At 40.0% G+C, this 71,755-nt stretch overlaps 4 protein-coding genes and 1 long non-coding RNA gene across 6 annotated transcripts; 3 read left to right on the top strand and 2 right to left on the bottom strand.

Annotated features, from left to right (window-relative positions):
• Positions 1–4,082: 4,082 nt before the first annotated feature.
• LOC105472199 (keratin 20) lies at positions 4,083–13,525 on the top strand. Its single transcript, XM_011725222.3, has 8 exons — positions 4,083–4,714; positions 6,835–6,917; positions 8,718–8,874; positions 9,227–9,388; positions 9,555–9,680; positions 11,126–11,346; positions 12,066–12,103; positions 13,024–13,525. Exons 1-8 carry the CDS (start codon positions 4,325–4,327, stop codon positions 13,119–13,121), a joined length of 1,275 nt encoding a protein of 424 aa, XP_011723524.2. The 5' UTR covers positions 4,083–4,324; the 3' UTR covers positions 13,122–13,525.
• Positions 13,526–21,527: 8,002 nt separating this feature from the next.
• Positions 21,528–70,617, bottom strand: LOC105472201 (uncharacterized). Its single transcript, XR_011615837.1, has 4 exons — positions 70,444–70,617; positions 56,563–56,648; positions 25,728–25,799; positions 21,528–25,043 (listed from the first exon to the last, which is right to left on the bottom strand). It is a non-coding gene; the product is annotated as an uncharacterized lncRNA (long non-coding RNA).
• On the top strand, positions 22,703–28,903 carry LOC105472202 (keratin 12). The gene is made up of 8 exons (XM_011725225.2): positions 22,703–23,272; positions 23,652–23,734; positions 24,912–25,068; positions 26,048–26,209; positions 26,302–26,427; positions 26,569–26,789; positions 27,268–27,338; positions 28,448–28,903. Exons 1-8 carry the CDS (start codon positions 22,703–22,705, stop codon positions 28,543–28,545), a joined length of 1,488 nt encoding a protein of 495 aa, XP_011723527.2. The 3' UTR covers positions 28,546–28,903.
• KRT10-AS1 (KRT10 antisense RNA 1) lies at positions 54,376–55,223 on the bottom strand (the record flags this gene model as incomplete). The annotated part of the gene is given in 3 exon segments (XM_011725661.3): positions 54,376–54,618; positions 54,620–55,013; positions 55,016–55,223. Coding segments are annotated over 3 exon segments (771 nt in total), but the record flags the coding sequence as incomplete, so codon positions are not given.
• Positions 67,060–71,532, top strand: LOC105472200 (keratin 10). 2 transcript variants are annotated; one of them, XM_011725224.3, is made up of 8 exons: positions 67,060–67,688; positions 68,516–68,598; positions 68,964–69,120; positions 69,207–69,368; positions 69,457–69,582; positions 69,892–70,109; positions 70,491–70,856; positions 71,165–71,532. In XM_011725224.3, the coding sequence occupies exons 1-8, from the start codon at positions 67,089–67,091 to the stop codon at positions 71,169–71,171; spliced, it is 1,719 nt and encodes a 572-aa protein (XP_011723526.1). In that variant the 5' UTR covers positions 67,060–67,088; the 3' UTR covers positions 71,172–71,532. The 2 variants fall into 2 exon arrangements, with proteins under 2 accessions (XP_011723526.1, XP_011723525.1); XM_011725223.3 differs by having other exon boundaries at positions 70,491–70,876.
• Positions 71,533–71,755: the final 223 nt, after the last annotated feature.

Raw genomic sequence — 71,755 nt, 5'->3', positions numbered from 1 at the left:
CTCTCATGTGTTCTCCTGGAACTCTGATTAGACATATTTAGACCTTCTAATTCTAGCCCTCATGCCTCTTGACTTCCTCCTTCGTCACTTGGTTGCATTCTGGAAAATTTCCTCAGAGCCACATTTTGTTCAATAATCCTGGTTTAATCTGTTCCTGGACTCATCCACTGAACTTGTAATTTTAACGGCATTGTTTATTTCCTCTGGTTTGTATTTCAGATCTGCTTGGTACTTACTCCAATTTTCAAGTTTATTTTATTTTCTAAAAGAATTTATATTTATATTCTTCATCCAATCATACTGTAGCCACTATGAGACAATAAACAAATCCACCCAACTCATCAAAACACAGCTGAGAATTACCAAATAAGTGCAAACAAAAACCTAAATATGACAGATTAACTGTGCCGAATACAATGATGTAAGTTTACTATATATCGACCTCCTTGTACCCATCTCCTCACTTCAACAAATAACTCAGGGCCAAACTTCCAACTTCCTTCACCTATACTTCCACCCTCCTTCTCCCTGTCTGAACAAGACACCACTCCACAGACTGCAGGTTCTACGTCTATCATATGCGACTGCAATAGCTTGGTCATGGTAGGAAAAAAAGAAGAAAAAAGTTGAAAGTCCTCTGAAAACTGTAGTGCTTATAATAGTCTTCCCAACTACTGGCCATACTTAATATTAATCATTAACACTCTCAGTAGAGTGTCTCAGAGGTCAAAATGTCCCTTCTACTAGCTACAAGGAAGTTGGGATCTAATAAGTATTTATTTACAGATGCAGTCACTCAACAGCCTGAAATATCAGGGGCTCTAAATTCATGACTTTGTGTATGAACAAGGGTCAATAGGATCTTTATTCAGTCCTCGAGATATAACTCAGAAAAATGAATTGCTGTGAAAAACTCACTTGATTTCCCGTGGTCACATTATAAGATCAAATAATCTACGAAAGTACAAAACTCAGTGACATACAGAAGCCAGCAAATTCTCTTGCCCTTACATAAAGCGGTGGGAACCTTTCCAGTAGAATTTTTTCTCCTGCAACAAATTAGTAGATTGAATGACTATACCTCATAATAACAACACTATTGTATCATGTTTTAGTTTAAATTTAAAACCTCAAAAACTTATCAAAACTAGCCAAAGATTTCTGGAATAAGAAATAGACAGTTATTTCTCAAAAAAAAAAAAAAAAAAATTGGCTGGGCCAGTGCAGTGGCTCACACCTGTAATGCCAGCACTTTGGGAGGCTGAGGTGGGCAGATCATGAGGTCAAGAGATCAAGACCAGGCTGGCCAACATGGTGAAACCCTGTCTCTACTAAAAATACAAAAATCAGCTGAGCGTGATGGTGCCCTCCTGTAATCCCAGTTACTCGGGAGGCTGAGGCAGGAGAATCGTGTGAACCCAGAAGGCAGAGCTTGCAGTGAGCCGAGATTGCGCCACTGCACTCCAGCCTAGTGACAGAGCCAGACTCTGTCTCAAAAAAATTGGCTGGACACAGGGGCTCACACCTGTAATCTCATCATTTTGGGAGGGTGGGGTGGGAGAATCACTTGAACTCAGGAGTTTGAGTCCAGCCTGGGCAACATAGTGGAATCCCGTTTCTGTCAAAAAAAATAATAAAAATAATAAAAATAAAATAAAAATAAAAATTATCTAGGCATGGTGTGCATGCCTATAGTCCCAGCTACTTGGGAGGCTGAAGCAGGAGGATCACTTGAGCCTGGAAGGTCAAGGCTGCAGTGAGCTGTGATTGTGTCACGGCACTCCAGCCTGGGTAACACAGTGAGACCCTGTCACAAAATAAAAATAAAATTGAAAACAACTAAAAATGGGATTTTTAACTCTTTGATATAAACATAACTAGGTCCAGCCATAAGGAAGAATTGTCCTACAAAAGAGAACAAATATCATCCTGTTTAACAACCACACTTATGTTCTTTTCTAATTATAAAGCTAACTATTGACTTAATAATGCTTCTGGCCAGGCACGGTGGCTCACGCCTGTAATCCCAGCACTTTGGGAGGCCAAGGTGGGCAGATCATGAGGTCAAGAGATCGAGACCATCCTGGCTAACACGGTGAAATCCCGTCTCTACTGAAAATACAAAAAATTAGCTGGGCGAGGTGGCGGGCCCCTGTAGTCCCAGCTACTCGGGAGGCTGAGGCAGGAGAATGGTGTGAACCCAGGAGGCAGAGCTTGCAGTGAGCCGAGATTGCAGCCACTGCACTCCAGCCTGGGCGACAGATAGAGACTGCGTCTCAAAAATCAATCAATAAATAAATAATGCTTCTACACACTTTGATCATGTGTTAGCATATGAAACTCTTGGCTGAGACCAACTTACTATAAAACGTGTGTAATTTAAATAGTATAATTTTCCAATGACTTTAATCTAACAATCTCCTCCTACCCCATTAATCAACACAAAAAGCAATTCATCTTTGAATATATGTGTAAAGAACATAGTTCATGTGTTTATAAAAAGTTCTTCTCTGCTACAGAGTTTAGCTGTGACATCTATTAACAAAGTAATTTATAACTCTAATAAGTTAGCAAGGTCTTCTTGCTACCAGTCCAGTCATTGGTGGTGAGTGCTCAGTACTGGCTGATGAATACATGAATGGATAAAAATGTAAGAGCTGTCCACACATATACCATAAAATGCATAAAGTAGATCCCGTTTTATCTCAATTTTTATTTCTGTGATATAACTGAGATAAAATCAAACACAATGTATTATTTTAAAGTATACTGTTCATAAGAGAGAAATAATGTGATCTGACCTTATTTTAGAAGAAAGTTGTCTGTAAAAAAATTTAAACTCAAAAGTAAAAAAGCCACTGGTTTCTAAAAGCTCAAAAAAAATTTTTTAAGTGATTGGCTTTCAGAACAACAGCAACAACAAATAAGCCTCTAAAATAAGACAAGTAAATTCCAATTTTTTATTTTTGCATTTACTTGCTTTCTTGCTTTAATTATATACAAATCTCAATTCCATTAAAGTATCAGGATGACAATTAATTAGATGTTTTTAGTGACTTTTCCAATCCCTTCTAATTAACTTGATTAAGGAAGTGATTTACTTGCTTCATGGGAGGTGTGAATTCTCAGCCAGGGGGTTTGAATGAAGGGAAGCAAGTGACTCAGGCATTTATTGGGTGCTTACAATCAGATTCCCACTGGTGAGATCACGCCCATGTGTCTGGAGGTCCACACGCAAGCAGCTGCCTCCAGCCCAACCCTGGATGCTGAGTGTAGTCCCAAGGCCCCGCCTGCCCCACTTCCTATACATACAGCCACTCCTGCTGTGATTGTGGGGACATACAAGGAAGATCAGGCTTCCGTGGAAGCTTCTGCAATTAAAATCCACTGGGGATTCTAGAAGGAGCACCTGTAAGTAGATTCCGGATGGATGGGGCAGAGTCTGTCTCATGGTGGGTGTTAAGCTGGCCTTATACAAAAGAGGAGACCCATCCTGGTACCATGCCAGGTGCAAAGCACTGTGCGATTTATTGTAAGTGTCTTGGTAACAGGGCTTGAAGCCAGGCAGTGACTAGAAACCTAAAATGCATTATTTAGTCATAGAACATTAGAAATAGAAAGAAAATAACCTCCCAAATCATCTAGTCCATCATTCAGCTAAATTCATTTAATTCATATCCCCAAACTACATCTCCAAATGTACAATGGTTTCATTCCTGGTTTAGGGATTTGAGGTTTTGTGTCTGTACAAAATATATTAATAGTCTTATAAAATAAGATGTCCAAAACAGAATAAACTTAAAAGCCAAACACAAGTAAAGCATGAAACAGAGGTTCTGAAGAGCAACTCCTCAATACAAATAAACCATTGTCCTTTATCTCCATTGTGTCTTTCAGTTACGTAGGCACATCTGCCTTTTTACATACCTAAATTATACATGAGGATTATAAATATTCTTTATGTGTATGTTAGGATGAAAAAAACCTGCCAAGGCAGGTGCACGGGCTAAAAGAACACACCTTCCTGTTTCCTTTTGTTACCTGTTTAATTAAAAAAAAAAAAGTTGCCCCTGATAAAAGCCTCCAATAAATGCCTCTAGTGCTATTTTCTGGAATTGAATTTAACATATTAACATATTGTTATACAAAGGGGGGGGGCGTGGAAGCAAGGCAAGGTGGACCGTGGTGCCAATCCTAGTGACATGTCAGCAGAGGAGGAGTTTCTTGCCTGTGGACTTCATAAAAGGCTAGCTCAACACCCTCCATGAGACACACTCTGCCCCAACCATCCTGAAGCTACAGGTGCTCCCTCCTGGAATCTGCAATGGATTTCAGTCGCAGAAGCTTCCACAGAAGCCTCAGCAACTCCTTGCAGGCCTCTGTAGTCAGTACAGTGCGCACGCAGCGCCTCGGGATGACACCCAGCGTTTATGGGGGTGCTGGAGGCCGAGGCATCCGCATCTCCAACTCCAGACACACGGTGAACTATGGGAGCGACCTCACCGGCGGCGGGGACCTGTTTGTTGGCAATGAGAAAATGGCCATGCAGAACCTAAATGACCGTCTAGCGAGCTACCTAGAAAAGGTGCGGACCCTGGAGCAGTCCAACTCCAGACTTGAAGTGCAGATCAAGCAGTGGTACGAAACCAACGCCCCGAGGGCTGGTCGTGACTACAGCGCGTATTACAAACAAATTGAAGAGCTGCGAAATCAGGTGAGAGATGACGCCTGTGTTTCCTAGTCTGTGTTTAACTGAAAGTTAAATCAAGAGGTTATCTATGTTAGGCAGGTCCAAATGGACGTTGTAAAGACAATTAGGCTAAAATGTTACATCTACAAAAATTCTTTCATCTACCTTTAGACTGTATAATACGATGACCTTAAATCATGCTATTTTTAATGTTTAATATAATTATATACAAAATATGAACATTTTATCCTCCGGAATAAAATAAATCTTTGTCACAGCTTACCACATCAGGGCTAAATGTATAGTGAGCAATCTTTCTGAAAAGAGCTAAAAATTAATTATGTGATAAATCTCTCTTAGTTTTTCATCTAGTCCTCAAGTTTTGAAACCCCAGTCAATTCAAAGACTTTTCTCCTTTTATTTAAGTAAATATTATAAGGTATGACCATTAGAATACTGTACTGCAGATTTAAATAACAAGGTGATTCTGGGTGGAAACAGTGTGGCAGGAATATGGGTCTTAATGATGCCTGGATTTTTAAGTGCCCTGTTTAATAACATGACCATCAGCATCAAGCAGTTCAGAAACTAATTCTACAGTAATAAAATATTCTATTGCCCCCAATTCATGTTTATTGCAATCATATCACAACCTCCTCCTATGTCATCAAAAAAAGGGTGGAGCTCTGTATTTTATCAGTTGCATGGAATAAAAGCAGAAGACTTTGCTCCTAATTGAAAATTTCATATATGACACAGAGCACTTGCTTCGAATTAAAGCTCTTATCTAATCAAGAGAAGTGTTCACTGTCATTTCTGTGTTAAGATTCATTCATATTCCTTTAGAGTAAAGCCCATTTACTTACCAGCAAGTCTATTTTTCTTGAGTTGTGCTAAACATCAGAGCAATTTGATTCGGACTCTATGGGAAGTTGCTTTGGAATTTTAGAAACTATGGGTGTGTGAAGCAATGGTATTTAAATTGCCCTTCCGGAATAAAGTTCCTCCTTCTTAGGCTCTCACTAAAATGTTCGAACCACACCTGTCTCATGTTTCTGACTCTACTTTGGCTCATCTCAAATACACAGGCACAGGCCATCCGTCCCATTGAGCTGGACAGTCCCAACCGTAGGGAGCAGCCCTCTCCAAAACTGGATCCATTGAAAGAGAAATGTCATTGCAACATCCTCTGCAAGTAGATTTTTCATCTATATGCATCCATCATGCATTTAGTTCTTTTATGTATCATGTTCTTTCATTCAGCCAATACTGAATGACACTAAGTAGGTGCTGGGCACCATGCTAGGCACTGAGGAATAGTATGGTGGACACAATGTGATTTATGAGGAAACAGGGATGGACAGAGGGACCAGCACACAGAGGGATAATGAGAGCACAGGCAGATCATCCAGTTCAGTTTTGAGAGCATCTGTGAAGGCTCCTTTGAAGCAATGTTGTCGAACCTGAGACATGAGGGAGGAATGGGAGCTCACCAGACCAGAGGGGCTAAAAGAAACATTATAAGCTGAAACATCAAAGGCGAGGCACTCAGTAAGTTTTGATGACTCAAGTTAAGTTAAATTCTCCTTCTGTAAAATCACAAGAAAGTAGACCAAACCCTGGGGCATCTAGGGTTGCATTTTATGACTCTATTATGTTAAACACCCATGTCATTATTTTTTCTATATTTTCTTGTAGAAATGCTTGAAATAAACATCATTTTTGACATAATAGTCACTGCAGCTGGAGATAAACTAAATCCTTGTAAATACCTATCCAACTGAAAATGTCATTCTTGGCTGGGCGTGGTGGCTCACGCCTGTAATCCCAGCATTTTGGGAGGCCGAGGCAGGTGGATCACCTGAGGTCAGGAGTTCAACACCAGCCTAGCCAACATGGCAAAACCCCATCTCTACTAAAAATGCAAAAATTAGCCAGGCATGGTGGTGGATGCTTGTAACCCCAGCTACTCGAGAGGCTGAGGCAGGAGAATCGCTTGAACCTGGGAGGCAGAGGTTACAGTGAGCCAAGATCGCACCATTGCACTCCAGCCTGGGCAACAGAGCAAGATTCTGTCTAAATAAATAAATAAATAAATAAATTTTTAAAAAAGAAAATGTCATTCTTTCTCATGTATTTTCCAGATTAAGGATGCTCAACTGCAAAATGCTCGATGTGTCCTGCAAATTGATAATGCTAAACTGGCTGCTGAGGACTTCAGACTGAAGTAGGTTCCCTAATATGTGGCAAAAGTTTCTGAAAAAGAATTCCTTTAGTAGTCCTTCCAGATAATCAGCTTTCCATATCATTGTTGGTAAAGGAACCACGGTTCAATGTTTCCAGAATCCTGAAGCCTAAAGGAGGTTAGAAGCTACGTGTTAGAAGCTAGCCCAGCACTCAGGGATGACCTTCTCTCTCTTGATCCCCTGGCATGTAACTGAACACCTCCAGTCACTACTATTCTCCTTTGTTATTACTGGTTGCTAAGTTTTTTTTTTTAGTAACCTGGTATCTACCTTTTAACCCATTAAACCTAATTCTGCCCTTTGGAGTAATAAGAAAGCAATTTACAGTTCTCCTTCTCCCTAAGTGTCTTTCTGTTATCTAAAGAGAGTCTTAAGTCTACCCTTGGTGATTCTCCAAGTAATTCTCCATGTTCATTCAAGTACCTGCAAGTGTATGACCCAAGTTCCAGGGGTGACTCTTGATGATTTCTGGTTTGCCAGTGTTTTACAGGATGGTCTGGCCAACCAAAGAATCAGGACCAATCTATAATAATTAACCGGGTGTGGTGGCACATGTCTGTAATCCCAGCTACTTGGGAGGCTGAGGCAGGAGAATCACTTGAACCTGGGAGGCGGAGGTTTCAGTGAGCCGAGATCGTGACATTGCACTCCAGCCTGGGTGACAGAGTGAGACCTTGTCTCAAAAAAAAAGAAAAAATTGTGTTTACTTTCTCAGTAGTCATCACACCACATGTGACCAGAGCTGTTCCTTACAAACAGCTTCCACACTAGGGCATCTTCATCCTGAATTTGTACAATGCATTAACACCAAAAAGCCTTTTGTGGTTAGAAGAGTAGCCTTTTAATGCTCCAAGAGATTAACTAGAAGGAAATAGGAAATCAAATCCAAAGATTAAAGCAGTAAAGGTGCATTAGTTACAATTTTACCTAGCACTGAGTGTCCCATTGCATTGTCACTTTTTAAAGCTGGATATTTTAGGAAATTGGGCAGGGCGTGGTGGCTAATGCCTGTAATCCAGCACTTTGAGAGGCTGAGGCAGGCGGTTTGCTTGAGTCCTGGAGTTTGAGAACAGCTTGAGCAACATGGCGAAACCACGTCTCTACACAAAAATACAAAAAAAGTAGCTGGGCGTGGTGGCATACACCTGTGGTCCCAGCTACTTGGGAGGCTGAGGTGAGAGGATTGCTTGAGCCCAGGAGGTTGAGGCTGCAGGGAGCCATGATCGCATCACTGTATTCCAGCTTGGGTGACAGAGTGGTACCCTGTTTCAAATACACACACACACACACACACACACACACACACATATATATATAGTGAGAGAGACAGAGAGCGTATGTAAGATTGTAGAGGAGGATGTAGAGCTGTTTGAGATAAGTCACTTTGGATGCCTCAGTTCACAAAGTTATAAAAATAAATTGATCATGTACATTCATTAAGTAAAAGTATTTAATATCAATAATGAGAACCCTTTGCCAACACAATAATTAACACAATTTAATTTCTTGTAAGATAAATTCTAGAATTTAGAAGTGCTCAAAATTATTTCAGATTGCCTTTTTCCAGTCACTCCAAATTATAGAGATTATATTATTGAGCAAATTGTCTGATTCCTAGGTTCTTATGTACATTTCATGAATGTATAAAGGCAGACATTATAAAGTTTTGAAATTGATCTCCTCATAAGCCACATTTAAAAACCTATCTCATTATATTAGATTCTCTCTCTTATAATGGCTACAGAAGGACCAGTTATCTCTGTATACTAATTAATTCCCAGGTATGAGACTGAGAGGGGAATACGCTTAACGGTGGAAGCTGATTTCCAAGGCCTGAATAAGGTCTTTGATGACCTAACCCTACAAAAAACAGATTTGGAGATTCAAATTGAAGAACTGAATAAAGACCTAGCTCTCCTCAAAAAAGAGCATCAGGAGGTGAGAAAATATTCAGAAGTGGTATTGGAAACGATGGAATGGTTCTATATAATAATAATAATAGGAGGAGCAGGAGAAACAGGAGAAGGGAGAAGAGTTGGTGGTGGTAATGACAGAGATGATGATGATGACAATAGTGATACAAGCCCCGCCTTCTTTTCATAATGTTGTTGTAGGTTAAATGACTTAGAGCAGTACCTGGACCACAATAAGCCCAACACAAGTTATTATTTTATTTCTTTTTTACTCATTGCCAATGAAAGAGGTCATGAGACTTCTTATGTCTTTTCTGCCCAACCTTATCTGAGAATGTGCTTCAGACTAAAATCAATCAGAATTTTCACTTTCATAGGAAGTCGATGGTCTATACAAGCATCTGGGCAACACTGTCAATGTGGAGGTTGATGCTGCTCCAGGCCTGAACCTTGGTGCCATCATGAATGAAATGAGGCAGAAGTATGAAGTCATGGCCCAGAAGAACCTTCAAGAGGCCAAAGAACAGTTTGAGAGACAGGTAACCGCACAATTGTAAAGTGTGAGCAAATGTGTAGAAGCTTTCCTCCAGAAAGAGATAACTCAGTTTCTTCTTCATTTGTTCATTCTTTCTTTCTCTTTCTGTCTTTTCTTTCTTATTTCCATCCCTCAACTGTTTGTTTTTTTTTTCACTCGGCACTTTGTAGACTGAAATTCTGCAGCAACAGGTCACAGTGAACACTGAAGAATTAAAAGGAACTGAGGTTGAACTAACAGAGCTGAGACGCACCTCCCAGAGCCTCGAGATAGACCTCCAGTCCCATCTCAGCATGGTAAAGCACATCTAACTTCTCTTTCTCAATCCAGTATGTGTTTACCAAGGTCCTCTGTTAGGAACTTAGAAATGCAAAGACCTACAAGAAATAACCCTTCCCCTTGCAGAGCTGGCAGGGAAAGAGGCCGAACAACTGATTATAATCAAAAGACAGAGAGAAATCGAGGAAAGGGCAATGTACTGCATGTATGCAGAGGAAAGAGTAAATCTGGAAGATTTCACTGGGAAAGTGGCATTTAAACCAGATATTTTTATAACTTTTAAGTTCAGGGGTAATATGCAGATTTATGATATAGTTAAACTTGTGTCATGGGGGTTTGTTGTACAGGTTATTTCAGCACTCAGGTATTAAGCCTAATACCCATTTGTTATTTTTCCTGATCCTCTCCCTCCTCCTACCCTCCAGCCTCTGTTAGGCCCCCGTGTCTGCTATTCCCCTGTATGTGTCCATTATACCAGATCTTAAAATTTAAGATACAATTTTAAGCTGGAGAATGAACTAGAGACATTCCAGGCCAAGCAAACCAGCCAGCCCATGACAAATTATGCTGTGGTAACCAGAATCCCTCAAACCACAGTGGCCTGCAGCCACAATACTACATCCATCATGACATTTCCTTTCCAAGGGCAAGGCTAAAGGGGTAGGCCCTACCTAGGACAAGCCAGTGTTCTGGAAGAAAGAAAAGAGCAATGGTTGGGCCACTTGATAGCTCTTAAAGCTTCTCCTTAGAAAAAGCATTTGTCCTTTGGGAGGCCAAGGCAGGAGGATCACTTGAGGTCAGGAGTTCGAGACCAGCCTGGCCAATATGGTGAAACTCCATCTCTACTAAAGATACAAAAATAAGCTGGGCATGATGGTGTGTGCCTATAATCACAGCTACTGGAGGCTGAGGCAGGAGAATCGCTTGATCCCAGGAGGCAGAGGTTGCAGTGAGCCGAGATCGCACTACTGCACTCCAGCCTGGGGAACAGAGCAACACTCCGTCTCAAAAAAAAAAAGAAAAAGAAAAGGCATTTGTCAGTTTGACTGGCATTTCATTAACCAAAGAGAGTCACATGACCCAGCCAGCTGTCAATGGATTAAAGGAATCTAATCCTGCAACTGAGAAATGCCACAGATCACATGGCCAGGTCTGATGAAGGAGTGAGAGGTATAACATCTTCACATTGGTGGGGAAGCAAATATTGAGAACAATTCTACAATGTGCTGCACTGAGAGAACAGTGGGTGCAAAGCTACAAGCAAAGAAAAACCCCAAGAGCTAATGATTCTAGCTGGCTGGCTGAGGTTGCCTAGTTGGGAAGAGTGGGAGATGGAGCTAGAAATACACACCATGCCCACAGTGATGAACTGCAGAGACCCTTCTCAAAATAAATTAAAATTGACCCATCTCTTGAATCAAGTCCTTAGATAAGAAATGCCCTATTTTTCTTGTGCTCATAGAAAGAGTCTTTGGAGCACACCCTAGAGGAGACCAAAGCCCGTTACAGCAGCCAGTTAGCCAACCTCCAGTCGCTGTTGAGCTCTCTGGAGGCCCAACTGATGCAGATTCGGAGTGACATGGAACGCCAGAACAATGAATACCATATCCTTCTTGACATAAAGACTCGGCTTGAGCAGGAAATTGCTACTTACCGCCGCCTTCTGGAAGGAGAAGACGTAAGGTAAGGCTCTTAGAATCAAGGAATAGGTGTCAATGTCTGTATGCACTTCTATTTTAATGTCCCTGTCACTCGTTACCCAGCACCAATGCAATCCCTAGGACAGAAGTAATTATACTCACACGCGCCTCACCACCACCAACAAAACGAAAATATACCAAAAAGTAGACACACGCCCAAAATATCAAGTACAGCCTTGAGATCATGTGATAGGACTGAGTTAGAAGATAATTCTCCAAATGATAGATTATGCTGATATTAATTTTCATCATTAATATATAACTGAAGGCATAACAGCCTTTTGGAAATTCTAATTGAGAGCTCATGAATTAGAAAATAAGTTGCTGAGGTCCACGGGAGCCAGAATCATCAGTGTGGCAGCAGCAACTGTCTTCAGATACCATACCTAAGAATATCAACAAGAGAACACAAGATTTAAACTTACATTGTAATTTTGTTACTTTAATTAGAGGAACTTCTTAGCTTATATTAAACTGGTCAGTTTTAAAGCTATGTATTTTTCAAGTTAAAAAGTAAAACACTCAAGTTTGCAATAACAAGCAATGTAAAAGGGAAAGATACATGAAAGCATTAAAACACATTCACTTGGACTTTGAAATATAAAAGACAAGAGTGCATTCCATTTTCAAAACAGCAATAATCCTTTTTTCTGTTTCTTTTTTCTTCTTTTCATTAAAAAAAAACAAAACAAAACAAAACAGAACTACAGAATACCAGTTAAGCACCCTGGAAGAGAGAGGTAAGTTCTAAATTTTTGCACATTTTCTATGACACTCAGCTGCTTTCCAATAACTATCTCCCATGGATAAAAAGTAAAGTGAGGCTGTTTCAGTCTGTTTTCTGCTCCTGTAATGGAATACCTGAGACTGAATAATTTACTAACAATAGAAGTTTACTTGGCTCACAGTTCTGGAGGCCAGAAAGTCCAATATCAAGGTGCCAGCATCTGGTGAGGGCCTTCTTGCTGCGTCATCCCATGGCAGAAAGTAGAAGTGCAAAAGAGTGTGCATGAGAGCCAGAGAGAAAAAGAAGGCTGATCTTGCTTTTATAACTAGCCCACTCTCACAATAACTAACCCATTCCTATGGTAACCACATTAATCCATCCATGAGGGCAGAGCCCTCATCATCTAATCACCTCTTACTAGGCCCCACCTCCCAACACTGTTACATTGGGGATTAAGTTTTCCACACATGAACTCTAGGGAACACATTCAAACCATAGCAAAGGCCAATTCTCAAAACAGCAAATATGACACCAGGGATTCTAAAAATCTTGTATATGGCATAAAGAAACCCTCTATGTGGGAACTTGGGCACACTCCTCAGAACGGGGTGATTTTCTTGGCCTGTGCTATTGCTATCTTGAGACATCTGAGATCCTGAAAAGGAAAAACAAGACAAAATCTGAATTCCACTTAAATTCAAGATCATTTATTTCTTGAATTTATAAGAGTAGGATATTTGTAAATTTGGGGAGAAGCACATTTTCTGTATCTATTTATAAAATGGACTTAAGATTTTTTGAGAAAGAGGATGGGTTTAACATATTTTTCTAAAAGAAGGAAATAAGTAAAAAGAATAATAATTTAAAGTTGAATATTATAAATCAGTAGAGTCATGTGCCTGAATTAACATTTAATGTTTAATATGAATTCAGATATAAAGAAAACCAGGAAGATTAAGACAGTCGTGCAAGAAGTAGTGGATGGCAAGGTCGTGTCATCTGAAGTCAAAGAGGTGGAAGAAAGTATCTAAATGGCTACCAGAAGGAGATGCTGCTGAGGTTTTGAAAGAAATGAGGCTATAATCTTATCTGCTCCCTGCAAGAAATCGGCCATAAGAAAGCATTATTAATACTTTGCAGTGATTAGAAGGGGTGGGGTGGGGGAAATCCTATTTATCAGACTCTGTAATTGAATATAAATATTTTACTCAGAGGAGCTGCAAATTCCCTGCAAAAATGAAATCCAATGAGCACTAGAATATTTAAAACATCATTACTGCCATCTTTATCATGAAGCACATCAATTACAAGCTATAGACCACCTAATATCAATTTGTAGGTAATGTTCCTGAAAATTGCAATACATTTCAATTATACTAAACCTCACAAAGTAGAGGAATCTATGCAAATTGCAAATAAACTGGTTTCTAATTTTTTCCTGTTTCTGAATTGTAAAACCCCCTTTGGGAGTCCCTGGTTTCTTATTGAGCCAATTTCTTGGTTAATCTCATTGATTTTTCAGCATCAGTACAACTCTACAACCTATGAGCTATCTCTGCTTTTTCCCATTGTTTCTACTGCCTTTTAAAAGTCTACACAGCTCTTTGAATAATTTGAGAGTCAAATTCAATCACAAATGCGGAGCAGAATAAGAGTGAAGTACACTATACTTAAAATGTAAATAGATTAAAAACATTACCGAAACCCTTCTCAAGGCAAAATGTGTCTCCTTTTGATAGTAAGCTGCATATACTATCAGGTGCTCTCTTTTTTTATATATGGTGAACATATATTTTTAATGAAATTTTTTAAAATAACAGCTTTATTGAGACATAATTCACACACCATGAAATTCACCCTTACAATGTGTACAATTCGGTGGTCTTTGGTATGCTTAAAATATTTTGCAACCGTCACCACTACCTAATTTTAGAACATTTCATCATCCCAAAAGGAAATCTTGTACCTATTAGTAGTCACCCCCCATTTCCCTTCCTCCCAGCCCCTGACAACCACTAATCTACTTCCCCTCTCTACGGATTTGCCTACTCTGGACATTTCATATAAATGGGATCATATGATGTGCCCTTTTATACACAAATGTTCATAGCAGCATTACTCATAAGAGTCCCAAAGCAAAACACCTCAAATGTCCATCAACTGATGAATGGATAAACAAAATGTAATATATCCATACAATAGAATCTCATTCGTCAATAAAAAGGAATGAAGTACTAACACATGCTATAACAGAGATGAACTTGGAAAATATGCTAAGTGAAAGAAGCCAAATCCAAAAAAAAGAAAAACACACATTGTAACCTCACCCTTTCTGCATTTTAGTGAGCAATCATTGCATATGAATGTGTATGGGAAAAAATCAATGTGCGCTAAATCATTGTAGTCTAGTAAATAGATTGGACTTACAACTTGATACAGAAGTTGTAAATAAGTGGGAGTGAGTTTGATTATTATATAGAAAATACTTACATGATTCATTTAAGAATAATAATATCCACCATTTATTGAGCACTTACTATGAGCCTGTGTGCCAAACATTTCATGCATTTCTCATTTAATTTTCACAATAATCCTGTGAGGTAGAAGCTATTAGGTTGAATCATATGAACCTGCCAATATATGATAATTTCTAAGAGTTGGGAATTTTTGAGGATGTGGATGGTACCACTTTGAATTCCTAAGATTTAATATAATATCTAACATGCATCAGGCAGTTGATTCATTATTTTGAATTGAAAGAATAAAGTTTTTTAGAAGCTTTCCAATATATGCTAATTTCTGACTTTCAGAAATTGCAATTTTATATGCTATTATATAGCATATGTAATAAGGTTCAACCTTATTATATTATCCCCGTTTTACATATGAGGATAAATGAGGACTCATATGAAGACATGAGATAAAGACTTTCCCAAAGTCATGCAGTTAGCAAGTAGTAGAACGAGACTGAACCTCAGGGCTGTTTCTCTAAAACCATGACACCCTCTTAAGCAACCAATTACATAACAAAGCAATACATGATTCACAGTTGAAATAGGCACTTGCCTATCCACAGTTATTTTGTTGTTTTCTAATTGTCATTTTCATCAGGCAGACACAACAGCCAATTGTGGCAAATGTCCAGCTTTGCTGGCTAACATCACACATGACTTCATTCAGCACAACTTTTGTCAGAAAAGGTGTTTCCACCTATTTTCACTGCCTTCTTTTCCAAAGAGGTTTCACTCATTTTTTTCTTAATTTTCTTCCAAGTCACGCCAGCTAGTAAATTGCATTTAAAAATGTTAAGAATATTTAAAAGTGAATTCTTTTTCACCTACTCAGTCACATTCCAGAATGGTCTGAAACTTCGACTTGCAAATACCAGACTGAATCTGATTAATAAGAAACCTATGCAGATGGGTTTGTAACTGATTAGGCCTGACCACTGTCATATGGCAATGATGGCACAGTGTTAAAAGAGGTAGGGTTGTTATTCTTAATTTAGGATGGTCCTCTTTTAACTACCTGTTAAAAGAAGTAGAATTGTTATTTTTAGATCAGAAAAATGAGGATTTTTTTTTTCCTCTTGCTTCTTTGGTCTATCTCTAGTTTCTTCCAAGCAATCTTTCAAAGAAGTGGGTGAGTGCTACATACATGTGGACCAGATGGTGGAGTTCTACCTCCAGTTCTGCCAGCAGTTACTGTGTGAAAGTGAAGCATTAATCTTTGTATCTATCTATATTTCTTATATGAGCTAAGAACCAGAATGACATAATCCTATTTCTGACAGGTGTACAAATCCAGAGAAGTCTTTATCAAAACCCATTAGAATTATCATCAATGTATTTTTTCATTTTATATGACATTGTCAGTGCAGAAGTGAAGCTATCAAACTCAGAGAGAGCCCCTAGAGATGAGGTAAGGACGGAAACCACTATTTTATCTGAGCTCTGGAGATTATTTCTACCCAGAGTTCTGAATCATCTAAAAGGGAGAATAACATGGAGTGATACAAAATCAAAACACGGCCAGTGACCCCCTCAGACACTCTGTTCTCACCCATATGCATCAGGATCAGCCTCAGGTACCTGATTAGACCCCCAAGTAACAATTCCAACTTCAAGCATTTGTAGTGATTTCTGTTTTTGAATTCTCCTTCAAACATCTCTGTTTTCTCTCCCCTAAGCTCATTTCCAAGATTCCTCTCATCACGGTATTATTTTATCATCTTCCTGTCTCCTGCCACTTTCAAAATTCTCCCCTGCTTTCAAGAACCATTGATCTCTGGAGCCCAGAAGTCAATCTCACTCATGCCCCTTAGGATCCTTGTTTAACCCTCATCTCAAAAGTACAACACGTAAAATGTAAGCAACCCAAAATTCTCTCAGTCACTCACAGGATTTTATAATGTTATCCAAAGCGAAAGATATTACAGACCGAGGGATCAACGAGTTGCAGAAAATGACAGTTCTATCTTACGGGAAAAAACTCAGGTAGAAAACCCTGCAAAGACCAGGACACGAACCAACCTGACATGAAAAGATGAGTGTATGATTTACTCAATAAAAATCTAAAGATGTGTAAAAACCATATACCTAATATTCTCTATTTTGAACATTTCCTAAACTCTACAAAAATGGAAGACATAATTCTTTTGAACAGTTTGCCCTGGCTATAATCATTTTCCTCTCTGCCTCAACTTATGTAATCACTCTGCCAACAAGCCCAAGATTGTTTTTTTTTTTTTTTAACATCCCCACTGGCTTATACATTAATGTGCTGTCAAAGAACATTATTTTCACTTCTAAAACCTCTAAAGCAGAGTCTTGATGATTTAATTTAGCCTCCCACTTAAAAAAAAAAGTCACTGAAGAAGAAATATTTTTCTTTTCAGCTTCTGAAGTTCCTCCCCATTCATAACCGAATTCAGAATAAATCTTGGTCAAAGAATACCAGTCAATTAGGGCACAGTCATTTTCAAATGAAATGAATTTTAAATGACACATTCAAACACATTAAGTCTTAACTTCTTTCAAATGAAATCATTTTAGGAGTGCAGTGATAAAGTTCAGCCAAACACCACGCTAGGACTCAGGCTAAAAAATAGACGTAGTACCTACCTAAGAAGCTTAATCTAGGATAATACGTAATATGTATAGAAATGTAAACAAATAATATATAAACATAATTTTTAGAGATTGAGCAATATTATTTAAATTTTACTGTAGGCATTAGAGTTGGAAAGTATATACCTTTCAGCACAAAATCAATTCCAAGTTCAAAAATACAACTGAATCTTATTCTCATATTATGTGATCAAATCACTGAGGTACAACTTTGAATTTGGCACATTTCCTTTGCTTCTGTTTTCATTTCGATGGCAGTAAAATGGAGTCTCTCTGTCTTGGGGGACACTTGGGACTGAATAATAGTTAACAACCATAACGTCAAGTTCTTGTGTGGGGAGTGCAAGTTTAACTTGTGCTTTAAAAGATCTCTGAAGATGTGGCTACAGGTCAAAGCTAAAACGAAAACCACATTTGCCTGTGTGTTTACAGAATTTCATGTGTCATGTTGTTGCTTATAAGCCATGAAAAGTCATTCTCTAGGTCTCAGCCCATACACTAAAAAATTCACGGAGAAAGCTTAAAAGAAAAGAAAAAAAAAAAAAAAAGAGCACCTCCTGGTGATGTGCAGGGCAGAAGCCTGGTGTCAGGTGTCGTAGCTAGGGGATATCAGAGTATCCTCTGCCCTTTTGATTGTCACTGCCAGCAGCAAGGTTGTGGTATCTATAGAAGGCACTGCAGGCCCGAATCCTATCTCTGCCACCTCCCAGCTGCATGGGCTTAAGTAAATCACTTAACAATTGGACTCTCAGACTGCTCATCTGTAAAATGGGATTACATCTCAAGCTGTAATCCCAGTGCTTTGGGAGGCCAAGGCAGAAGGATCACTTGAGGCCTAAAGTTCAAGACCAGCTTGGGCAATATAACAAGACCCCGTCTCTACAAAAAAATTCAAAATAAATTTTAAAAAAAATAGCCAGTGTCGTGCTGCATGCCTGTAGTCCCAGCTACTTGGGAGGCTGAGGCAGGAGGATCGCTTAAGCTCAGGAGTTCAAGGTTTCAGAGCTATGGTCACACCACTGCATTCCAGCCTGAGTGAGGGCAACCAAGCAAGACCCTGTCTCAAACAAACAAACAAATAAAACCAGTACCACCTTAAGAGGTTACCATGAAGGTTAAAAAATAATGTCTGTAATTCACCTGGCCCAGTGTCCAAAAAGTAGTAAGTACATAACTGATAATTCAAACAAAGACAAGCTCAGTCAAAATGCTTATAATATAGATATAAGGAATCCTTGGTAAAAACCTCCATATGGGGCTAAAATCACTGGCATTTCCACGGAACAGATTTTCATTCTCTCAAGAAATCAAACAAATGGATCATGGCTTCTCTCAAGCTGAGACTGTCTTAGGTTGCGACATTCTTTCCGTGTCTATAGCAAATGTGTGATTTCTGCAAATCTCATGCTTAAACCCCCTTTATTTAGAAATCCCACTTGCTTGCTCTTTGTGACAAGTTTAGGTTGGGGAGAAATATGTCCCTTCACATTTGTCTCTTATGTAATAATATAAAAGGAAGTTGTAATTGGATTTCACCACGGGTTCGTCATTTGTGTCCCTGGGAAAGTGGCTTTTTTTTTTTTTTCCCCACAAAAAGTCAAAATATTCCATCCATTTGCCAGAATTGATCCCAGGTATTCCTTATGGAGGTTTGCCGGGGCTTCAGGTGTGGCCCCATCTGTCCCCTAATCCCTAGTGGGCACTGCTAGTTCTAGCTCAGGACTCTTCACAAAGGAAGAACCTCAGCTTCAGGGAGGCTGTCATCAGGGAGATAATATCTGGATATGCAGGTGGACAGGAGGCAGCAGTAAACTGGCATCTGTCCCCTAATCCCCAGTGGGCACTGCTAGTTCTGCCTCAGGACTCTTCACAATGGAAGAACCTCAGCTTCGGGGAGGCTGTAATCCGGGAGATAATATCTGGATATGCAGATGGACAGGAGGCAGCAGTAAACTACAGGGAATCTAGTCTACAGGTCTGGAATTCCTCAGGAGTCAGTCTGTACTCTACAAGGCAAAACAAGTGCTAGCTATTATGAGACAAACTCCAATGAGATCAAGGCTAGAGAAAGAAGCATTCTCAGGAGAAAGGGTTCCCAGAGAAGGTGGAGCAGCAGGGGCTGCAGAAGATCCCTCTGCAGGGAGCACCTGTACACTGGCACCAAGCAAAGACATCTGAGTGCATGTTTCTGGGTATGTGCGTGTGCATGCACGTGTACATTAGAATAAGGGTAACATCTGAATGTGTCTACATTGTGAATCCACTAATAATTAAATTATTATACTTTGTAGCTTGCCTTTATATTGATACACTCTTTTTAATTTTGGAAAAATTTCCTCATACATAACACACACTAATGACCCAGCAGTTTGATTTATCAAGAGAGAAATCAAGAAGCATATATTGAATGCTGACTTTGTCCAAGACACTGGGCAAATGGACCAGACATTGAAGATGGAGATAATAGCAGACCCAGTACTTGAATACTTTCATGTTGGCTTGGTTGAAATACTTGATTTAATTTTCAAAAAGACCACATCATTTTGACATAATTCAAGTTGTGTAACAGTTACAGGCTTACTTCACATATTATCTCTGCTATTGAAATGTCCAAAAAAATCAGGTTATTATTTTAGTAAGAGAAACAAAAAGTACTGCATACGCTTATGGAAAAACCCTAAACGATGGCCAAGTATTTGCTAATTATTATGGTTAATTGTTTGTATTAAGTAGCATCTCAATGATCTCACAAGTATCCAATAATTTTGCTGAGAAATTAATCTTTACCAGATAGATTCAATCTCCACTTACAAATGTATAGAAAGCCTTCTAAAAGCCTCCTTTTGGGGAGTTAAACATCGAGCACTCATGGACATACAGAATGGCAACAATAGACACTGGGAATTACTGTGGGGAGCAAAGGTTAAAAAACTGTTGGGTACTATGCTTACTGCCTGGGTGATGAGATGAGTTGTACCCCAAACTTCAGCATCATGAAATATACACACGTAACAAACCTGCACATGTACCTCCTGAATCTAAAATAAGAGTTGAAATTATTTTTTTTAATCCAGTAATGGTAAGTAAATAAAAATAAAAATCTTCCTTTTTATGAAAGTTATGTATTATTAAATCAAATAAGAATTCAATTTTATTTTAGAAATCTATAATACTTGCATATTTTAAAAACTTTTCCTTAGAATAAAATAAAACACAGAATCCAAATATACCAATTGAAAAGGAGTTTTAGTGGCCATATATAAGGAAACAGAGGTCGCTGATGAAGAAATGAAGGCCCTGTTTCCCACAAGGCAGGAACTGTATCTTTACAATGATTTTAATGTATTTTATTTCAATAAATCCATTCTAGTCAAAATACATATATGTCTATAGTACACACAGTCAGTGTATACCTTATTAATGAAATCAGTATAAACATCTTCGCAAGAAAACTTATTTACACCCAGAAATTTTATTTCCTATCATCAAATACAGAGCAACCTGAATTTGGAAATTTGAATCCAATAATGAATTTCCAAGAATCCATAATCCATGTTCTGTACCCAATTATTAAAATTCAAGTGATAGATAACTACATAATCTTAAGAGAAAAGCAGATTATAAAATCTTATATTGAATCAATTATGTTCAAAAATGTATATAAAATACTCATATATACATACATCTTCTTTATGTTTTCTGCACCTTCTAAATTTCCTGCAATAAATACATAGAGGGCTACATTTAAAAAAAAAAAAAAACTATAGAACTATTTTGCAATGAGACATGTAGAGACTTGGGCCATCATCTCAAAGAAAACATGTAAAAGAAAAATCCTTATTCCTTCTTATCCAATCAAAATGCTCACAATTTAAATTCCTAAGGGAATTCCACCACCCTGGAATTGTACTACTTGGTTTCCAGGTATCTACAACTCTCTCTGAAAGCAGGCTTCTTTCAGTTAATGCATTTCCTTCAAGAACGTTAGTTTTCATGTTCAATATACAAGCCATATCAATTTCAAAGGTAAATAATACATCAAACAAGAAAGTACAAGAACTTTATGTCTTAAAAATACTGGATACAATTCCTTGAAGTACGCTTTGCAAAGTTTTCACAGCAAAGTTTAAAATATAACATCCAATGTATTCTATATTGTATAATTTATTCTTTTTCATCATAGCAGTCAACTGAAATGGTTCACTAGCCTCTTAAACTTGGGGTTTTAATCACTTCTTAATTTAAACTGTGTTTCCACTTTCTCCTTATTGATAACGGCAATAAAACCTGAAGTGTTCACACAGTCCATTCAACCAGTCAACACATTTATTGAGCAACCATTACAGGCAATATCTGTTGAAGGAATAAACATAAGTGCTGAGTGTAGAGCAGTGAGCAATCAGACAAGGCAAAACTGCTTAAACAACGATGATAAACTCTACTATAAACTCTGCTACAAACAACTCTACTCAAAAATAGTACTTTTTGGAGTTGAAGAATCAGAGGGAAAAGAAACGTGCAACATCCTAATGCCAAGGTTTTAAAATCCTTGAAAATGGAAATTCTGGCCGGGTGCGGTGGCTCACGCCTGTAATCCCAGCACTTTAGGAGGCCGAGGCGGGCGGATCACGAGGTCAGGAGATCGAGACCATCCTGGCTAACACGGTAAAACCCCGTCTCTACTAAAAATACAAAAAATGAGCCGGGCGTGGTGGCGGGCGCCTGTAGTCCAGCTACTCGGGAGGCTGAGGCAGGAGAATGGCGTGAACCCGGGAGGCGGAGCTTGCAGTGAGCCAAGATCGCGCCATTGCACTCCAGCCTGGGTGACAGAGCGAGACTCCATCTCAAACAAAAAAAAAAAAAAAAGAAAGAAAGGAAATTCTAGTATCAATCTGGAAAATGTATTTATTCTCCACCTTTTGCCAGTGCATTTCACAGCTGCTTCTGAAGCTGTATTCCACTAAAAGATATGCTTGATCATGATCGGATTTTACATCGGATTGGTTTTTCCAAAGGAAACAAATGGTTTACGTTGGATTTTCCAAAGGAAACAAACAGAAAAGATGAGAGAAGAATTTTAAAAAGCATAAGGTTTAGGAAGAAGTATTTAACGTATCCATTCAGCAATTGTTCATTATCTTCCTACTGTGTACAAGACGCTAGGCAGTGCTGGGAATAGAGGCAACAGACTAATTTGGAGAAGAAAAATTCCTCATGACAAGTAGACTCTACTCCACCCAGCTTTCTTTTTCATATAACAAATATTTAATGGAAATGATTATTCAATTACTTCTGTATCAATGAATTTTCATTATACATAAATCATTCACTTGTTGAGCTGGCCAAAAACCTGGGGGGAGGACCCAATTTTGAGTGGAGAAAGTGAACTTTTCAACTGCAACACCCATCTCACAGCCTATAAAAGGTTAGCTTCCTGGCTTGCTGGCACAACTTCCTCTCCAGTTGTGGACATTCCCCAGGCTATGGATCTCTCCAACAACACCATGTCACTCTCAGTGCGCACCCCCGGACTGTCCCGGCGGCTCTCCTCCCAGAGTGTGATAGCAGGCAGACCCAGGGGCATGTCTGCTTCCAGTGTTGGAAGTGGCTATGGGGGAAGTGCCTTTGGCTTTGGATCCAGCTATGGGGGAGGCTTTTCTGCTGCTTCCATGTTTGGTTCTAGTTCTGGCTTTGGGGGTGGCTCTGGAAGTTCCATGGCAGGAGGACTGGGTGCTGGTTATGGGAGAGCCCTGGGTGGAAGTGGCTTTGGAGGACCGGGGATGGGATTTGGGGGCAGCCCAGGAGGTGGCTCTCTAGGTATTCTCTCAGGCAATGATGGAGGCCTTCTTTCTGGATCAGAAAAGGAAACTATGCAAAATCTTAATGATAGATTAGCTTCCTACCTGGATAAGGTGCGAGCTCTAGAAGAGGCTAATACTGAGCTAGAAAACAAAATTCGAGAATGGTATGAAACACGAGGAACTGGGACTGGAGATGCTTCACAGAATGATTACAGCAAATATTATCCACTGATTGAAGACCTCAGGAATAAGGTAAGATGATTTCTTTTGGAGGGGCTTTGGGAATTTTTTTCCTTTTTACCATTGCAATGTTTTACAGTGATAATCACCTACAACTTTGATATTTTCCAATTTGGCTGTACTTGCAGCAATTTTCTCATCCCAGGTTGTTTCATTCCATTTCATCATTTACCAAGAAATGATTGTATTTCCATTATCTTTCTGTAGGAAATCTGTATTTCTTTACTTCTCAATATTATTTTATACAGATATTGTCTTAGAAAAATGAAACTGTCTTAAACTCTAAAAACCAGCATTTAACATCACCATTTTTACCTTTGTGTCAAAAATATATTTGTATAATACTAGTTTTTTAGGGCTTCATCTCGTGTGTGTACCTCTTTTTTGCCAGATCATTGCAGCCAACATTGGAAATGCCCAGCTCCTCTTGCAGATCGACAATGCGAGACTGGCTGCCGAGGACTTCAGGATGAAGTGAGTGGAAGAAACTGAGGATCACGGCCATGTCCCACCATGTCTTCTGCCCTACCCTACTGTCCTGTCTTCACTGATATAAAATCTTCTGAAGTTCACATGCTCCATATATTTAGTGTTTTGGTAAATTCACATAGGGTGTTCTAGAAAGTAATTAGAATCTAATGCAATTCACATTAAATGTCCTTAAATTATAAGTTGCCTAAACCCAGGGCTATGGATCACTATATTTGTAGTGTGCTATTGACTCGTGATGTGACTGACACCGTAATCCTACCAAAGTCCTAAACCTCAATTTTCTTTTTTCTTTTTTTTTTTGAGACAGAGTCTCGCTCTGTCACCCAGGCTGGAGTGCAGTGGTGCGATCACGGCTCACTGCAACCTCTGCCTCCTGGGTTCAAATGATTCTCCTGCCTCAGCCTCCCAAGTAGCTGGGATTACAGGCACCTGCCACCGAGCCCAGCTAATTTTTGTATTTTTAGTAGAGATGGGGTTTCACTATCTTGGCCAGGCTGGTTTCGAACTCGTGACCTTATGATCCATCTGCCTCTAAACCTCAGTTTTCAATGTATCAACCATTGTTTCCTGATGACACATACAATGGAAAGATTAACCATGTACTAATTTTTATATTCCTTCCTCCTTTTCTATGCTCAACTCTCCCAGATATAAGGAAGAAATACTAATTTCCTTTTTGCTTCACAAAATTTCCACACCGGAAGTTGCAATGGCCATGGTCCTGAACCTGTAAAATTTTGGTAACAGCCACTAAAGAAGTATCAGTGTTTTAAGTTAAATCATGAAGAACATTAAGCAAAAAGAGTAACTTATTTTCAACTGCTTTTAGAAATTCCACTTAGAGAGGGCTGCTGCTATTTATAGCCATGGCAGCCAGCAAAGGGAAAATTATTCCCTGGGATGCTGTGGTATTGGGATTCATAGCTGGTAGGAAAGTACTGCCTCATTATTTTTTCACTTGTCTTCTCTCCAACTGAACGGTAAACAATGGTGGAAACAAAGGAAAGAAAAAACACAAAAGCAAAATCCGCATCATACATTGCAATGCTGCCATTATGAAGTAGGTGCACAGATGTAAGCAATAACGAGCCCTGAAGATCAGTGGCCTTGTTCAAATGGCTGTGTTGATTCCCTCAACTGCTTTGCACTTGGTTTTCAGGTATGAGAATGAACTGGCCCTACGCCAGGGCGTCGAGGCTGACATCAATGGCCTGCGCCGGGTGCTGGACGAGCTGACCCTGACCAGGACCGACCTGGAGATGCAGATCGAGAGCCTGAATGAGGAGCTGGCCTACATGAAGAAGAACCATGAGGAAGTGAGTCAGACAGGGCGGCCTCACTCAGCTACTTTTTTTTTTCTCCCAGACCCAAAAATTACAATTTCAAATTTAGAAATCTGGAGTCGGAACAAGTATGGAGAATACATTGTCTCCCTGTTAAAATGGCCATTTGTTTTGGATTTCTGTGGGATGTGTGTGTGGTGTATGTGATGTGCATGTGGTGTGCGTGATGTGTGTGTGGTGGTGGTGGTGATGGTGGATCCTGTTAAGGCTTAACAGATTAGAGGTACTTTCTGATTTTGTCATTTCCATTATAAAGCAATGACAATAGGAATGCTAACTGTCCTAATTCAGTGATTTAAAAGAAAAAAAAAAGCTGAGTATTTTAAAAGTTAAGGAACAAAAGTCTACCAATAATATATAATGTTATATGTGTTTGAGAAACTGGTTATACTTAGCATAACACACAGAAAACTCTGACATGTCACGGTGCATATTGGAGGCTAGGCAAGGAAGGGACGCTGGCAATAGGAAGTTTCTACTAGATTTTCAATGATTGTGGCACAAACAGCGTGCAAGCCCAGGTACTGCTGCAGCCCTCTGTTTGGCAGCTGTAGGTGAAAACCCCAGTGAGTGTACACCAGGCCTCCTTTCATGTAAAGGCCATGGCCCCTCAAGAAGCAGAGCCAACTTACCCATTAGGAACAGCAGGCACTGCTCCCAGGGTCTGAGGTAATTTCAGGGACCCATTAATATGTCTTAAGTTCCTGTAAAATCAGAAGAAAAATATGAATTTTTAGGTTAAAAAAGTTTTAAAATATTACATTAATATTTATACCAACAGTCATAAAATAGAATTTTTAAGAGAGAGAGAGAGAGAGAGAGAGAGAGAGTGTGTGTGTGTGTGTGTGTGTGTGTGTGTGTAGGAAGGGGCCCAGGAGGATAAAAGTATCCAGGGCCCACGAAAGTCACAATGGACCCCTGTGCCCCTCTCTCTCTCACGTGCTGTCCCCAGGAACTCCAAAGCTTCCGGGTGGGCGGCCCAGGTGAGGTCAGCGTAGAAATGGACGCTGCCCCCGGAGTGGACCTCACCAGGCTCCTCAACGATATGCGGGCGCAGTATGAAACCATCGCTGAGCAGAATCGGAAGGACGCTGAAGCCTGGTTCATTGAAAAGGTAACACAAACAACAAAGGCTTTGATACATTCGCAGAAAGGCCTGCAAGCGAGCTCAGCGCTCGAGTCCCCTGGCTGTCTTTGCTGTTGCAGAGCGGGGAGCTCCGGAAGGAGATTAGCACCAACACCGAGCAGCTTCAGTCCAGCAAGAGCGAGGTCACCGACCTGCGACGCGCCGTTCAGAACCTGGAGATCGAGCTGCAGTCCCAGCTCGCCATGGTACGCTCGTGAGCAAACAGAAGCAGCATCCTTTGGACTTCCAAAGAAAATGCTGCATCCAAATTACATTAGCCGTTGACTGCCCTCCTCTTTTCGGTCCCCTCCATCGTTATTTCTATACCATTTCCCTCCCGCGTGCAGAAGAAATCCCTGGAAGACTCGCTGGCCGAAGCCGAGGGCGATTACTGCGCGCAGCTGTCCCAGGTGCAGCAGCTCATCAGCAACCTGGAGGCACAGCTGCTCCAGGTGCGCGCGGATGCAGAGCGCCAGAACGTGGACCACCAGCGCCTGCTGAATGTCAAGGCCCGCCTGGAGCTGGAGATTGAGACCTACCGCCGCCTGCTGGACGGGGAGGCCCAGGGGTGAGCAGACAACGAAGGCTGCAAACACCTTTAGGGGCTGACCAAGAGTGGACAGCAGAAATAGAAGGAATGGGGTTTTAGTTGACAGAAAAGCAAACAAACAAAGTCTAGTAAAGATATGCCTGGGATTTACTAAATGCTCTACACTTTGCAAAGTGTTTTCACCCATTATCTTACTTGGTAATTCATAAAATGCTGCAATGAACAAAGGCACTACTGTCAGAAACAGTTTGTAAATTAGTATTCCCTATACTACAAAAGGCACTCAATTTCTGATATCAAAGACCTGATGATAAGAAGGACACCTAGTAGCCTCCTGAACCACCTACTCTAACAAGCTTTCCAAAAGTGATCAGAGGCTGCACTAGTTGGAAGAACTCAGGCCTACAAATTGGGAAATCGAATTTCTGAGACCAACTCTTCCATTAAAAGCCAGGTTGCTTCACTTTTTGAGGTCATCTCCTTTGTTTTCTTACAGTGATGGTTTGGAGGAAAGTTTATTTGTGACAGACTCCAAATCACAAGCACAGTCAACTGATTCCTCTAAAGGTATGCAGAAACCCTAGAATCACTTAGAATAAGTCAGAATCACATTTATTAATGCAAAACCTGTAAGATCTCATTGAATATTGCATTATTATTAATTTTAATTTAAAGCATATTTATATTCTGAGCCAAGGAAAAACATTTATGCATTCCTGCACAAAATGAGTAGTCTGTACTATATTAAAACTTTTGGGAGCACGGTGGCTCATGCCTGTAATCTCATAGCTTTGGGAAACTAAGGTGGGAGGATCACTTGAGGCCAGGAGTTCGTGACCCACCTGGGCAACAGTGAGACCCCATCTCTACAAAAAACTTAAGAAAAAAATAGCTGGGCATGGTGGTGTATGCCTGTGATCTCGGCTACTCTGGTGGCTGAGGCAGGAGGACCCCTTGAGCTCAGGAGTTAGAGGTTATAGTGAGCTATGATCATGCCACTGCATTCCAACCTGGGCAACAGAGCCAGACCCTGTCTCTAAGAAAATTAAAATAAAAATTAAAAAATTGGCAATCCCAGGAGGGAAAAAAACCTACTCTGCTACAAGGTATTATGATCACCATAACCAACTTTGAAATGTTTTCTTAAAAAAATGTTTTCATATGTGTACAAGGCAACACTGAATACATTTCATTTTCATTGGATAAAACACATTTTTTTTTTTTTTTTTTTTTTTTGAGGCGGAGTCTTCACTCTGTCGCCCAGGCTGGAGTGCAGTGGCACCATCTCGGCTCACTGCAAGCTCCGCCTCCCGGGTTCGCGCCATTCTCCTGCCTCAGCCTCCCGAGTAGCTGGGACTACAGGCGCCCGCCACCACGCCCGGCTAATATTTTGTATTTTAGTAGAGACGGGGTTTCACCGTGTTAGCCAGGATGGTCTCGATCTACTGACCTCGTGATCTGCCCGCCTCGGCCTCCCAAAGTGCAGGGATTACAGGCGTGAGCCACCGCGCCCGGCCAATAAAACACATTTTTAAGAAGTAAAATTTACTTTTGAAAGTTTAATTATATGGATTGTATCAACCAATGCTTAATTTAGAAACCTGCATTAAACAACTAATGCTGGATTAATATTTGAAACACTAACTTTTGCGCCCTTATTCCATTTTTATCTTTAGACCCGACCAAAACCCGAAAAATCAAGACAGTTGTGCAGGAGATGGTGAATGGTGAGGTGGTCTCATCTCAAGTTCAGGAAATTGAAGAACTAATGTAAAATTTCACAAGATCTACCCCATGATTGGTTCCTTAGGAACAAGAAATTTACAAACAGAAATCATTCCTTTCAGAGTAACATGGTGTATTAGTTCAATCTCTATTTTTGTCTGTTCCATTTTCTTTGGATTCCCTATTCACACTGAATCCTTTTTGCCCTTCTGAAACAATATGCAGTCACAAGCCATGTTGGTCACGTTGGTCTTTATAACAAATCAAAATTACCTTATATCTTTCTGGACCTGGAGTAGTCTTTTAATGAACTTTCTTCTGGTAATCTGGAATATTTTTTAATCATAGAGCTTTAATCAAGTAGTATTGTTTTAATAGAATTAATTGTAATAAAAGATGAATGGTAATAATGTGAAATGTATGCCTTCTTGATTCCAACAATAATGTTAAGAGCATAGAGATAAGTTTTTGAAATACTAATAATAAAATAGAGGCTGGGAGTAATGACTCACACCTATAATCCCAGCATTTTGGGAGACTGAGAGGCAGGATGATTGCTTGAGGCCAGGAGTTCAAGACCAGCCTGGACAACATAAAGAGACCCCTATCTCTACAAAACATTAATAATAATAATAATGATAATGTAGATAAAAACTGGGATGAAGATGTCAGGGTTTGAGGATTAAGTTAAAAGAAGATTCTTTTAGAAGTGCTGACCTTTTTATGTAAACCCATCAAGGTTGTAGCAAAAGTATACTGTCTACTACAGCAGTTGAGAGTTGTCCTGTTCATTTTCTAGCACCATCTTTCATGCAGTCAGGAAACGCTGAGCCCTTACAGTGTGCCAGACTGGAGACTCAGTGATGAACATGATATGGTCCTTGCCTTGAGGAGCTCATGGTTGAGGGCAGAGATAAACATCTACCAGGAATGGTGATACAGTGAGATCTGTTGAATAGAAGTTCAAAGGGCTGGGCACCATGGCTCACGCCTGTAACCCCAGTACTTTGGGAGGCTGAGGCAGTGGATCACGCGCTCAAGAGATCAAGACCATCGTCACCAACATGGTGAAACCCCATCTCAACTAAAAATACAAAAATTAGCCAGGTGTAGTGGCAGGTGGCTGCAATCCCAGCTACTCAGGAGGCTGAGGCAGGAGAATCACTTGAACCCAGGAGGCGGAGGTTGCAGTGAGCCGAGATTGCACCACTGCACTCCAGCCTGGTGATAGAGTGAGACTCTGTCTCAAAACAAAAAGGAAAAGACCTTCGAAGGACGCATGGAAGGAGAAGTGAACAATTTTCCAGGAGGGGCAATGAAATGCTACATAAAGAAATCATCCAGGCAGACGAGGGAGAAAGGAAACAGGGCAAATACATGTGAAAAGACAGAGGGTGTGAACAAACATTGTTCTGCTCTCCCTTCTCTTAGCTGGCAGCAGTGAGGCCCAGGGTGGGGTCTCCACTGGGACAGGTCAGACCCACAAGTCAGTAACAGAAATCATGTTCTGCATTAGGGAAAAAGGCAGCCAAAGTCTCAGCCTGAGTAGATCGTGGTTCAACATGCATTGCCAAATTCAAAACCCTAAAGGAAAATGGGCAAAATTTAATGATTAAGAGCCTGGCCTCTAACATCACACTGGGTTCAATTTCTGGCTCTGCTACTTAATAGCAAGTAACTTAACTTCTGTGTTCCTCAGTTTCTTAAAGTGGAAATGATAGCGATGACTGCACCTGGTTCAAGGCATGCGTTTGTGAAGATGAAATGAGGTTGTGTACCTAAAGCACTAGGAACCTGGAAACTACTGGCACCTAGAAAGTACTCAATATTTGTGTCTTATTATTATTTACTATATAGAACCAAAGTGGGATGAAGAAACAAGGAGACATGGTGAATAAGGAGTGTCAAAGGAGCAGAAGGGAGAGGGAGAGGGAGGAATTGTGCTAGACAAGAGGAATTCCAGAGCTGAGTCCAAAAGCCAATGGCTAGTCAGCCAACTTAAGCTGATTTGCTTCAGTATGTAGTTTTTCCTTTTAATATTATTTATATGGCCAGATGCAATGGCTCACGTCTGTAATCCCAACACTTTGGGAGGCCGACATGGGCAGATTGCTTGGGCCTAGGAGTTCAAGACCAGCCTGAACAACATGGCAAAACTCTGTCTCTACAAAAAAAAAAAAAAATTAATCGGGTGTGGGGGTGCACACCTGTAGTCCCAGCTACTTGGGGGGCTGAGGTGGGAGGATTACCTGAGCCTGGGGAGGTCAAGAATGCAGTGAGCTGTTATCATGCCACTGCACTCCAGCCTGGGCAACAGAGTAAGACTCTGTCTCAAAAAAAAGAAAAGAAAAAAATATTTTTTTAATGGTTTCAGATCCTCCACTCATCTCACTTTATTATACGCTCAGCTCTCTTTGTCTAGCCCTCACCTTCCAGCATACATCCTAGGGCAACCTTTACCTTTCAGACTCAAAAGGATTATCAAGGCCTCTGAACAAGGTCCATAGCCCCCAAGTAATAAATAAAGGATTCTACTTCCCTGGTGCTCAAAAGTGTCTGCAATAGTTACTGCTTTAAATAACATCTGTTTTCCTTACAACTACGTAGGAATGGTGTGAGACCCAAAGGGGAAAGGATTTTGCACAAGTATAAAAGCAGGGGTCATTTATTAGCTAGTACCACAGTTTCTCAGCATTCCCTTCTCTTGGAAATTGTTTTCCACAAAGCTCCCAGAGCCATTACTCCATAAGCAGCTTTTTCTGAGACTTCTGTGACTGAATGTTGTCTCAATCCTCTTGTCTTCTCTCTATACTCCCGCCCCAGGTAACCTCATCTAATCCCTCCACAGCCTCTCCTCCCTGCTCTAATCCCAAGGGTTTTGTTTGTTTGTTTGTTTTTTGTTTGTTTGTTTTTGAGGGAGCCTCACTCTGTTGCCCAGGCTGGATTGCAGTGGCGTGATCTTGTCTCCACCTCCCAGGTTCAAGCGATTCTTCTGCCTCGGCCTCCTGAGTAGCTGGGGCTACAGGCATGCACCACCACACCCACCTGATTTTTGTATTTTTGGTAGAGACAGGGTTTTGCCATGTTGGCCAGGATAGTCTCCATCTCTTGACCTCATGATCCGCCCGCCTCGGCCTCCCAAAGTGCTGGGATTACAGGCGTGAGCCACCACACCTGGCCAATCCCATGGTTTCAAATAACATCTACACATTGGTGACTTGTGGCAGCCTCCAGGTTGGCGCCAGTGATCCCTGCCTTCTGGTCTTCATTCCCTTGTGTAGTTCCCTCCTACAATGAATGAGGAGCAGATTTATCGAAGAAGTGACAGTATATGACCTCCAAAGACAGATCACAGAAGCCTTTCAGTTCTTCCTTGGTTTCCTGGACTATATGTTCTTGGGGAAGTCAGCTACCGGCAAGGTTATATCATGGGGGAAAAAACTATCTGAAAAAAAATTTGTGATTTCACAAAATTTCCCACTAAAGCTCCAATGGCTAGGATTTCACGGCACAGCCAGCAAGACCCAAATAATAGTTCTTTTCTGATACTATCTCGGCCAAAATGTCCTATAAGTCTTCAGTAGGCAAAGGAAGCATTACATTTCTTATTATGTAACTTCACTTTGCCCTGTTCTCACTGACAAGAAATGCAACTAGCATAGCATCTATCAGTCCCTTTGGGCAGCTAGAACAAAATACCTCGGACTGGGTGGCTTAAAAATGAGAGAAACTTATTTCTCACAGTTCTGGAGGCAGCTTCAGTGTCTGATAAGGGCCCACTTTCTGGATCATACACAGCTTCTCGATATATCCTCACATGGCAGAAGGGACAAAGCCATTCCCTGGGGCCTCATTGATAAGGACAATAATCCCCTTGGCCAGGGCTCCACCATCAGGACCTAATCCACTCGAAGACCCCGCCTCCTAATACTGGCACATTGGTGATTAGGTCTCAACATCCAAATATGGGGGGACCAAAACTTTGAGACCATAGCAGCATCCTTATCATGACAGTCTAGCCCTCATTCACTAGGCCACAAGCCCTCATTCAACACAGATGTGAGAGGTCCCTTTGGACTCGGCAAGCCATGAATTGCAGAAGTGGAAGGTCTGTCTTTAAAGAAAAGAACTGCGAAGAAAAAAACTGAATAAAGAATCCTATAGCAAAAGACAAGAGCATTGTTTATGATTATCCTAAAATCGAAAAATTTAGAAATTTACATTTTTACTTTGATATGCGTATGTTGTGTGTATAAGCTAGTGGAAGGTCTGGAAAATACTGTATATATACTGAACTGTTGTAGTTATCTCTTGGGGATTAGCAAGGGGTTTGAAGAATACCTTTATTAAAATGTTTAACAAACAGCATATATGACTCTGATAATTAGAAAAAAAAAAAAATGTTATTCTCCCAAGCAAATGGCTTTGCAAATGGGTCACAGCAGGAAGGAACCACCTAGAAAAACAACCATAGGTTGCCAAAGCTTTATTTCTTAGGCTTTGTAAGAGTGCCATCTTCTGGAGTCTCAAGAAACGAACTTTAAAATAAACTAACCCCGGCTGGGCGCGGTGGCTCACGCTTGTAATCCCAGCACTTTGGGAGGCCAAGGCATGCGGATACCTTGAGGTCAGGAGTTCGAGAGCGGCCTGGCTAACATGGCGAAATCTTATCTCTACTAAAAATACAAAAATTAGCCGGGAGTGGTGGCCCGTGCCTGGAGTCCCAGCTACTCGGGAGGCTGAGGCAGGAGAATAGCTGGAACCCAGGAGGCAGAGGTTGCAGTGAGCCGAGATCACACCACTGCACTCCAGCCTGGGCAACAGAGCAAGACTCCGTCTCAAAAAATAAAATAAAATAAAATAAAATAAAATAAAAATACCATAAGCTAACCCTGTGTGTTCAAGCCACTTAAGATGTGTTGATACTAGAAGGTTTACCTTGTAAAACAAGAAAGAAGAAAAAAGCAAACCTTTTAAAATGACTTAGTAAATTAAAATTGTCTTATTTAACTAATAATCAGTTTCCAAAAAGTTCACCAGTAAGGAGGCAGTTCTATAAGGCATAAAGTGAAAAAGAAAGCAATTATTTAGAGTTAAGAAAACCAGCCAATCAATAAGTACTCAGGCTTTAAAAATATACTCAAATATCAAATGAAAATGAAATTCTTATTCATATAGCTGAGTAAATGATTTTTTATGGGGTAGTAAATGTTTCTTAAATCTTGGAAATGAATCCAAGATTGCGCTGAGCTAAAGCCAGACACAAAAGAATACATACTGTGTGATTCCATTTATATGAAACTTTCAGAAAGATAAAATCTCATCTATAGCGACAGAAATAAACTCAGTGGTCACCTGAGCTGAAAGGTGTGGAGGAGTGGGAATTAACTGGTTAACCTGGTAGAGGCACCTGAGAACCTTTGGGACTGATGGAAGCGTTCTGTGTCTTGAATGTGGTGATAGGTCCATTTAGCAAGGTTCTTCAAACTGTACATTTAAAACGAATATATTTCATTGTAAGCAAATCTTAACTCAATAAAGTCAATTTTAAAATAATAATTGAATATTCTTTCTTCAGATGATACTGTCCACAGGCACAGAGAGGCCATGTAGGATCGTCAGAGGTGTACTACAGCAAGCTGGCTCTTAACCGCCGATCAGTAAATATTCAGGAATTTTCCAAGCTCGCTATTAAACCACGGGAAGCTTGAAATTGGCCACGATGGCAGTATTTACACAATGGAACTTGGGTTTTTAAAATGTATTTCCCAGAAAACTGTTTTACAGCAGTACACCAATGAACATAGAGGTTAAAAGCACAGTGCAGAGGTCTGGGTTTGGGTCCCAGCTCTGGCACTTTCTAATGGTTTTATTTACCCCTCTGTTCTTTAGTTCTCTGCTCCCTAAAATCAAGGCAAAAAAATACCCACTTCACACCCTAATTATGAGAATTCTGTGGCTCAATTCGCACTTGGCGTATAGTAAGCACTAAATATTACCTGCTATTATTATGCAAAGAAAAAAAAAACAAAGTCTCTACAACTAAAGAAATTAACTGGTTTAGATATTTCCCCCAGACGTATTTGTTCTTTTTCTTCCCTTCATGCACAATCCTAAACTATTCCAGTTTTGTAAAGAAAATGTGCACTTTTCTCAGGCAACATAGGGGAGGGGGGAATAATATTTATCTTCCCTCTATCACAAGTTGTGAGCATCAAATAAGCCAATTTCTGTGAAGGAGCTTAACAAGCCATAAAGCACTTCGGAACTATAAGACAAGCTTTCTTTAGAGGCGGAGTCACTCTCCGTCACCCAGGCAGTAGTGCAGTCATGCGATCATAGCTCACTGCAGCCTCAAACTTCTGGGCTCAAGAGATCCTCCCACCTCAGACTCCTACCATTTTAGTCAAACGTGAGATGCCTGATGAGAGGTGCAAACCACAGGGCCTGTCTAAAATGTTAATATTAATGTAGCTGCTCAAATTGAAACGGAGGATTCTACAACTAAATACGGAGTATATAAAATAAATTAAGAAAAACCGGAGCGGTGGCTCACTCCTGTAATCCCAGCACTTTGGGAGGCTGAGGTGGGTGAATCACGAGGTCAGGAGTTCAAGGCCAGCCTGGCCAAGATGGTGAAACCCCATCTCTACTAAAAATACAAAAAGTAGCCAGGCGTGGTGGCGGGTGCCTTTCCCAGCTACTCAGGACGCTAAGGCAGAGAATTGTTTGAACCCGGGAGGCAGAGGTTGCAGTGAGCCGAGATCACGCCACTGCATTCCAGCCTGGCGACAGAGCGAGATTCTGTCTCAAAAAAAAAAAAAAAGAAAGAAATACCGGGACTGGGCACGGTGGCTCACGCCTGTAATCCCAGCACTTGGAGGCTGAAGCGGGCAGATCACGAGGTCAGAAGATCGAGACCATCCTGGCTAACACAGTGAAACCCTGTCTCTACTAAAAATACAAAAAATTATCTGGGCGTAGTGGCAGACACCTGTAGTCCCAGCTACTCGGGAGGCTGAGACAGGAGAATGGCCTGAACCCAGGAGGCGGAGCTTGCAGTGAGCTGAGATTGTGCCACTGCACTCCAGCCTGGGCGACAGAGTGAGACTCAGTCTCAAAACAAGCTTAGCATTCTTGGGAATTGTCATGTACAGTTTTAGGGTTTATTTCTTAAATTAGCATAATATAGCAGAATTATAAATAAATGCAACGCTTTACACACATGCAATAAATTGCAAAACTCAGAATAGATATTTTAACTTTATAGACTATAAAAACATGAGCATCAAGATTTTCAGGAAAAAAATTCTGCATACTACTCTTCTTTAGAATTAAATTCATTGTGAATTCTAGTTGCAAAAGATGTCATTGTTGTTTCACTATGTACATATTCTTAATGAAATACAACTCTTCTTCAAAATGATGGAACAAATACGCAATTTAGAAGCAGACCTCTAAATAAACCACACTGATAAAACAGCCCACAGACAGCAGTGGGCTCTAACAGAAGCCATTTCGATGGTATGTCAGGCTTTCTCAGTGAGTCATTATCTTACTCAGAACAAGTTACTCAACTTGAGATGACTCACTTTGTACAAAAAGACAACAATAATATCACATATAACCACATTAGCCTGGCATTTTGAAATCTTTAAAACACCGTAAACACAGGGCGCTATGACCTTGGTTGGTCAGAAGATGGTCATTTTAGTTACTGACTTGCACTTTTCGATCTCCTGAAGTTATATATACACTACCAAGTTTCTGCTAAGTTACTCATTTTGAAATATTTCATTTATTTGTAAGTAACATGGGATTTTAAAGAAATCGCGTAAGGCTGCAATTTCACATTTCAAATAAACAGAGCAACAAGTATAATTTTTTTGACAAGTTGAAGTGTCATTTTTACCTTTATTTTTTATTATTATACTTTACATTCTGAGATACATGTGCAGAACGTGCAGATTTGTAACGTAGGTATACACGTGCCATGGTGGTTTGCTGCACCCATCAACCTGCGCCCATCATCTACATTAGGTATTTCTCCTAATGCTATCCCTCCCCCAGCCCCCCACCCCATGACAGGCCCCAGTGTGTGATGCTCCCCTCCCTGTGTCCATGTGTTCTCATTGTTCAACTTCCACTTATGAGTGAGAACGCGTGGTATTTGGTTTTCTCCGCTGGCATATTTGTGTATACAAGTGGGACATCACATATGCATCTATTTGTGTATTCATTCTGTAGCTGTAATAGGTTCATTGCCTGGATGTTCACAGCAGGTCAGTACCCAGAGGCACCAGGTTGCAACAAAGACAGAGGTTTAATGGTAAGGCCGCCAAACGAGGAGAAAAGAGAAAAACTCAAATCCGTCTTCCCAAGGACTCTGGGGCTAGGGTTTTTAAGAGTTTTGGAGTGAGCCAAAGCAAAGAGATTGTTGATTAATTGAAGAGTACAGGATGAAGTCACGGGACAGAGAGAGAAAGAAACTGTACTCTCGTGCTCATTTGGTTTGTCTGTGGGAGTCTTTACATTGGTTGGCGTTAGCAGTTCCACAGTAATTCAGGATCCGTTTAAGCAATTCTTAAACAAAAGCCTCATGATTCTAACATTAGAATTTCGATCTACAGGAACAATGGGGATGCAAATGGTCAGTGTCTAAGGTTATGTGATTTCTAGTTACAAGGAAGTGGGTCAAAGTGCAGCCTGATTACAGCTCAATTATAACTACATTTCTGTCCAGAATTCTTAATTCTGTGAGGATGGCTTCAATTCCTTCAACAAACTTTTATTTAGCACCAACTATATGTAAGTCTCTACATAGTCTATTGAAAATAACCTCAGTTTTTATGAACTAAAGGCAAATACATAATAAAGTTTCATACCGTTTTTACATTGGATATTTCATTTTACATTGGATAAAAAGTACCTCCCAAGGTGCTTTATGGTGTTTTCACTGGATACCCATTTTAAACAGCTTTATGTGCTGATTCTGGATGATAATTTTAACGTTAAACTTCCCTAGCCTATCTAATATACGACTGAGTAGGCTGATAAATAATAACATAAATGTTTATCATTTAAAAAAAATACAAGTGTATATAATCAGCATCCAATACAGATAATCCTGGAACAAAAATTAGTACTGCAGGATTAGATCCAGGCTAATCAGAATCCGGCAGTGGTGTTATAGGAAAGCACAACAATGAAGTCCTTCTCAGTGTTATTACTCAGAGGCTGGGGGTAAGAAAATGTCCTTCAGGTGATGTGAAGTTAGGAGAATTTTACTCAGTTCCCCTGTGTGACTCTGGAAGGTGTTTTTACAGCTTGCAGAGCTGAAGGAGATAGAACTGAACGCTGGCCAGTGGGAAGACAAGAACTGCTCAAGGGAAAGGAAGGTCTCAGTAGGGAGGAGAACCTGATGAAAGTTTTAGTCATCATTATCATGATTATCTGTTACCTCCAGAGTACACAGGGAACAGTTGCATGACAGAGGAGATAATTTCTGAGGAGCTAAAGGACAATATAATATTATAACACCAAAGACACAAAGCTGAAGTAGCAGGTTACACAATTATTTGTCAATTTGTCCAGAGGGAGACTTTTTAGCTGCATTTTCCAAAGCACTGGCACTCTGAAAACTTAATCATATAAAACTACATTCCCAACATGTAGAATATGTATCATAAAACACTTGCTATACACATATATCCAAACATCTTATATCTTTAGGATAATTTAGCTCTGAACTAAAAATCTATTTAGGATCACCACGGATCATTTATGTTTCATTTTGTCAGAAAAAGATCATCAAATAAGAAAGCTTTATTTTGACTGACTTTTACCTTTCAGTCAAATTGAACTTTAACTAAACAATCCAAGAAAAATTATTCCTCTATCAATGTTGGTCTAAAAATCCTTCAGTTGTAGCTTTTTCACTAGGTCAAGCTCCAAGTCTCCTGAATCCCTAGATTTATTCATTCATTCAACAGATACCTATGCATATCCTGGACATATCTGGTATTTTGCCTCCTCATCCAAGCCACTATTCATGTCTCTCACCTAGCTGACCACACACTTCTACCTGCACCCACCTCTCTTCCACTGTCTCCACCAGAGCTGGGGGAATCATTTTGAAAAAGCTGATCCAGTCACTCCACTGCTTAAAACCCTTCAAAGGCTTCCTATTACCCTTGGAATAAAGACCAAAACCCAACAAGGTATGGCCTGGCCTGGCCCCTTCTACCCTCCTTCAAATTGTGTGCCTTCTCTCCCTCTATCTTCACCAAACCTACTGGCCTTGTTTACTTTATTTTTGTATATATCTAAGATGTACAGTATATGAAGTTTTGATATACATATACTGAGTGACAGCAATACTACAGTCAAGTAAACTCTAACGCCATGCTCCTTCCCACTCTGGCAGCTTCTCACAAACTTTCCCTCTTTAACCTAGAATGAGCCTCCTCCCCCATTTTGGCCTAGATAACAATCATAGTCACCAGTTAGGTCCTAACTCAAATGCCCCTCATTAACCAAGTCAGGTTCTCCTATTCTACCCTCTCATTCTATACTGTAGTTATGCTTCACAGCTCTTAGCACAATTTTTTGTATGAATATTGAAATAATGTCCAGCTCTACCACTGCATTCTCTCTAAGGGCAGGGGCTGTGTCTGTTTTGCCCTCCACTGTAGCCCTGGCATCTAGCACAGTGCATGAAACAGCACATATAGCCTACTGCATAGGAGACAATCAATACTTGTTGTATATATGTGCACAGAATTACGTACAAATGCTAGAATATTCACTCAATAAAAGCTGGAATAATGTCTGTATTACTCTGCTGGGATCAAGCGATCTGTCCACCTTGGCCTCCCAAAGTTCTGGGATTACAGGCATGAGCCACTGTGCTGGGCCACCTGTATTACTCTCTAGGTACCATTAAAAGCACTCAATAAACATTGGTTGCACAAACATTGAATGGTGGCAATATATTTCTCCTATTATTCTCTTGAAATAGTCATTGAATTTTTATCCATTAATTTATTAACTCTAAATTTTCCAACACTTATCTCTGGAAAGACTGAACGAACAAACCCTACCTTATTAAGGCACAGCAGCTAAGGAGTGTCCATCACAAAGGAAGCAAAGAGGATGGTTTGCATAGATTCCATTTGAATCTATTTGTTTTGGTTACTCTATTTAAAATATGCTTGCGTCACATGAAATTGAAATCCACTTACTTCCTTCTCCTTAAGTCTTAATAAAGGAATTAGGCTCACTGTTTGAGACTAAAAAAATCCGTCAAGAAGTTGTTTGCATTTTACTGAGATATTCGTTGAATTCAATTAATATTTCCAGAAAACCCTCAAGATACCTGTCACTCTATGGGGACATAAAATGTTCTTATCTAATACGTACAATCTTTAACTTGACAATTTCACAAGGCATATTGATATAAATCATATTGCTCAATATCTGGTGACTCAGTAGAAAGTGATCTTCAGTTTCAACAGTCTTTTAATTCATGACGCTTTTTCTTAAGGAAAGTAACCTGAGGACTTTTTCCCATACATCTAAAGAGTACTAGAAGTTGCTTTCAAAACATAGAGTAACTTGGTTTCTATGTAGTATTTATAAGAAAAAAAGTATCTGTAGATATTCACTTACAAAGGCAACCTTGGAATCCTCTAATTCATCATTAAAGTGTGCTTTGTATGCAGACAATCGCCTAACTATAGATACAAAACTGAGTTCTCTTAAAACAATTGATGGAGCACTGGATTTGCATGAAAATATTCAGTGTGAAAATGTAATACTCCTGCCAATCTAGATCAAAATAGAACTTGTTCTCCCTTAATAATGAGGTGTTCTATCTAAAAAACACTGTTCTCTCTCCTTGGTGGTCTAGCAGTTAGGAATAAAAATTAAAAATAAATAAGTAAAATACACTTTTCTCTCAATCAAACTAATATTTACTGGTCACTATGGAAGCTAATGGGAGCAGACTAGTCAGGTATGCAAATAACCTTGCCTTGCCAGGTATAAAGTGACCTGCCATAGAAGTTTGGAAAAGGGTGGTAATATAAAGGGCTAGGACATGAGGACCACTCTTTATAGCAGAAAGGCATCTGAGCAGAGCCTTGAGGAGAACATAGAATTTCAATATATGGTATTAAGTGGGAGTGGATTGGCAAGAATAGGACCAAAGAGCGTGTCCCTCTGAAGTGCTTTCCCATAAGACTAAGTAATCATCACATCAGCTAAGAACCCTAACTTCCTTGACCCGGGTAGCCTGCACTTCCTTTTTAGAAGACGAATTTTTGTATCTTATTCCTCCTCAAAGGCTGGGCCAGGTATTACTGGCCATCCAGAAATAAGTCCCCAGTACTTAATGCAGTATCTGGCAGAAAATGTGGGCATGCCAAATACATGTAGGTTGAAATGACGTTTAGAAATATCACATTAGGTTCGTACATTCATATCACATGATTGAAAAATTCAGGTAAATGGATTAGCTAAAATCCAAGGAAAATTATTAATTAAGGCTTTCATTTGGCACAATTTAAAGTAAAAGCCTATGTTGATTGAATTTTTCATTTGGATCTAATTATGCTGTCACATTAGGTATAGCTGGAGTATATGAGTCACCCAAAATTCTATTAATGAAATCTGGAAATAATAATATAACAATGTGTTTTAATCATTTTAATACAGCAAATGAGACACAGAAAAACAAAACCAACAACACTGAAAAGTACCCGCTGATCAATCTTCGTTGGGAACAATGTCCTATTCAGCAGTGGGATAACAGCAACACCTAAGAGTTGAACAACCCAGAAGAAAAAATATGAATCGTCAGGGAAAGTCTGCTTAGAGGGAAATAGAAATCCAAGGCGTATTGCTAGATTTTGTAATAACTAGATGTGGCAATACAGAAATGTGATTTTAATTGGAGAAGGAAGATAATTATAGCTTGCAAGCCAACTAGTTAATATAAGTGACAAACTTTGGCCCCACACCCAAAAAAAGAGGGTGAACCCAAAATGGGAGTTTATCAAGTTTCCATTACAAATGTGTTCAAGACATCTGAGCCACCCTGAAACCAAACCCTGAAACCAAGGAGTTGGGGGGGGGGGTTATATGTTACTAAAAATTAATTATCTAACTTAAATAGTTTCTATAAATTTAAATATGAAAACAATAAATTCTGTGTTATATCTTTGGAAGTAGCATTATGCTGGTGATGAAGTGCAATGGGATAAAACACAGTTAGCAGGCATTCCTTAAAAAATATTCCCTAAGCTAATACTAGAAACAGAAAAAGAGGGGTCAGATTAATCCTACGGATATAGAAGTGATCCAACTAAAGGCAACCTACATGATAACAGAAGTGAAAACCACGTCATCTAAGGAACAGTTGAATGAACTGGTGATCCATAACCTGGAGAATTTAAAAGACTTGGAAAGACAGAGTAATCTTGTCAAATACCCAAAAGATTCTACATCAGCAAAGCTATATTCTGTGTGGCAGATTTCAGTTAAATAGAAAGATAAACTTTCTAATAATTAGAGCACTTCAAAGGAAGGTGGAGTGCTTTGTGAGACAATGACTTTCTCATCACTAGAAATATTTTAGTAGAGACTGGAGATATCTGATAAGGGGTTCTGTTTAGTGTTGAATATTTAACAAGAGAAGCAGAAAGGACAGATGTCTATGAGTACCCACTGTGTAGAACACTTTGTAGAAGAACACTTTGTATGTGTTATCTGAATTGGTAGTCTCAGATTTATGAATTGGATATTATTTCTCACATGAAGATTAAAAGGGATTAAGCAATTTACCATACACGCTGTAATAGGCAACGCTGGAAGGTGAAGCCTGGTAATGACCTCTATTGTCCTTTGCAAATTCTGTTCTGGTTAAAGCCATAACAGTGAATGTGTTAGTGGTCTAGAAAATTCTATCCTGATACTTTGTCTATTTATCCAGTCTGGTATTATTTCTGTCAGAATATCCAGAGACTTTTGGCCAAAGAGCATATTTAGCTTCCCCCATGACATTAAACTCAAAAGATAAATCATCCTTTAGGTTCTTTCCAACTGAATTCTGTAATTTTGATGACCAGAATTCCTAGCAACTCATTTACACTAGAAAAGGCAGAGTTTTTGGGCCAGGCACGGTGGCTCACACCTGTAATTCCAGCACTTTGGGAGGTCGAGGTGGGCAGATCATGAGGTCAAGAGATTGAGACCAGCCTGGCCAACATGAAACCCCATGAAACCCCGTCTCTACTAAAAATACAAAAATTAGGCCAGGCGTGGTGGCTCACGCCTGTAATCCCAGCACTTTGGGAGGCCGAGGTGGGCGGATCACAAGGTCAGGAGATCGAGACCACGGTGAAACCCCGTCTCTACTAAAAATACAAAAAATTAGCCGGGCGCAGGGGCGGGCGCCTGTAGTCCCAGCTACTCGGGAGGCTGAGGCAGGAGAATGGCGTGAACCCGGGAGGCGGAGCTTGAAGTGAGCCGAGATTGCGCCACTGCACTCCAGCCTGGGCCACAGAGCGAGACTCCGTCTCAAAAAAAAAAAAAAAAAAAAAAAAATACAAAAATTAGCTGGGCATGGTGGCAGATGCCTGTAATCCCAGCTACTCAGGAGGCTGAGGCAGGAGAAACACTTGAACCCGGGAGGCAGAGGTTGCAGTGAGCCGAGATCATGCCATTGCACTACAGCCTGGGCGACAGAGTGAGACTCTGTCGGGAAGGGGAGGGGAGGGGAGGGGAGGGGAGGGGGAAGGAAGGAAGGCACAGTTTTGTCACATGGGTCAATTCAGGCAATTGGTTGTGGGCTTCGTGGATTAATTTTATCAAGAATAATTCTCCATCTCCTGACCTTGTGATTCGAAAATGAGCCGGGCGAGGTGGCGGGCGCCTGTAGTCCCAGCTACTCGGGAGGCTGGGGCAGGAGAATGGCATGAACCCAGGAGGCAGAGCTTGCAGTGAGCCAGGATCGCGCCACTGCACTCCAGCTTGGGCGACAGAGCAAGACTCCGTCTCAAAAAAAAAAAAAAAAAAAAAAAAGAATAATTCTCCAGCCAGTCTAGGTTCAGCAGGAAGATGTGTTATCAATTAGTAATGTCTGACATGAGTACAGGAGAGTGGCAGCAAGAATGACTTGTGTTTGTTCTCTCTAAGCTCCACATTTCCTAAAACTATTTTTCTATTTGTAATCATCAGCTCTTGAGTGAATACAGTGAGTAAATTATTTTACCAACTAACTGTCAAAAGTAATACTTACTGACATTTTTCCTACCACCACTCATGGAGGGTACAGGAATATGCCATGAAGCAAATGAAAAGCTGTCCACAAGACTAGACGGATTATCAAAAGCGTTTTTTTAAAAAATATAAGTTTAATATAACTTTGAATTACTTCAAAAAACTTTCCACAGTCCAGAATCTGTTCCTCATAGCCCTGCAGGTCCAGAAACTAGACTTCGCCATGCCCAGAGGTAACCTGACACTTGATGACAGACTTACAGTGACTGTATTCACGCAATGCTGATGCGTACATTAGAATGCCAGTTTGCTGGCAATGAAGCACATATCTTTCCAGCTGTCCAAGGCCATTTTCCTGAGCACTCACTTCCCTGCACATTCGCCACAATGACGCTTCTAAAATGTAGAATTTTTCAGTCATTTTGAATGATACCACCTGCCTGTTCTTTATGATAAGTTCCCGATGATACAGTTTAAATGGCTCATCCAGCAGATGGTTTCCTATATTACTGATGTGAGCTCTTGAACTGTGTCTTGGACCACTCTTATTTCTGATTTCTGTCTCCTTCCAGGTACCTAGCTGTGCTATCTGGCTTATTGGCTCCCTGAGTGTTCTCTTTCTCTCTCCTTTCTTTTTTTTGTTCTTTTTCTTTTTTTTTTTTTTTTTTTTTTTCTGAGGTGGAGTTTTGCTCTTATCACCCAGGCTGGAGTGCAATGGCATGATCTTGGCTCACTGCAACCTCCACATCCCAGGTCCAAGCGATTCTCCTGCCTCAGCCTCACAAGTAGCTGGGATTACAGGCATGTGCCACCACGCCCGGCTAATTTTGTATTTTTACGAGAGACAGGGTTTCTCCATGTTGGCCAAGCTGGTCTTGAACTCCCGACCCCAAGTGACCCGCCCACCTAGGCCTCCCAAAGTGCTGGGATTACAGGCATGAGCCACCGTGCCTGGCCCTCTTTTTCTTTATTTCCCAGAAGAAACATATCTGAAATACCTCTAAAGAGCTGCAAAATTCTACTTGCTTCTGTTTCCCAGTATGTTCTGCACCCAACCATCTTGTCTTCACTCCACCCTTGCTTAGTTCCACACCATTCTTTTTTCTTTTATACTCACTGTGTGTGCTACAGCAGTGCAAGACTGCCTCAGCCTCCTGTGTCGTGTGTGTTTATGTCTCCTTTATACGTGCTGGTCCCTCAGCCTAGATTTTTTTTTCCCATACAATGAATTCTAAGTCATTCTTTAAGATATCATTCAAAAGACATCTCATTAAGTCCTCCAGAAACCTGTTTCTCTTTCCTGGTGCTTCATATACTTTAGATAAATCTGTATTTTCAAACTCTTCATCCTATTTTGTAATTATTTGTGCCTTGTCTCCTACCCTTTGACCCAAAAGATACGACTTCCTTGAAGGTAAAGACCACATCTTACTTATCCTTGCATCCTTAGAACCCCAGTAAAATATATGGCATATAATATACATTCAGTGAACTGTAAAAAGTGGGACAATTGCAGCCAAGATACTGTCCCTTCCCTCTAGAAGGTGAGGAAAAGAGGACTAGAAACAACAAAGTACCTTTCTTGCTACGCGTAATTTTACAGTCAAGTTGTATTAATTGGAAGAATACAGAAAAATCTTTTCTTCAAAATTTTTACCACCACAGTGCCTAAAATTCCACTTAGATAAAAGGTGTTTTTTGTTTTTGTTTTGTTCTTGGGGGGTGTGTGTGTGTTTGAGACAGATTCTCACTCTGTTGCCTGGTTGGAGTGCAATGGCGCAATCTCAACTCACTGCAACCTCCGCCTCCTGGGTTCAAGTGATTCTCCTGCCTCAGCCTCCTGAGTAGCTGGGACTACAGGCACGCACCACCATGCCCAGCTAATTTTTGTATTTTTAGCAGAGATGGGGTTTCACCATGTTGGCCAGGATGGTCTCGATCTCTTGACCTCGTGATCCGCCCGCCTTGGCCTCCCAAAGGTGTTTTTTAAAAAAACATGTAAATAGCTTCAGTGAATGCCTCTCCAACCCTACCCACCTTTGGCAGTCAGTCAGTCACACCTTAGACTGAATTAGACTCACCAGATGGTTATCCTCCTAATACTTATTCCCACGCGAGGCTGAGAAGTCTCAGTAGAGAAAGAGGAGAAAACAGACAAATGGAGCAAGTCAAAGGAGGACAAACTAAACTGGAATGTGGCTTTGGGGTACCAGGCAGCAACTTCAGAACACAGGATAGCTGGCACGGGGTGGGAGAGTGGTGCGGCACAGAGGAAGAGGGCAGCAAAACAAAGATGCATCTGCAATGATGGAAACCTCAGCAGGTACTGGTTCCTCTACTTCTCCCCAGAGACGGGGGAAACACCCTCTCACCCTGAGCAAAAGCGGCCCCACCTTGGCACACAGGCCTGGCTCTTCAGGGAAAGAGTTCATCATCATGGTTACTTAACTCTGTTAACTCCTGTAACTTAACTACTCTTCCCACCCACTGCCCCCATAATCTTTCCTTTTATCTAATGAAGAGACAAGCAGCAGAGAAGTAAGCTGGTTTCTGGAGTTCCAATAGATAAGGCTGTCACAGATAATTAGACCTCCTCTTATTTTATCACCGGATCCCACCTGAGATATTCTGTTTCCTCCTACCTTACCTGCAGCAGTGAACAGGCAGCAGAGAACAGAGAGAAGGATTGGAAGAAAGCCCAGAAAGTTTCTGAACAGCTAACAATATGCATCCAGGAGTGTTTTCTGCTCTGTGAAGCCTGCACCAATACATGTTAAAGAAATTGAAGCAAAAGGCTGACCATGAGAATGTACAACCATCATTTCTGATTCAGTATCTGCACTTCTAAACCACTCTTTCTCCTGGCTTTCCTATTCTGCCACTTTCTAGGTCTTGACCACCTCAATATCCAATCAATAATCAAATAATAATTATTACTCTTTCAATTGGCTTATTTTTTCTGTGTCCATGATGACATATCTAGACACTAACATTCTCCTAACCGGTTCCCTTGCTCCGTCTCTCCCAAACCAATTAGAATACTTCCAACAGGCTAATCTTCCCGAAGCAATGCTTTTCTTGAGTGACTGCCCCACTCAAAAGCAATCTGAAGCTCCAAATTGCTTGTCAAGGGTTCTCAATTTTTTTTTTCTAAAGCAGCTCAAGGACACAAAATATTCCCAATAGTAACAATTTATTTGCAGTGGTGCTTGGCAGGGGAGGGAATGAATTCTGAATCTCTGGGTGGGAGTGTTACGTTGCATGTGATTTGCGAAACTTCCCCAAGACAAATGAGATAAGTAGAATAATAAAGGCACATACAGAGTATTATGGGTACAGAAAGAAGGTGATGATGTCCTTTTCCAGCCACTTTTTCTCTTCCTATGACAGAAATCTCCATATCCTTTCCTAGGAGGGATAAGGAAAGGAGGGAGCTTCAGGGGAAAATCTGTTCTGAGAGCATCAACATGTTTCTGACCTCTATTAGTCCAAAAGGCAACTGCCAGGCTGACTTGAGGGTCCACGTACTCTACTGGCCTCACTCTACTTCTGACACAGCCTGAACACCAACATAATCAGAAGGACTACATTAAACAGAAAGAATACCACTCCTTGGTTAAGATGTGGTCTTAGACAAGTCACACCCACCATTTTTAAATTTCATTTACTCTTCTTTAGAATGAGGAAATCGGAGATTATCTCCACGATCCTTTCCAGCTCTAAAATGTGAAGATTCTATAGACCGGTTTTTGTTTTGTTTTGTTTTGTTTGAGACAGAATCTTGCTCTGTCGCCCAGGCTGAAGTACAATGGCACAATCTTGGCTCACTGCAACCTCCACCTCCTGGGTTCAAGCAATTCTTTTGCCTCAGCCTCCCAAGTAGCTGGGTTTACAGGCACCTGCCATCACGCCCAGCTAATTTTTTGTATTTTTAGTAGAGATGAGGTTTCGCCATGTTGGCCAAGCTGGTCTCGAACTCCTGACCTCAAGTGATACACCTGCCTCAGCCTCTCCAGGTGCTGGGATTACAGGCGTGAGCAACTGTGCCTGGCCTAGATCCACATTTTAAACCATTAAAGGTTTGGTATCAGCAAAAGACGCAATATATAGGGCATGAAATTAACATTACTTGATCCTGAAAGAAAAAAAAGATTATCAAGAGTTATCTCAGAAATCAATTCTTTTCACCTAAACTATTAAAATACACATATATTTGTGTTAAATCATTTCCCTAAGGTCATGAACATGTTAGCATTTCAAAGTAATAAAAACCATATGAAGTAGAATGTAGCTGCTGTCTCCTCAGAAGAGGCCCCTGAAAGGGGGCGTGCAGTACTAGTGTGTGCAGTACGAGGAGATAGTAGCCCATCCCACCACTTAGACTTAGCCAATCGGGACAATGAAATTTGAACAAGAGACCAATGTGTGGAAACATACACTGAAGATCATATCAATTGTTTTCCTTTTGCTGTGGTTTGTGTAAACTAGCCCTCCAAAGCACCCCAGCTTCTCCTTGTCCTCCAATTCCTATATTCCTACCTTCTATTGATTCTAGAAACCAATGATATCCTTCTAGTAAATTCTCTCCTTGTTTAGTGCAACCAGTCTGTTTCTGACCAACATAATTAGTTAAGCTGTGAAGCCACCTGAGCCTTCCTGGAACAGCTTCTCAACTCCATCCTCCATTTTTCCCCACCCCGTATACATACCTCTCTACCTTTTCACATTGGTAGGCACCTGCTCTGTACCTGGCACTACGCTAAGTCTCAAGAAAGAAATGTGAATAATGTGTGATCTACCCTCAAGGATCTTACACTTTGATAAGCAAGTATTAACCCTTATTGCATGGTGTTGCAATTATTCCTTTTCCTATCAACCTCCTTGAGAGTAAAGACTCTATACAATTCCTATCACACAGTAGGGTCCACACAGGAAACAATCGGCACACTGAAATTAGGATAAGTCAAGGCAAATTTAAGAAAAGGACTATTTACAGGCGGGGCATGGTGGCTCACGCTTGTAATCCCAGCACTTTGGGAGGCTGAGGTGAGCGGATCACAAGGTCAGGAGTTCCAGACCAGCCTTGCCAATAGAGTAAAACCCCGTCTCTAAAACTACAAAAATTAGCCTGGGGTGGTGGTGGGCGCCTGTAGTCCCAGCTCCTCAGGAGGCTGAGGCAGGAGAATCGCTTAACTTGGGAGGCGGAGGTTGCAGTGAGCCAAGATTGCACCACTGCACTCCAGCCTGGGTGACAGAGTTTGAGACTCTAACTCAAAAAAAAAAAAAAAAAAAAAAAGGGACTATTTACAAAGGTGTGGGTATGGCATAAGGAAACCATCAGGGGTAGCTAGTGTCACCCCCATGCCTAAAGAACAAAGGAACGTAATTTAGGAAGGGAAAGTCACAGAAAGGGCCATGTCAACAGGAGCTGTGGTGTTCAATGAAAGGATCCAACCAAGCTGTAGAGGTGGCCAAAGGAGTAAATCCCCCAACTCATTCTCCTCCCTCCCTCCACTGGAGTCCCTACTGGGCAAACATAATGAAAGCCAGAGGGCAAGGTTATATTCATGGTGCAGAGAGCAGAATGGAGAAAGGTGGAAAGAGGATATGGACGGGCAAACAGCTTTGTAGGGTCGGCACTCAATACATGTATGTAGAATTAGATTATTGCTACTACATGTATGCGGACAATTTCTAGTTTCTCTTTTCTCATTTTGTTTTAGTTCTCAAGTAACTATATTAGTGTTCTTGTTGGCAGATTTTCCTGATACTTGCAAGTTTAATTCTCATCTTCCTCTCTGCTATAGAAATACACGCACCAACGCTAAAAGGAAAACTGTCCTGAATCTACCTTCCCAATAATCAGTGTCTCCACTTGAAACCCTGATGAAAACTGAGACTCCTCTATCTTTATCTTTCCATGCTCTTCTCCCCTCATCCTCTGAGGGATTCCTTAATCATATGTAACTGTTGTCATCTCCATCCTGTACACCTAAATGTAACAAAATCATGGGCCCTTAGGGCCATAGAAGGCTGACCTGGAAAGACAGAACAATCTCCTTGCAGTGGGGACAGGGTGCAGTGGAAGAGATGGAGATCATGGCAAAGGGAATGGGGTGGCACAGAGCTTCCACTTGCAGACATTTTGGATCCTTAGGATAGACTGGGAGATACGAAAGGAGTAAGTCACAGAAGGAAGTCCGAAGAAGAGGTAACTTCCTGAAATTCAGAAGGAACTCCAGGAACAGAACTCAGATGTGGGCACAGGAGACGGAAGATAATCTGTGTATAGAGTAAGGAGGAAATGTGTGCTTTCTCTTCAGTCTACTCCCCCACATGTATTCTAAAAAGATAAAATCACACTTTTGCTTAAGGCCGGTCTTTTAGGCGGGCAAAGTGCAATTTCAGCAGATTTCTGCCCAAAATAAATTCTCTCCTCCTCACCAAGAACTGAAATTGCTATCACAAGAAACAATCTTTCATTTCATAATTAAAGGAAAAGTTCAAAATTCAAATGCCTAGGTTCCTGAATGACATAGAGAAAATAATACTGTTTCTACTAGTGTAAATGAATAATATCATGTCTTTTCCCTACACAGAAAAAGTGAGTTAAAGCACAAAAAAGCCCATGGCCTCAGATGAAGTGCAGAGAGAGATTTCAACCTAGAGAAGATAAAGGAAAGTGGGTCTAGACACAAATGGCAAACTTTGCCAACTTCTTAATTTTGTGTAAAGGCAACTCTGTCCAGTTTAGGGTATGCATGGATATCCAGAATCAATGCACAGGCACTGAGCTTAGGAAGGATTTTGATTAAGACGCATGTATCACAACTGTGTAAAACCAGGAAGTCCCATAACACTCCCTGGTACATACTGGGCATTCAATAAATATTTCTTGAATGAATGTGTGGTATAATTAGGATTATACTGCTGTGAGCTAGAGTGGGGACTAGGGAGAGAAGAGAAGGGAGAGAACAAGCATTCATTGAGAGCCTGGTATGTGCCAGACGCTATTAACTGTTTCTCATTAATCCTCCAAATTCTTTTGTAATTTGTACAGATGAAAAAACTGAAATTCAGAGAAGATAAGTAACTTTATCTAAACTGCGAAACAGTAGGCTAGAACTCAAAGACCTATTTAACTCTAGAGCAGTATGCACTACTCAACTTAGACTCCTCGGAAAGGGCCCTGTAGCAAGCCTGGAAGGTTTCATGGGAAAACAGACACAAACTGAGCAAGAGCATGAGAATGTTAAGACTATAGGGTCAGAAAGAAAGAATGTGTGTTAGAGGAATGCCTGCAGTGTTTTAAAAAATCATCACTCAACATTGTTCAAAAGATGAAGTCATGAAATGATGGTCTTCTCTGTTTTTTCCTGCTCACACACAGTTTTCCTGGATGCACCCAACACCCTGAGATAGCACTTGAGCATGTATGGCTCATCGATCACTAAAATAAGAGGTGAAGAGATTGTTAACCAAAAAAAAAAACCTATACTTTAAAAAAATTCATTAAAGATGATGTAACTTTACACAGATGATAGATGATAGACAGATGATAGAGAGATAGATAGATAGATAGATAGATAGATAGATAGATAGATAGATAGATATAGGCTCCATAATGGTCCCCATAATTCACCAACTTTGGGGCTACACTTTAACCTTAGATCTCTGCTACACCTCCACACAGTGGCTTGTTCCTCTGGGTTGTGGCAGCATGGCAGCACTGAAAGTGGTTGTGAGTCTGTTAAGTCTCAGGGGGAACCTGTGTTATTGTAGGGGGCTCAAGAGAGCACAGAGGGCCACGGTAGCGGGCCTTCTGGTGGCTTTTATGGTGTTGAGGGTAGGCTGGGTCCTGGCACAGGGTGGAGTAGCCTGAGTGCTGGACCAAATAGGGCCCTGTGAAATTCTGGTGACTCTGATGGTGGTGGCCTTCTTTCAAGTAATGAGAGGAAAACAACATAGAATTTAAACAAATGCCAGGCCTACTACCTTGACAAGTTACATTGCCTGGAAAATGCCAGTGCTGACCTTGCACTCAAAATAAAAAGAAGGCATGGGAATTTGGGGGAAAAAAATTGATGGTCAACCTCGAGACTACAGCAAATATTACAACACTATCAAGTACCTTAAAACTCAGTTGTCTTAAATGTAGAAAATACAACCCTTTCTCCTGGCCAACATATATTGTATCTGATGCATCTAATGTCGAGAAAAATGTCTAATGTGCATAAAAATTAATATGAAATGGCTCAACATTCATTTGAAAAACATTCTTCTGTATTTCAGAGGCTCTAAAACAATGTATTTAGCTGAAAAGTTCTGTAATAGTCCCAGAAAAATTTAAATTTACTGTTTATCTAATTTATATTTATACAAATATAATTTTTTGAGACAAGGTCTTGCTCTGTTGCCCTGGCTGGAGCATAGTGGCACGATCATAGCAGCCTCACCCTCCCAGGCTTGAACAATCTTCCCATGTCAGCCTTCCAAGGAGGGACTACAGACATGTGCCACCATTCCCAGCTAAATTTCTTTTCTGTGGAGATGGGGTCTCACTATATTGTTTAAGCTGATCTCAAACTCCTGGACTCAAGTGATCCTCCAGCCTCAGCTTCTCAAAGTGCTGGGACTACAGGCATGAGCCGCCATGACTAGTACAAATATAATTATGATTGACAAACTTATAATTGTTGAAATCCGTGAAGCATATAATCTGGACCTAAAGGCACCCAACATATTTTGTTGAATTATATGTTTCCTTTTCCTCCCTTGAAGGTAACAAATGTTACTTTGGAAAATGCCAACATTCCGCATTAGATCCACAATGCTAGGCTCACTGTGGATGACTTCAAGCTTAAGTAAGTTCAGAAACCATGTAAAGAACTGATTTAAAAAAAAAAAAAAACAAAAAACCAACTCCCCGATTCACCACTTTAAACAGTTACTACAAAACTTACAATATCATTATTTCATATTATTAAACATCTCAACATAAAACAATCTCTTTTATGTTTAAATTACAATAGTGGTCATAGGCTAGCAATGCGAAAACTCCCAGGCTAGAGATTTGAAATCTCACATATGGTGTATGACTCTCCAATCCATAGGTCAGAGACTGGTTTTTATAGAACTGCAGGAGGTCCCCTCTACTGTACTTGAATTTTTTTTTTAACTGGGGAGACACAGTCCTTGTAAAACAAAGGTGCATTCCCCTGTACATGAAAAGGAGCTTGCTTCCTTTCCTAGTCAAAGAGCAGACGGGAGATTTTCACTCTTTCATAGCTTTAATAATGTTATTCTTACCATATACTGAACACTGATGCTGTGCTAAGCACTTTTGTACATTAACTCAATTCTCATAATATTCCCATTTTAGCCGGGCGCGGTGGCTCATGCCTGTAATCCCAGCACTTTTTGGGAGGCTGAGGCAGGTGGGTCACTTGAGGTCAGGAGTTCGAGACCAGCCTGGCCAACATGGTAAAACACCGTCTCTACTAAAAATACAAAAATTAGCCAGGCATGGTGATGCACACTTGTAATCCCAGCTACTTGGGAGGCTGAGGCGGGACGATCGCTTGAACCTGGGAGGCGGAGATTACGGTGAGCCAAGATCACGCCACTGTACTCCAGCCTGAGTAACACAGCAAGACTCGGTCTCAAAAAAAAAAAATAAAATAAATAAAAATAAAAATAAATTCCCATTTTAATGATGAGAAGACACAGGTTCAGAGAATTAATTTGCCCAAGGTGATAGCTGAACATGGCAGAGGTGCAATTTGAACCCATGTCTTCACACCCCAGTGCTGTGCTCTTTAAGCTCCACTATGTGGGACACCTTATTACCACTGGATGAGGAGACCTCCATCTAAGCTGTATTGATTCTTCTAATTGGGCTCTGTTCAGATACCAGAGTAAAGCTGTCCTTTATCAGTGTGTTGAGGCTGATAGCAATGGCCTGCAAAGTGTCTTGGATGAGTTGACTTTGAACAAGACTAACCTAGAGTTGCAAATGGAAAGCCAGATGGAGGAGCTGAATTACCTCAGAAATAATCATGAAGAGGAGGGAACTACACAAAATGAATTTAAAGTTTCAGTATGTCAATACCTGCCAAGATAGGGTGGTGGCGGCTATCATTGTAAGAGACATTCTTTTCATAAAACACAGGTAAAGTAACATAGACTGTAAGGCAAAACTTGCCTCTCACGATGACAGTGAAAATCAAATAAATTACTTGTATTAAAATATTTTGTAAAAATTAAAAAAGTATTCCTTTATATTGATCCCAAATATGTTTATAATAGGGTTGCCAGATAAAAACACAGAACTCTCAGTTTAAATTATAATTTCAGGTAAACAATGAATAATATAACAGATACATCCCAAATATTGCATGGAATATAGTTATACTAAAAAAAGTATTCAATGTTTATCTGAAATTCAAATTTAATTGGCATTCTGTATTTTATTTGCTAAATCTAGTAACACTATTTTGTTGTCTCCTAGAAATTTCTTTGAAACCTTAAAAAAGATTTCTAAACTCTACATTTTCAGTTTTAAATTTTTAATTTCTTTAAATAATTATATTCCAGATGCAAGATCGAGTAACCTGTGGCATTTTATTTTATTTTGGATCAGGAGACGAAGGGTGACAATGATAAGGTACCTTATGTTGAGGTAAACATAGAAAACAAACGGCCCCAGGTGTGGACCTGACTGTCCTGCTGAACCAGACAAGAGAGTAATATGAGGCTTTGCCACAACAAAGCCACAGAAAGGCTAAGGCCTGGTTTAATGTAAGGTAAGCCTATCACCACCAAAACAAAACAAAACAATACCCAATATTAAGCAGAAGCCATGAAAACTAGTATAAGTATTTATATTTTTATTCCACTCTAACACCTCAGAGTAAAGAACTGATGGGCAGGCCTCGGCTTCTGCTGACAACTGCCAACCAGCATGAGATTGCTGAGCTGAGGTGGACTCTCCAGACACTGGAACTGGAACTCCAGGCCCAGTGGCCTCTGGTAAGAATGCTGCAACGTGAGATCCTTGAGATAGATTGACTTATTGAAGATGAAGAGAAAACTGAGAGCCTCCGGTACAGTTGTTGAAGAGCAACCACCAGCCAACACCAACAAGACAAGGAAGAAGAAGTCCTTCTCTCAACCGACGTCCGGAAGCACGAAGAAGACTCCCAAGACAGCGAAGAAAGGAAAACAACTTGAGGAGAGCCAGGAAGAAAAATGCTCCACAAAAATACGTGGCTTTAAGAAGACTTGAGGAAGGGAGCAGGCCAACACCCTCTGACCACAGTGACCAGTTGAATGAGGAGCTCCAACAGAATGAGCTGCAGCCAGAGCAACAGAGTGAGGGACACAGCCGGAGCAACAGAGTTAGGGGACACAGCCGGAACAACAGAGGGGGAGGATGCCACCATTTCAACTCTCTCCCTGAGCAGCGAGTAATTTCATGGCAAGCCCAGAGACCTAGGATCCATCTGAGAAGTCTGTAGAGGTCTGACCCAGAGAACTCAACAACAGGGTACGCCCCATGGTGATGAAAATAAAATGAATCTGTTGTAAAAGGAAAAAACAAAAAAAGTTACAACGTGTTGCTTTGAAATTCAACAGTATATTCACACGTGACATGTCTGGTCACAGATGTCTCAAAACATTTTGTATCTCCACAGTACACTGTTTGCCCTGTAAAATTTAAAAGCAATTCTTTAATTTTAAACTATAGAAGCACAGTAAATTAGGATAAGAGAGAAAGACACAATACCAGGAGTAAATATACTTACATGGTTTCTTTAAAATTACAGATTAAGTTCTATGTGGTACTAGTTTACAGCATTCTGCACTATTCTTCTACATTGCAATTTTTGATGAGTCATCTTTACTTTTATTTTCCATTCCTTTCCTCTTTTATTTTTTTTTAATTTTATGGATAAATAGTAGTTTTATATATATATATATATAAAAATATATATATATATATATATGGGGTACATGTGATATTTTGATATAAGCATACAATGTGTAATGATCAAATCAGGATAATGGGGATATTCATTACCTCAAACACTTATTTCTTTGTGTTAGGAACATTCTAATTTCACGCTAGTTATTCAGAATATACAGTGAATTTCTGTTAATTATAGTCACTCTATTGTGCTACTGAACACTAGATCTCATTCCTTCTAATTGTAATTTTGTACCCCATCAACCAACCCCTTTTTATCCCCTGCTCTCTCTCACCCACCTCCCTACTGTCCTCCTAGCCTCTCTGGTAACCATTATACTACTCTTTATCTCGATGAGATCAACTTTTGTAGCTCCCACCTATGAGTGAGAACATGTGATACTTCTTTTTAATCTAGTTTGACAGAAACTGAAAGTAACCACTGTTACAGTATGTTACCCCAATATAGCTTGTGGAGTCTTCATCCCTGGAGAGTTTTGAGACGGAAGGAAGTAAACAGGGGAGGGAGGGAAGTAGGAAATTCTAACTAGACCAAATTTAGCATTTATATTCCAGATGCCAAGAAAAAAAAAATGCAACATCTTATAGCTCTGCAAATATGCACTCATTTATATCTAAGCTTTAGACTAGAAAATTCTAACTAGCTCCACATTTCAATCAAAATTATCAATATGGAAAATATTTGGAGAGACAGCAAAAAGTTTAATAGTTTTTGAATGTATATAAGTTGGAAACTTTCAAAGCACAGAACCCCTCCATGTCACAGTTTACTACTAAATTAATTCAGATACACACCTTGCATTCACCGTTGTATTCCTCAAGACTTAGAGTTAAAAACCCGATGAAAAGTGGTTAATCTCCATAATGGGTGTTAGCGCCATCTGAAAAAGCCAGCATTATAAAAGCATTAATGTTTCAATTATGCATGGTGGCTAACTGCTGTGATTTGTTATTTTTAATGACTGGTCTGCCAGAGAGTTAGGAATCTCCATAAACCCATGCCAGACGGACCCTCAAGAAGTTAGGGCAGAGTCTCACCTGGGAACAGACAAGGCCTACAAGTCTGATCTCTTCCAGGGCAGGACATCTTGCCTCATTAGTTCTTTTTCTTTTCAAATTAGTCTATTTTTTCATCACAAAAGGAATGATAAGGAAGGCTTGTCTAGTCTGAAAAAGAAACTAAAATCCCTTATGTTCTTGTTAATTTTCCAAGTCACATGACCGAAAAATACAATTTTAGCTCATTTCAAAAGAGTTTTAGAAGTTACTCATTGTTTAAGCCAGCAACAGTGTGTTTAAAAAAAGAAAAAACAGTTAATCATTGTGTTTTTAAAAAGCTCTGAAGATAGGTCTGTGTTCAAATCCCACCAAAGTCCCTTTATTGAATAGTTTTGGGCATGCTAAATTTTAACTAATTTCTTTTCTTTTTTGAGGGGGTTTGTGGGGAAAAGGGTCTCGCTGTGTCACCCAGGCTGGAGTGCAGTGGTGCGATCACAGCTCACTACAACTTTGACCTTTCCGGCTCAGGCGATCCTTCCACCTCACCCTCTTGAGTAGCTGGACCCACAGGCACGTGCCATCACACCAGGCTTTGTGTGTGTGTATGTGCGTTTTGTAGAGACGGGGCTTCGCCATGTTGCCCAGGCTGGTCTCAAACTCCTGGACTCATGCGAATCCTCCTGCCTTGGCTTCCCAAAGTGACGGAACTACAGGCGTGAGCCACTGCACCTGGCCAACTAATTTTAGTTAAAATAAAACTTCTGGCCAGGCATGGGGGCTCACGTCTATAATCCCAGCACTTTGGGAGGCTGAGGCGGGTGGATCACCTCAGGTCAGGAGTTTGAGACCAGCCTGACCAACATGAAGAAACCTTGTCTCTACTAAAAATACAAAATTAGCAGGGCATGGTGGCGCATGCCTGTAATCTTAGCTACTCAGGAGGCTGAGGCAGGAGAATCCCTTGAACCTGGGTGGCTGAGGTTGTGGTGAGCCGAGATTGCGTCACTGCACTCCAGCCTGGGCAACAAGAACGAAACGCCGTCTCAAAAAAAATAAATAAAATAAAATAAAATTTCCCTCATAAAGTTGCCAACAGGATTTGATGAGACAAAAATGCAAGTAAAGTTTAGGACAGGCCTTGGAACATAAAAAAGTCTCAACAAGCTCTATCAACTCTATCTTAGGACTGACTTTGCAAATGCTATTTGCAGAGTTGTTTAATAAGTTTAACACAAGACATCAAAAGTTCTTTGGGCATTATCAATCGTCAGCCTTGTGAAAGAAGCCACAGACTGGTTACGGTACATTTTCTCTGTTACTATTGTGTGTTACATTTAAATAATTATTTAAATCTATTCCTCTACCATTCTTACAACTCCCTTACCAAAAAAAAAAAAAAGTGATTCAAAGACAGAGGTCCATTTATTATGAAATTGACTAGTTGTCTGAGTCCATAAGGTCAAGTACTTTTTAAAAACCTTTAAAATTAGGAAATTAATTTGACTCCCTAAGACTTTTTCCTTCAAATTTAAGCACATTACATATATTCACTTAAAACCATTAGAATGGGGGATTACTGCTTTCACTGTAAATGTTAACCTCTGTATGTACCATTTCTAATCCAAAACTTTCTCTGTTCAGACTCTCTAAGTAAAAATTATGATCTGTCCAGACTCTCTAAGAAAAAATTATGAAGTTATACCCAATTATAATGTTATTTTCTCTCATATCCAGCCATCCTTGAAATGACCAATTGGATAAGCAACCACAACTGGACCTAAAGGAATTTTCTTAGATTTATGAGGGGGAGAAAATAGCCACTGAATTTTGGACAATGTTCAGTTTCAATATTTTAAAATTGGAGTCTGTAGAGAATTGTTTGTTTGGTACTTTCGGCTTCACTGTTTTTTATGAAAACTAAAAGGGATATTATGTTTCTATTTTATGTTCTATGTTAATTAATTCTCCTCCTAATGCAGCTAACTCATAGTGAGCAATTCTCTTTTACAAAATGAAATTAATTTACCTGAAAAGAAATTTATGACATACTAATGAAATTTAAAAGCTAAGCTGTGTTATAGTTAATCCTTAAATTACAACATACTCTTAGGCTAGCTAGCCAGAAACCCAACTAGAATTGTCAATTCTCCTAATATAAAAAAATTCAAAATTTTTACCTTTGTATAGATCCATGGTAACTGTATTATTCAGGGGGAACAAGAGAGATTTCAATACAGGCAACAATGCATAATCACACCCAGATAAAAGGGGTACCTATCACCTCAAGCATTCATCATTTATTTGTGTTACAAACATTCTAATAATATTCTTTTAATTTAAAATGTACAATAAATTATTGTGACTATAATCACCCTATTGTGCTATCAAATACTAGATTATATTTGTTCTATCTAATTATATTTTTGTACCCATTAACCATCCCCACTTCCCAGCCCCCTCACCCTATACTACTCTTCCCAGCCTCCGGTAACCATTATTCTACTCTCTACCTCTATGAGAGTTCAATTGTTCTCATTTTTAGCTCCCACAAATGAGAAGTTTATCTTTCTATGCCTGGTTTATCTCACTTAACATACTGTCCTCCAGGTCCAGTCAAGTTGTTGCAATAGCAGGATCTCATTCTTTTTTATGGCTGAATAGTACTCCATTAAGTATATGTACCACATTTTCTTTATCAATCTGTCTGTTGATGGACACTTAGGTTGTTTCCAAATCTTGGCTATTGTGAGTAGTATTGCAAAAAAAAAAATGAGAGTACAGATGTCTCATTGATATACTGATTTCCATGATTTTGGGTATATATCTAGCAGTGGGACTGCTAGATCACACAGTTCTATTTTTAGCTTTTTGAGGAACCTCCATACTGTTCTCCATAGTGGCTGTACTAATTTACATTCTCAAGAAAAGTGTACGAGGGGGTTCCCTTTTCTCCATATCCTCACTAGCATTCATTATTGCCTTTCTTTTGGATAAAAGCCATTTTAAGTGGGATGAGATATACAACAAATTAGTGTGACTGTAATAATTTACATTATTACATTCAACTGCAATGAGAATTACATTCTCATTGCACAGTTTTGAGTCATTTCTCTGATGATCAATGATGTTGAGCCCCTTTCTATATACCTGTTTGCCATTGTATTTTTTTTTTTTTTTGAGGTCACTCTGTTGCCCAGGCCAGAGTGCAGTGGCATGAACATGGCTCACCTCCGTCTCCCAAGTAGCTGGGACTACAGACACATGCCACCATACCCAGCTAATTTATTTTTATTTTTTGTAGAGATGGGGTCTCCCTGTGTTACCAAGGCTTGTCTTGAATTCCTAGGCTCAAGCAGTTCTCCCGCCCCAGTCTCCCTAAGTGCTGGGATTAGAGGTGTGAGCCACCATGCCTAGCCTGTATGTCTTCTTTTGAGATTTGAATGTCTATTCAGTTCTTTTGCCCATTTTTTAATCAGATTATTAGATTTTTTTTTCCTATTGAGTTATTTGAGCTCCTTATGTATTCTGGTTATTAATCCTCTGTCAGATGGATAGTTTGCAAATATTTTCTCTCATTCTGTGGGTTGTCTCTTTACTTTGTTGACTGTTTCCTTTGCTGTGCAGAAGCTTTTTATTTGATGTGATGTATGAAAAAAAATTCAAATTTTAGAATAAAACTACAGATATATTTTAGCAGGTTACTAGTATCAAGATAATCTCAACAGATCCAAGACAAAAAAATAGTGACCTTTAATGAAGAGGAAAGAGTGAGGGCTAAAATGTTTTCTTAATATATTCAGTGTATTTCCATTCTAAGGAATACATCTTTATATACTTTAAGGCATTTTAAAATTCCTATGCAGAATCTTGGTTTTCTTATCATTCTTACACATTCTTACATCAAAAAGTATCATAATTTCCTTTAAAGCAAAATTAAATTAGTTGTCTTCAACCAGCCTTTATTTAAATTTTTAACTTGCACTATTGCCAAAACATACAGGCCAAGAGTTTAGAGAAAAAAAATAAAGGCAAAGAAAGTGGGGAAAGGCACTGAAGCAATATGAAAACATTCAGAGAACAATGAGTACTGGGTGCAGCAAGAGCAGAGGCACCCTCCCTTCTCTAAAGGAACTAAAACGTTGCATCGCATTGGGAACACTAAGAAAGAGGCCAGAATAGTATAACAAATTATAAAACACCAAGTTGTTCAACATAGGAAATGAGAAGAAAGAGACAGCCATGAAGCAGAGACTAATGGTGAGAACTCTCGTGAAGGAGATGGCATTTAAGTCAGAGTTTGGAGTTGAGGTAGAATAACTTGAATAAACAGCAAAGTAGAAGATGGGCATTCTACGCCAAGAGCAACAAACACAGGCCTTAAAATGGAACAAAGCATAGTATATTAGCCAAGAGTAAGAAAGGCCTGCTTAAAGGATTAAGTAATTAAAGGATTTTTCAAGGAGATGCTAACACACATTTTTTCACTGAATCATGGACTATAATCCATATTTTAATATTTAATATTACTATCCATATTTTATAGGGTAGTAAACTGAGACACGGAAAGCTGAGTGTCTTGCCCAGGGCCACATAATTACTTTATGAAGAAAATGCAGCACTCCTTCCACTCCCCACCCTGACTCACCGCAGGGAGCATGAGGTTGGACAGACAGAGTGGGGCAAGGTTATGGAGAAGACTTAATCCGTCCACAAGAGGTCTGAGTATGTTGATGAAGTGACGACAATACTGTTTCGAGAACATCAATCTTGCCGCAGTGAACAGATCTTAATTGACAGTGCTGAGTCAAGAAAACCACTTCAGAAGCTGGTGAAGTGATCTTCAAGAGAAGTGGTAAAAGCCCAGATTAGGGCAGTTACAGTGGGGCTACGCAGAAAGAAACGAATACATCAGCCATGACAAAGAGAAGGTGACAAAATTAGTGCCTTGGTGGATGTAGGAGATAAAGAAATGAAGTTTAAAGTGAAAGGAAGTGTCACTCAAAGAAAAACAGATGGCACGGTTTATCGCAAAAGTTATCAAACTGAACACCTTTTCCCCACCCTACTTTCCTCTCCAGCCATTTTCTCCTCCCTCACAAGCCATTTTCCAACTTCTCACCCTATCCTTTCATTCATTCCTATTTTGAAGGCATCCTGTGGGTTAGACAGTGGGTTAACCTATGGCAAACAGAGATCACAAAACAGTAATAGCCACAAAAATATATTCATTAAGTGCTTATTCTATGCATGCAAATCATTGTTCTAAATGCTTTATATTTAATAACTCATTTGACTCCTGCTACAACTCCACAAAGTAAGAAAAATTATAATCTCTACTTTAGAGAGGAGGACATTGAGATGAAACCTCACAATAAATGGTGAAGCCTGGATTGTAACCCCAGCAGTCTGACGCCAGAGCCCACCCACTTACTCTGCTACACTACCCTCACAGCCTTCAAGCAGTTTCCATATATTTGTGGCTTCCATCACAGTAGAGTCCCAGAAGTTTCAGAAAAATTGATACAGGAATGTCTGTAGATTTAGAATCTCTGAATTTTAGAAGTTTACTAATGAGAAGACATGAACTTTATCAATTGATATCTTAGTTGTCCGACAATTAGCTATCTGAGAAGAGGGTACCAAATCTATCAAATAATGATACAATTTTCCACTGTTTCGACTCCGTGGGTAGTAATCACAAAAGCATAGTAAGCAATTTGCACAGTCACAGAACAGTCAAAAAGAAAATGCCTGCCTCTTAAACTTTGTGATAAACAACAGAAAACTCTAAATATTTAGATCAACCTTACCATATTGAGATATAACCTGCATTACCAGATTTGTCCTTCTGCAACTACCTAAACTATGTATTACATCTCAATTATATGTATTATATCTCAATCAGAAAAGGAAACTTGCAAATAGAATTTTCAGCTAGAAACTTCAAAACAGGATTTTACTTGAAGCAAAATAAAGAAGAAATAAAAAGGATCCAAATCCTAACAGTGAGACAAGTCAAACTGATAACAAATTTGAATCCAAAACATGCTTCCAGAGCTCCAGCCAAATAAACCCCATGTGAATAGCACCTATACCCGTCGTAACCAGACTCAGTAAGTTCAGAAGCAATTAAAGAAGAAATTGATAAACCGGACAACATGAAAACAAAATATCATAAGCAAAGTCATCAATTCCAATATTGGGTATGCACCATGAATTGCCCCACCACTACTCAATTAAAACTGTCCTCTGGAAGGATGCCAATGGTTCCAAACTGCTTTCCTCAACCCACCCTTTCACTGACCTCTCGGGTGACCACCTCACCCACGTTCTCTTCTCCCTTGGCTTCAATGATCCTCTTTCCCCCTTTGCCTGGTCCTAGATGTCCTTCTTTTCAGGATTATTCTCTAGCTCTACTTCTTCTTCCCAGCCCCTAAAGTGACTCCAAAAGTTCAGAATTAGACCTTCTGTACATTTCTCTCTAAATTCCTTCCCTTAGGGATCCTAACCAACTCCAAAGTCTGCTATTCTGAACACTCTCCCTAACTGCAGTCCCATAATTGCTTAAAGACATGTTTACGTGAATACCCTGGTATTACCTCAAATTCACGTCTTAAACCAAAACTCATCTTCAATCCCAAACTTTCCTTCACTATTCTTTCATCGTGCACTCACACCACATATACACATACACACACAATAAAAAAAACCACATTCACCAGACTGTTAGAACCTCTCTCTGCAATTCCTCCGAACCCTGAACATTGCTCAAATGTAGCCCAGATTGCCCTATATTATAATCTCTGATTCATGGGTATGTTTGTTTGCCTCTCCAAGTAGACTGTAAACTCCTTGAAAGGCAGGAACTGTATCTTGGTCACCTATGTATTCCCCAAGCCATACTGCAGGTGCTCAATAAAACCTGCTGAAGGAATGAATAAATTAATATATATGGATGATCTACTCCAGCCAAACTGGTCACTCAGTGTCTTCACCTGCTTGGCATTTTCACAGTCCCGACTTCCCAGAACAGTCTTCTCTCTGCTGTTGCACACATGAAAAGTCCTACTCATCCTTACAAGATTCAGCTTAAATTTCAACTGCACCATGAAACTCTGTCAGGTGGCCCCATTCCAACATGACCCCTTGCTCACTGGTCTTAAGAGTGCCAGTCTGGTGTCATGAAAACTAGCACCTTTGTAACTGTATCTCTTGATTCAAAACCAGGCTGTGTGTCGTCACACAGACACTGCTGATATATAAATAAACAAATACATAATCTGGAAAACATTTTAAGGTTTAGATTTTTAGCTATTAGATGAGGTAATAATACCTATCTTAGAGGATCTAGGGGAGGAATAAAGAAAAGTAAACCATCTAGATCATAGCAGATGTTCAGGAAACGTTAACTCCTTCCCCCTACACATCCAAGCCCCACCATCATTTTCCATTTATACAGCATACAGTGCTTAAGCTGATGGTATATGTCATGTCTTCTCAATTAGACTGTAACTATGGCAAGATCCTTAAGGACGGGAGCTGTATCTCATTCACTTTTCTATCTTTTAAATACCTACCAATGTGCTTTACATAGAGACACAATAAAAACTGCGCACAATGAAAATACAGTTACAGTAGATTATAGCAATCAAGTGTAAATGGTGCCAAGACTAGAATCATAAATGTTCATCCAATTTAGCTGTAAAATTAGTATGTGGCACCTCTTAATTTTACTCATGCCAATGGCTGATTTCAACAAATGACAGCGTGAATAAAGACAAATCAATTTCTACAGTATACAAGTTAATAAGTAATCTTTGGTAATAACAGTAAAGGTAGCTTAAATTAAACGTTATAGTATTAGAAGGCCCTCCATACCTGTATTTGTTCTCATGTACTTTTATGCAAAGACTCCCTTTCACATATTCTTTGGTTTAATATGATTGTAACAGAGATCTCTTCATACCACTTGTTAATTAACTGAAAGGAGATGGAATTTTTATATTTTCCACTGGAGGGAGACATTATAGGCTAATACTAAAACAAAATTGGTAATTCTAAGATCCAAAACTTGTGCTAATTATAGGTAAAATCAATAAAAATCTCTCTTTAATTAAAATGCTTCTTTCCAAAAAGGTTTCATTAATATCAAGGTTTCAAAATCCTCTCTGAAGTTACTGGAATCTTTTTTTCTTTTTCTATCCTGATTTATCATAGCCTTCTTTAACTGTAGGCTATCTTCATCAAGAATCAATTCCCATGGTTGGGTTTCAGTTTTTCTTCTAACTACTGCCCCACTTGCATGTGCTAACAAGTTGGAAGAGTTGCGATTTGCTGGGTAGTAACCTCCACTTTAACAATAACATTTGATTAATGCTCCCAACCACGTTCCCCTTCCCTGCAGAAACTACTTCTGTAGTTTTCATAAACCAAAATGTGCAGCTATAAACTTAATTTGAAAAAACAATTACTAAAGGCAGAGTGTGTGCCAAATCACTACCCTTTCAATATTTTCATGATTCTAAGTTCTTTTGTTTTGCTCTTTTTCCCCATTTGGAGAAGTTTATGATGAGAATTAGAGTCATTCAGTTCCATTAGACCAAATCCACCGGAGCAGATAATATACATACACATTGGTAAAGTAGGAAAGAACCAAGGAGTTAAAAGACCAAGCTTCTAACTGCAGTTTAACCACATGTTCCATGTCTTGTGGAAAAATCACAGCCTCTCAACTTCAACTTCCTCTTCTATAAATTAGAAATAACTATGCCTTCCAGCACTTTGGGAGGCGAAGGCGGGCGATCACACGGTCAGGAGATCAAGACCATCCTGGCTAACACGGTGAAACCCTGTCTCTACTAAAAATACAAAAAATTATCCAGGCGTGGTGGTGGGCAGCTGTAGCCCCAGCTACTCGAGAGGGCTGAGACAGGAGAATAGCATGAACCTGGGAGGCAGAGCTTGCAGTGAGCCGTGACTGCGCCACTGCACTCCAGCTTGGGCGACAGAGCAAGACTCTGTCTCAAAAAAAAAAAAAAAGACAGAAAGAAAAGAAATAATAATAACCACCATTCCTATCTCAACAGCTTGTTCTAGAAATTTTTAAATCATAGTATCACAAACAGCACTATGTAATTGTAAAACATGTATGAATATATACATCCAAACAACAGCAATGTCATAGCCTATGAGTAGATATAATCTTATACAATGTACCAAAATCCCAATTTACTTCACCAAACTGTTATACCAAATTCTGTACACAGTATATCTAAGAAAATGTGTTGTTTTTGTTGAGAAACTGAACCTAGCTTGGGAACACATGTGCACAGTCTAGTTCATAATATTTGGTGCAAGTACCATTCTCTAATATGGATTTACATTTTTGCAAGTAAATTTTTACCTGCAATCATAACATATCCAAATTTTCCCTTTTTATTCAATCAGAACTTAGTGTAAAGTACTACAAGTTAGTTCTTCATATTTCATGCTAAGAAAATAATGCAGATTTTCTGCATTATTATGGTCTTCAAAGAAACCTTAACTATGATGAATTTAAAAGGCAAAATAATCCAGGATAACGTCATGATTTCAGATTTTTTAATGCTAAAAATAATGTCATCATTAATTAGAAAATTCTAAAATCATTACTTCCACTTTCTTAGGCAAAATATCAATATACTCTCATTTGCCAAATAAATTAAAAGATCCCCTACAAACACAATCTCCTAAATTGTGGTTTTATGGTTTTAATGTTTTATATATGGCAACTATTGATGCTAGTTAAATTTTTAGAATTTTTTTCTTTTTGATTCCCTACAGTTGTCTACAAGAACCTTATTAGAGCATGATTCTGCCAGACTTTATGCTGTTTGTTGTTCCAATTAAAACTGTTTAAAACATGAATTTGAAAAATCTTATCTTAACTATAATTTTGTAGCTGAAACTTTTTTTCCCCAAACTTTGCAAACATTCTATGCAACCTGAATTAGTGCTGAGAAAAATGGATCTTAACAGTTGCTCAATGTTCTTCAACAGGTGAAAAGCATAATAAAACATGCTCATCTGAACTCCACCCATTTTCAATTTCAACATAGCAAACCTCCTGTTTATTCTTCGGGCAAATTCAAAATTGTACATATTGGGATTGGTTATTACTGAAGATAATTTATGCAATCATAAGCCAAAGATGCTAAGTAGGCAAAAAGAAAACCATGCAAGTAAGCAAACTCTAACACATATGGACACACCCTGTCAGTATATACATAAAGGCTTGTCACTGTCCTTGGTAGCAGGCACTCCCTGGGCTAAACAGCATCACCATGTCTGTTCGATACAGCTCAAGCAAGCACTATTCTTCCTCCCGCAGTGGAGGAGGTGGAGGAGGAGGAGGAGGAGGAGGATCATCCCTAAGAATTTCGAGCAGCAAAGGCTCCCTTGGTGGAGGATTTAGCTCAGGGGGGTTTAGTAGTGGCTCTTTTAGCCGTGGGAGCTCTGGTGGGGGCTGCTTTGGGGGCTCATCAGGTGGCTATGGAGGATTAGGAGGTTTTGGTGGAGGTAGTTTTGGTGGAGGCTATGGAAGTAGCAGCTTTGGTGGGGGTTATGGAGGCAGCTTTGGAGGGGGCAGCTTTGGAGGTGGCAGCTTCGGTGGGGGCAGCTTTGGTGGAGGTGGCTTTGGAGGAGGCTTTGGTGGTGGATTTGGAGGAGATGGTGGCCTTCTCTCTGGAAATGAAAAAGTAACCATGCAGAATCTGAATGACCGCCTGGCTTCCTACTTGGACAAAGTTCGGGCTCTGGAAGAATCAAACTATGAGCTGGAAGGCAAAATCAAGGAGTGGTATGAAAAGCATGGCAACTCACACCAGGGGCAGCCTCGTGACTACAGCAAATACTACAAAACCATCGATGACCTTAAAAATCAGGTAAGAGATATTTTTAAATCCAGCTTTAAGTATCTTGTCCATGAAATCCAGACAGATGAATCTTAAATTAAGCACAATGTGGCTGTTCATTATGTTTACCTATGTTACTTTCTTGCTTCAAAAATAACCCAGTCTCATCAAAGATAAACATCTGTGAAAGTATGGTCATGGCAATCTTCATCCAGCATGTGTGCTGCTTGTCTTAAGAGGATGGCAGATTACTAAGAACTTTTAGGTTTTAATGAGCATACAATGAGTCCACAGTTAAAATATGCTAAGTCATTTACAAATGTAGAAACTGAAAAAGAAATCATGAAATGAATCAGGACAAAATGTTATTCAGACTGATAACAAGCCATATTCAGTACCAACATGGTGAGAAAAATGAATTTTCTAGTATGAAAGTGGGATACTGCTTGCCTCTAAGGAATTTCTGAATTGTACCCATTGTGTACCAGTTCAGAGCATACTTATTTATTAGTATTTATCATGAGTTAAACAAATGCAGGTGTGAGTCAGCCAAAGCATGGCTGAAATACATGGAAATCACATAGTCTAAAAGAGGAGGGCACACTTGCAGGAATACATCTATATAATTCCAGTTAGTTTTCAGAAAGGAATAATTTGTATACAAAAATACAAGACTGGAGAAATTCCAAGAGAACAAATAATTCAAAGCTAAGTATATGGGTAAGCCTGCAATATCTCATATTTAAAATAAAAGATTTTGTAAGAGAACAACATAAAAGTGCAGAGTTCATCTACGCCACTACAAAAGCCATATCTGCATCTGACCTCTTCTTAAGTAACCGTGCCTCTCCCTCCAGATCCTCAACCTAACAACTGATAACGCCAATATCCTGCTTCAGATAGACAATGCCAGGCTGGCAGCTGACGACTTCAGGCTGAAGTAAGTTAAGCGATCATTGTATAATACTATCACAACGAATACATCAGTCGTTTTTAACCTGACTTGGGATGCCCACAATAGCATTTACATTTTCCTGAATTCACCCAAAGTTAAATAGTATTGGAGTTATCTGAGAAATTTTCCATGTCAGTATTACATTTTTGGCAATATTAAAGGAGGAAAACTCATTTTAAAGTAACTGTTAAGCTTTTTTCCATTAAACCACTATTACTCCTAAGTGAACTGTACATGACAAATACTGCCATGACATGAGATCAACTATGTATTTGCTTTTTAACAGTCTCTGCCCAGATACATCTCCCCTATATAAGTTATATTCAGTATTGATATCATGCTTGTTTCAGGTATGAGAATGAGGTAGCTCTGCGCCAGAGCGTGGAGGCTGACATCAACGGACTGCGTAGGGTGCTGGATGAGCTGACCCTGACCAAGGCTGACCTGGAGATGCAGATTGAGAGCCTGACTGAAGAGCTGGCCTATTTGAAGAAGAACCACGAGGAGGTGACACAAAAGTTACACTTTTCCCAGCCAAAGAGAGTTCATTATGGTCCTCGTGTAGCCATTAAATCTTTCTGTTCCTCAAACAGGAAATGAAAGACCTTCGAAATGTGTCCACTGGTGATGTGAATGTGGAAATGAATGCTGCCCCCGGTGTTGATCTGACTCAACTTCTGAATAACATGAGAAGCCAATATGAACAACTTGCTGAACAAAACCGCAAAGATGCTGAAGCCTGGTTCAACGAAAAGGTAAATTAATCTTCCTTTATAGTGAAACTCATGGTGGTTTTATCATTTCAGAATTTCCTCATCTTTTTCCCTGTTTTTAATACTCTAGAGCAAGGAACTGACTACAGAAATTGATAGTAACATTGAACAGATGTCCAGCCATAAATCCGAGATTACTGAATTGAGACGTACTGTACAAGCTCTGGAGATAGAACTACAGTCCCAACTGGCCCTGGTATGTTAACTCTCACGAAATGACTTCAATTTTATCATACAAAGTTTCATGCTCACCTAAGAATATGCAATGCAACAGAAAAATGCAGAGTTGGAGGTAAGAAAGAGAAAAAGTAAAGCTCTATGTTAAAGGAGGAAAAGTACTACTAGCATTGGTCTAAAAGTGCTGAAACTGAAATGGTGCCATTAAACATAAAACAAATTCTGTTCATTTTCTTATTCTTCTATACAAGGCCTTACTAAACAAGTAAGTTTCACTATACTCAATTGAACAAGTAAGTCGCTAAGCCACAAAAAAAATTCGTTTCAGAAACAATCCCTGGAAGCCTCCTTGGCAGAAACAGAAGGTCGCTACTGTGTGCAGCTCTCACAGATTCAGGCCCAGATCTCCGCTCTGGAAGAACAGCTGCAACAGATTCGAGCTGAAACCGAGTGCCAGAATACTGAATACCAGCAACTCCTGGATATTAAGATCCGACTGGAGAATGAAATTCAAACCTACCGCAGCCTGCTAGAAGGAGAGGGAAGGTAAATTTTAAAATGAAAAGTTATCGCAGTTTCTTTTATTCAATATTCCAGATAGCAAGGCTTATCTAAACCCCAAGAAGATGCCAGGGAGTAAGAGGAAGGGAAGAGAGGGGGTAGGGTACAGAAAAAGGAGTACGCAACCGCAATCTCACTTTCTCATGAATATGGCCCAAAATGATTCTTAAGAGTTCTGTGTACACAAAAGTGTTTTCAAAGGATGGGTTTTAAAATACACACCTGGCAGGGTTTTAAAATATATACCTGGCAGGGTTTTATTTTCTCAAGACATGTTTTGCTTATTTTCTAAATTAATGGCAACTGGAAACCTACCTACCGTTTTCCAACGTTAGAGATAACCGAATGTGACCTCACCCCGTTTAGTTCCGGAGGCGGTGGACGCGGCGGCGGAAGTTACGGCGGCGGCTACGGAGGAGGAAGCTCCGGCGGCGGTTACGGAGGAGGAAGCTCCGGCGGCGGTTACGGCGGCGGCCACGGTGGTAGTTCCGGCGGCGGCTACGGAGGCGGAAGCTCCGGCGGCGGAAGCTCCGGCGGCGGCTACGGGGGTGGAAGCTCCAGCGGCGGCTACGGGGGCGGAAGCTCCGGCGGCGGCCACGGAGGAAGTTCCGGTGGCGGCGGCAGCTCGGGCGGCGGCTTCGGCGGCGGCAGCTCCGGCGGAGGCAGCTCCGGCGGAGGCCACAAGTCCTCCTCTTCTGGGTCCGTGGGCGAGTCTTCATCTAAGGGACCAAGGTCAGCAGAAACTAGCTGGGGTAATCAGAATTAGTTTTAACTTCCTGTAATGGTTTTTTTGCGCTTTAAGCTCTATAGAGTTGTTTTAAAAAATTAAAAATCTTAGAGACGGTTCCCTTTGCATTTGTTCACAAACTACTCTTAACACCAACTGTGAAAAATGGCATGATCAAAATGTTATACCTTAAGCATTTTTTTTTTGGACTTAGCAATGTAAAGTTGAAATTTCCTTCTTTTTACAGTATTTGCTTGTTAATTGCTAAGGATCCCTACAGACTGTGTAATTTTTTTTTTCATCATTCACTCAGATACTAACAAAACCAGGGTAATCAAGACAATTATTGAAGAGGTGGCACCCGACGGTAGAGTCCTTTCATCTATGGTTGAATCAGAAACCAAGAAACACTACTATTGAGCTGCATCAAGAGGAAAGTCCTCCCTTCACACAGACCATTATATACAGATGCACGGAAAACAAAGTCTCCAAGAAGACACTTCTGTCCTAATGGTCTATGGAAACAGGTTCACTCCCTGAAAATAAGGTGTCTACAAGGTGTTTTGTGGTTTCTGTATTTTCTTCTTTTCACTGTACCAGAAAGTGTTAATGGAAAGAAAAACAACTTTCTGTTCTCATTTACTAACGAGTTTCAATAAACTTTCTTACTGATGCAAACTATCCCAATTTGTCAGAATTTATCTTTACTTAAGTACATAATATTCTTTAAAATTAAAGATTAGTAAACCATAGCAGTTGAAGGTTGATGTATCCAGAAATGCGGAAGACAGAACTATTGCCATGCCTTTTCTGAGTTTTTTAATCATGTGTGTTCAGACCACCGTCAGTAAATTCACTAAGTAAAAAAGTCTATAAATCCCAATATTACTCTTTAAGATACACA

This window comes from Macaca nemestrina, chromosome 17 (assembly GCF_043159975.1).
Source record: "Macaca nemestrina isolate mMacNem1 chromosome 17, mMacNem.hap1, whole genome shotgun sequence".
Taxonomy (NCBI): Eukaryota; Metazoa; Chordata; class Mammalia; order Primates; family Cercopithecidae; genus Macaca; species Macaca nemestrina.
The sequence above is the reverse complement of the archived record's forward strand: the minus strand, read 5'-3'. Positions and strand labels throughout refer to the sequence as shown.

Coding starts and splice junctions, on each gene's coding strand:
- LOC105472199 (XM_011725222.3), top strand. CDS start 4,325: ATGGATTTCAGTCGCAGAAGCTTCCACAGAAGCCTCAGCAACTCCTTG. Junction 6,918..8,717: donor GCTGAGGACTTCAGACTGAA/GTAGGTTCCCTA, acceptor ATTAATTCCCAG/GTATGAGACTGAGAGGGGAA. Junction 12,104..13,023: donor AAGCACCCTGGAAGAGAGAG/GTAAGTTCTAAA, acceptor ATATGAATTCAG/ATATAAAGAAAACCAGGAAG.
- LOC105472202 (XM_011725225.2), top strand. CDS start 22,703: ATGGATCTCTCCAACAACACCATGTCACTCTCAGTGCGCACCCCCGGA. Junction 25,069..26,047: donor TGAAGAAGAACCATGAGGAA/GTGAGTCAGACA, acceptor TGCTGTCCCCAG/GAACTCCAAAGCTTCCGGGT. Junction 26,790..27,267: donor CTGGACGGGGAGGCCCAGGG/GTGAGCAGACAA, acceptor GTTTTCTTACAG/TGATGGTTTGGAGGAAAGTT.
- LOC105472200 (XM_011725223.3), top strand. CDS start 67,089: ATGTCTGTTCGATACAGCTCAAGCAAGCACTATTCTTCCTCCCGCAGT. Junction 68,599..68,963: donor GCTGACGACTTCAGGCTGAA/GTAAGTTAAGCG, acceptor TGCTTGTTTCAG/GTATGAGAATGAGGTAGCTC. Junction 69,369..69,456: donor AAGCCTGGTTCAACGAAAAG/GTAAATTAATCT, acceptor TTAATACTCTAG/AGCAAGGAACTGACTACAGA.